Below are 72,089 nucleotides of genomic sequence, written 5' to 3'. Positions count from 1 at the left end.
CTCTCCCATTGTTTCCATTCTCTCTCTTAGGTGTCTCTCTCTCCCTCTGTCTCCCTTATTTTCCCTCTCTCCCTCCCCCATCCTCTATCTTCCCTCTCCCTCTCTCCCTCCCATTATTTCCCTCTCTACCCTTATCTCCCTCTATCTCCCTCTCTCTCCCTCTACGGGGTCTCTCTCCCCCCCTCTCTCTTAGGTGTCTCTCTTTCCTATTCTCTTCATTTTTCCCTCTTTCTCTCCCCCATCCTCTATCTTCCCTCTCCCTCTCTCCTTCCCATTATTTCTCTCCACCTCTCTCAAGTGTCTCTCTCTCACATTCTTTTCCTCTCTCCCTCTCTCCCTTTCTCTTTCTATCTCAAGTCTCTCTCTCTTTCCCTCTAACACTCTTTCTTTATCTCTCAAGTATCTCTCCCTCTCACCCTCTCTTTCCCTCTCTCCCTCCATCCTCTCTCTCTTCTCTCTCCCTCTCTCCCTCCCATTCCTAACCTAAGAGAGAGAGATAGAGACTAAGTGAGAGGGAGGAAGGGATGTAAAATGAGTATGAGACTAGAGAAAGAGCCCAGGTGACAAAGAGGGTTGAGAGAGAGAGAGTGAGGTTTATGGAAGAGAGGGGTTGAGAGAGAGTTGAAGTGAGAGAGATGGAGAAGGGAGGGGTTGAGGGAAGGAGATGGGGAGAGAGAGATCTCAAGTGAGAGTGAGGGAGGGAGGAAGGCAGGGCTATCTACTTTTGTCTTTGTCGCTTCATCCCTCCTTGCTTCCCTATCTATTTTTCTTTATCTCACACTCTTAAAAATCCCTCTCCTTCTCTCTACCTACCACTGTTTTCATCCCATAGTACTTTTTACTCCCCTAACTCTCTACATCCTTCCCTTCATACTCTCTCTCCCTCTCTCTATATATCACCTCCACTTCTATCTATCTAACCTATCTATATCTCTCTCTCCTTCTCTTTGTACCTCTCTCTATCTATGTAGGTATTTAGATAAATATTTTAAGGGGGGAGTGCAAAAAGGTAGGTAGATTATGTAGATAATAAGAGCTTAGTGATTACTGAAATTTGATTATGTTTGAGAAATTATAATATCTAAATCTTGGGGAGAGAGGAGAGAGTGAGATAGAGAGAGGTGAAGAGAGGATGAGAGAGATAGGAAAATATATAGGTCTAGAGCTGATGGGAGACAAATAGTGTGAGATAAAGAGATAGAAAGTGAATGATGATACAAGCCTACTGATTATTGAAATTTCACTAAGTCTAAAAAATTATAGAATCTCCTAAAATCTAGAATCTACATCATGACTCCTAGAGATGTGAAACCACTCTCAAACATCCTGACAATATATACATAAAATATAACTTAAAGTATAAGTGACATTTCTCTTTGTATTTTATAATCAAATGTATTTTATGTATATATCACACTGAAAAACCAAATGGAATGATAAATGAATTGCATACAAGTCCATATTACCAATTCAACTATACCAATTTGAACCCCGCACACGATTTGTCTTCTTAAAATCCCATACACGGTTTGTCTTCTTAAAACCCCATAGGCATTTTTGTTTATTTAAACCCCGCACGCGAGCTTCATAGTCAAAATACCCCATACATAGTTTTGTTTATTAAAACCCCATACACGCTTCATATTCAAAATACCTCGTATGCGCTTTAGTTTATTTAGGCTTGCGAATAGGCTTGTATGAAAAAGCTATGGGTTGGAAGTTTGATTTCCCTCCATTTCCCTCCTTTTGATGTGTTTTGTTTTATCAACTTAGTTTCTTGAGTTTGTCCTCATTAGGTTTACATTTCAAACTCTGGGAATTTATGAAATTACCACCATATTTTCACCCATCTTCTGAGCTTTCTAACCATATATTTAAAAAAAAAAATTGAACAACAATAACATATTATTGTTGAATTTCTTTTACTAGTGTCTCCATAGTTCTCAGAGACATATGTGTACCATTTTTTTAATAACTTTTCATCTACTAATCCAAATTTTAAAAACTTTATATATTATTGTAGAGAATTTTATTCTTTACAATTTTTTTTTAAAATTGTAGTTTTGATTGTTTTGGTGCAAGTTATGCTTCCTGCACAAATAGGTACCTAATTTTTAGGATGTGCTCAATTCAAAAAATCATTAAAAAAATACTCAACTACAACAACAAAAAAAATACACAACTTTTAGTGCTCACTCTTAACTATCTTTCTACCAAAGGATTTGTCAAAATACTAAATTTAACTATGACTTTTTTGATGTGCACATCAGACACTATGTTATGTTTGCCTAGAAAAAGCCAGGGTCTATTTTTCATGCCTGGAGGATTTTACCCCTTTAATCTTATCCAATTTTGAAAAAAATTAGAAGTTTGGAAACTAGATTCAGATTACTATAATCTTGTTCTTTGAGTATCTTCAAATCTTGAGTGGATGACTCTCAACTTTCTCCTCCAAGTTCAGGTTTACCCGATTTCTGGAAAAAAGTGTCCACTTATACCCCCCTTTTTGCATACCATCTTGGTGCACTTACCCATCTTCCAAACATAATTTTTGAGAGGACAAACACAATTTATACATTGTCAAAGTAATTTCATATGTATGTTGCCTTCACTTAATCAAAACTCTTTTATTCATTGCCTTGCCAAGAAAGAATCACCTTTGAGTTTGTGTCTATCCTTCAAGGTTACTTGCAAGTTTACTTCTTTTAGTGTCTTCTTGTAGTTTATATGTGCAATGTTTTACAACTTTAGGTCTCACTCGAAGTGTGATAAGGGCTTGACACCTTTGTCAGGAGATACTTTAGGTGTAATATGAATACAACTTATGAATGGATTTGATTACTGTGTCGACTTGAATTTCATCATCCAGATGCTACTTGTAACAAGTTAGTTTCACAATATACAAAGGAAATGCTACAGGAAATCCAAACTCAACCAATGAAACTACATGAAATACATATAAAAGAAAAATACTATTATTACCTTCATGATTTATGTCTCATTGTGTCCTAACTCCACTGTTCCTGGTTGCAGATGGTGTGCTCTCAGACAATGCACTGATAGATTCCAAGATGGCATATGAAGAATGGACTGATAATTGATAGTTCACAAATACTATGATATGCAATACTACATGATTATGCTAAATGATAATTTCTATTTTCTTCAAGATTAAAACTCATGGATGCATAAGTTTTACAAATGATTTTCTTGAAAATGCACTTGAAGTCTAACTCTCTCTCAACTGAAGCTCTTGATTCTATAGACCTTGAGAGGATGAGATGATGTGGCTTAGATCAATGGTCATGATTAGATCTGCAGATTTGGATGGCTGTGAGCAAGGGTGAAGGTTGAGAGAAAGGGAGAAGGAGAAGACAATTGTCACTCATCTCACCTTGACTGGGTTGCTAACTGAAGGAATCTAGGGATGGTTGGAGAAGATTTAGGCATCAGAGGACAAGTGGACTCAAGTCCTTCCTAAGATGTAGGGGGTGTTGGAGAGAATATAGAAGATGGTTATGAAATATGTGTACGTACACAATATTCATTGAATTTGGTGGTTGGAGATAAATGATGAATTAATATTTAAGAAATATTAATTTCCTTAGCCACATGATGGATGAGTTGGCAAAGGGAAGATGAAGTGGAGATGGAAGGTGAGTTGGATAAGAAAGATTAAATAATTTAAGAAATTATTTAATATTTGAGACTATAGGATAGGAGAATAACTATTAAATATTAGATATTTAATTAACTTGGTTAAAAGGATAATTAAATATTAGATATTAAATAATTTAGAGGAATAGAATAGATGAATTAATTAATAAATTATTTTAATTAAATTAATTAATAGAAAGACACTAAAATGAATTAAATAAATTAATCTTTTCAAATTAACTATTTAATAGAAGAATAACTATTAAATAAATATATAATATTTATTTAATCAGTCATAGCCAATTTTATGTGTATACAATTACGATTTATAGATGTAGGTAAAAATTAGTTATCAGTCATAGCTAATTCTGTGTGAGAATTAACTTGATATCTAATGACACAAGATTCAAGTTAATTCAAACAAGAATTGCTTATAGGAAGAATAAACCAAATAAAATACTTAAGGAGGTAAGAATAAAATTTTAAAAATTAATACGTATGATGGTCATAGATCTACTAGAATTGAGAATGTGGCCCATGTTGCCAAAGAAATATAAAATAAAGGGAAACAAACTAGATTTTCTTCCCCTGCAGTGTACCCTACTTATTTTGATAATGAGGTAGTTGAAGTTAGTGAGGATAATCTGGAGGACGAGGACACCGAAGATGAAGATGAAGATTATGTGGAAGAGGAAGAAAATAAAATGATGAAAAATAAATTGAAGAGGAAGAGAAAGAAGATGAAAGAAAAAAATAAGAGCATGAGAATAGAGAGAAGGATGATAATCAAGACATCAAAGTTATCATTTGGATGGCGAGAACAATAATATTGGAACTTGAGAGAATAGGGCTAATCTCTCTAAAGAATCAAGCTTTTTAGCTTTAGAACCATGTCACTAAGCTTGAGGAGAGATTGGAGTAGATTAATTGGAAAATTAAAAAAAAACTTGAATAGGGTGTAAATGCTATCATTAATATGACTAATGGTATTATGAACAAATTCATTATGGGGTTTGTTCCAAGAAGGTCTATGATTAGTAAATAGATCAAGGAATAGGGCAGGGAGGCTAAAGATGAAAAGGAAGAGTAAAGAGAAGACAATACAAGGACAAAGAGAGGCTTGCAAGAGGGATGCTTGGATTCCCTTACTACCAATTAGAACCTCATAAGATGATTTACTCATTGGTTTTGTTGTTCATTTTTTTCTCTATTCTATTTTTTTATGCTACTAATGTTTTTGGCCTACTACTAGTTGCTTGTTAAAATATATTCTCCTATTTTTTAGTTTGTTAGTTTAGTTTGTTTAGTATTTGTTCTACATCTAGACTAGTTGTGAGGCCTTTTTGGCTCATTCTATTTATGTTTCTTTTCTTGATGAGCTATAATTTGGGATCAGGTCCTTCCCTACTTAAGCGATAAAAAAATGGTGTCAAAATATCAAAACTTTCCTTTTTAATTTGCTTCGGTAATATACCAATGTAAGAATTAGAAGTTGTGATAGTTAATAAAAATAAAGTCGATTCCTCTTATGCCACACAAATCTCAAAACATGCCTTTGATAGTTTTGATAGTCATTGTACATGCATGCAACACGAGACTATTATCAAAACAAAGAGACAATGCCCAAACAAGAGTGATAATTGAGATGGTTCCTTCACCCTAGAACTTTTATTTCAATAAATATGATTTCAGAAGAACACAAGAGTAGTGGCTCACAAAGGTTTATAATCTTCTACAACACTTTGTCTCTCTACATGCAAAATTAATGCACCTTGACTAAAAATAAATTTTCAGTGATACTAGATTGAGACTTGATGGCATGTGGGAACCAAGAATAATTGTTGAAATATTAATTATATAGCACAAATTAATTGTTGAAGGATAAACTAGATTAACTAATTACCTGGATAGAATGTACAAATGTATAGTAGAGTGCACTGCCACCAAGAATAGAAATTATTTCCTAGAATCATAGCAAGAGATCATATGCATGATTGTACACCGAAAAAATCATTATCCTAGCAAGATATCTACAATGAGAAAACCTATCTATAGGAATATTCTAGATAGAATATTCTACATTAGCACCAATTTCCTTTGTTACAATGCTAGCATATCTCTATAAAAACTTTATGGACTCTACAAATTTGGTGGGGTTAAAACACTCTTAAAGTGAAGAATTATTTCAAGTGCCAAAGTTTCTAGTGTGTTAATGTTGGGCCTACAAAAATAAAATATAACATTAATGTAAGTGTGGATGTTTTCCTATCCCATTATGAGTGCTAACAAACATGATTCAATGGATTGAATAATGCCAATGGATGCCATTGTTAGGATTCTCACAGATACTGAGAGGGGGAGTGAATCAGTATCTAACTGGTTAATAGATTTTCTTAACTTAAAACATGTAGAGCATATTAATACTGTGTACTGGTAAGTAGAAAGTAATGCAATAAACAGAGATAAAAACAACCACATGAAAAACACACCATAACACAAGGATTTAACGAGGAAACCTGGTGTGGGAAAAACCTTGGTGGGATTTGTGACCCACAATATTCACTTACTGGCCAATAAGAGAATATTACTGCTACAAGAGGGGCCTGCACATGCAGGAAGGCCAACTGCCTAGAGCTCACTGCTCAAATACAAAATAGGAAGTCTCACTAACTTACAAAATGGATTGTATAAATCCAGTGTCTTGTACTGCTTCTAAATAGCATCTATAATGCTAGATCCAGTACCGGTTTCTGCTCTGCTTCTTACATAAACCCTTAACCTATAATTCGCATAATAGGCCTGCCTTATTTCACCTAATGACATTTCTCTTCCTTACTTAAAAATGTTATACAATGATCTCTCTTATATAAGAGTCATTTTACAACTTGCCAAGTTGGCTTACAATGATTTTACAAATAATAAACAAAATATATTACAACAAAAATCATGTCGGCCTCTGTGTCGGTATGCTACCTTTCACTGCCGGTGCCGGTGACCTGTGTGCCGGTGTAGAGTCTGATCTTGCTAGTGCCAGTGGAATGCCTTGCTGGTGTCATAGGATTGTAAGGTTTCCATCAATGACAAAACCTTCAATCACCTACAATGTCTCATTGGAGTGTGCATATGCCAATAATCTCCCCCTTTGGCATTGATGGCAACACTCATGAGAAAATTCCAAAACTTGTAATCCAAAAATGTGTACCAAAAAATATTACCAAAAATATGTGAGCTCCCCCTAAGCAAATAAGTCTTTTGCTGATTATTTTCTCATACTACTACTCCCCCTTTGGCATCAATGACAAAGGTTGTCAAGGTGTCAATAGAGTTGTAGTTTTTTGTCTCAACCTTGTAGTTGGGTGGTTACAATTTGAAAGAGATCTGCCAAAACCAAATTTATGCTTTCCATAAACTTCTTATTGTCTTTTATTGCTGCCTCTGTTCTTTGAACTGTACCGGTGAGTTGCTGCATATGCTCTACCGGTGTTTTCTGTCCTTGTACTAATGCCTCAGATATTTCCTTTCTCAAGGATGCTAGATAGTCCAGTCTTGGACTTAGTCTTAGTCTCAGATTTTTAGCCTTGTTTATTATCCTCTCCTTTTCTCTCTCTAGCTTCAGTAGTTTTACCTCAAAACTAGTTACCTTTTGCTCAAAAACTGATAATGTATCAGGTGAATTAACAAAATTGTCAGTAAGTTTATTAATTTCTTCTTGTATCTTGCTCATTTTCTTGTCTATTTCCACTGTCAAAATTTTTGTCTTGCAAGTATCTTTGTACAAATTTGTAAATTCCTTCAATATGTTACATAGTTCCGGTAGAAGTGTGTCAAACTCCCTAGTACACTTCTTTATCTGATCCTAAAAAAAATTCTATTTTTTCAATTTCCAACTTGTCTTTGAATGCCTGTTCCTTTATTTGTTCAATTGTCACTGTGTTGTCAGTAATATACTTCAACAAAGTGTCAAGTTGACTCAAAGAATCCTTATTATCTATGTTGCATTTTGGAGCTATCATCCTCAAAATTGGGATTGTGTCATCTATAGCTTTATAAGCTTGTGAACTACAATCAGTTATTTTCTTCAAAGAATCTAAAAGAACTTCAGTTACATTGGTTGATTTGTAGCCTACTGAGGAGGAACCAACATTCTGAATTCCGCCTGTGGAGGAAGTAACCATGCTTGTAGTGACCTCTAGTAGGTCAGTCTGTGTTTCCATTTCCTTAAGCAAGGTTTTTGTATTTCTCCTGTTGCTGGTGGCACTGTTTCCACATGAACCTGTTCCTATTCCGGAGCCTGTTGCTATGCTTGTTTCTCTGTCTGTGTCTCTATCTATTTCCTTGTGCTATCATCTCCTGGTTTACCTTTAGTGTTAATAGTGTTGTCAGCTGCTGGTGGCTCACTAGCCATGTCAGTTTTACCAGTTGTGTCCTTGTTTATCGCAATGTTGACCTTTTGAGTATCAACATCCACTGTGTATAGTACCTCAAGATTAGGATTAGTATCCTCTTGTGATACATCCATACTTTCATCTTTCGGTTGGTCTTCTATTGTTGTTACCGGTGGAGTAATCAGAGGCGGTGGGGATAAGTTATCTTTTATTTTGATACTAGGAGGTCCACCAACCTTTCCTTTACCTTTATCTTTGTCCTTCTGATAGACTTTGATAGGCTTGGGGTTCTTGTATTCTTCCTACTTTTCCTTCTCCACAAGGAATATATCCCATCCATTTTCTGTTTCTTCTGTTACATCTTTTACTCTTCCTGCCATTAGTGCAATATGTTGGTGTGCAGTAGAGAATACTGACCGATTGGCCTTTGCAATCAGATCATCTATTTCTTTTGGAGAATTGACTGGGTAGACAACAAGTAATATTTCAATTTTGATCTTCTTGTCAAGTTCTACAACAGATTGTCTTCTTGCTTCTAGTCTTTTGAATAATTCATTGGTAGTTCATCTACAACTTCCATCAAAAACTTCTTATAGATATCCAGGTATAAAATAACACTGTTTTCAACTTGCTCTTTCTCATCTGCTGATAGTGTATCATATAATTTTTCTATGTTCTTGAGTTTTCCTTCTTATGTGATTTCATCCATCAGTTTGTCAATCAGAGCAATGTTTTGTTTAGTCCTTTTCTTCTTAGGTGTTAGCTTTTTCTTTGGGGTTGTATTCTTTACCAGAGACCTCACTGCCTGTTGTTTTTGTCTAGTTATTCTAGGCAAGGGTGTGGATACCAGTGAAGGTTGTCTTTTCCTTACAACTCTTTTAAATTCAGCTGGCTTGTCACTCTCTGAAGAAGTTGCTACCGGTGATAGGTGAGTTTTTGGTTGTTGTGCCTATAACTCATCTTCAGTGATACTAGTTTATTTCAGTACATCTTCTTTTATAGCCTTAGCCTGCCTTGAACCTCTTCTCACAGTTGCTTCTACTTTATTTACTCTCTTCTTAGATTGAATTTGGCTTTCAATGGTCTCAGCACTACCAAATACTTCTTCCTTAGGTTCATTTGGTGCTTCCAGAAGAGCTTTTGCATATGTTTCAATGATGTGGTCATCAGTCTCATAACCCATCTTAGTAACCCAAATTGTTCTTAGGATAATTGCTTCCATCCAGATGTCATCGTTTTTAATTACAAAACATATATCATCCTTATATTTGTTAACAATTTCCTGTGATAGTTTGACTCTTTTGTTCATTCTGGCCTTTAGTGCTTGAAAATACTCATTGATATTCTTTTCCTTGTTTTCACCCATGTTGTTGAATAAGTTTGACAATTATTTTCCTATCGGTATGTCAAATCCAAGGTTCTTGTTACCTATATCGGGCACCTGTTTGGTTATATGTAGCATTAAGCATACAAGTAAATTACCAAATCTAAAAGTTCCTTTCTTAACCTTCTTGATCTTCCCTAAATTGTCAATCAATTCATCCTTTAGCCATTCACATACATCAATTTTCACATTTTCTTTTACCATATCATGTGCACTTTTTATGCATAAACTTGAAACCAAGTTAAGTTTGTTTGCATGTGTTGCTTTGTATCCTAAAACCATGCTAACAAATCTAACATTTATATCGATCACATAATTAACCCTTAGAGACCTTCTGTCAGATGTTGCACCAGTTAAGTTTATTACTAGGTCATTTGAGACCTTCTTTGGTTTGTCTGGTCTGCTACCGGTGGAGGGTAACCCTATTTCAGCTTTCACTGCTTCCTTGGTAATTTTATGGATTGAATCTAACCAAAAGAATGCACTATGTACTCTACTCAATACTATCCTAATAACTTCCTTGGGGAAATCTGGAATGCTGAGAATTTCTGTGAATCCTAGGGTTTCAATAATTTGGTGTTCAGGTTTTACTCTACCAGAATCATCACAGATAACAGATTTGTACATGTCCTTGATTTCTTCATCTCCCAATTCTTCTATATGGCAATGGATATAGATTCTAGGGTCTTTTGCATAAACAACTCATATGGGAATTTGGGAAAAAGCACCTACATTGTCATCCTTTTTAGCTATCTCAGGAACTAGCTAAAATACAGCCTAGGGTGTTTGATTGCCTCAACTACATTAGGGTTTGCTATGAATTATGGTGCAGAGGAGGATGCCATGATTATAAATACCTTTTTCTGCCTTAGGAAGGATTGATTGTTGAAGTGCTTTGCCTCTTTTCTCAAAATGCTTAGCTCTGGAGATTTTGCGCTCTTCGAATGTTTGAATGCTCGGTGAAGTGAAATGGAGCCAAAAACATTAATTTATAATGTCAATTTTGCCAACTACCACATTTAATGCTTGCCGATTAAGTAGCCACTTAGCATATTTGTCGGTATAGAAGTGAATTCAACTTCTTACCATCAATTGAGGGAATAATAGCATATGTCTCATTGATTGCCAAACCCTCAAGAAACTTTCTTCAATTTGATGAAGAGAATCTTGTCGGTGGAGTGCTACTCTGTTCTGTCGGTGGAGTGTTGCTTGGTTCTACCGATGGAGTAATATTCCTATCCACATTCAGTTCTGATTTCTCGATCCATTGTTTTGAAAATTCTTTCTTAGCTTCTTCAACCTTTTCTTTTCCTTTCAAACTAGGACCTTTGTTGTCAGTCGATGATCCTTTACTTCTACAAAATTTAGCAATATGCCCAATTTTGTTACATGCATAGAAAGTCACATTATTCTTCTGAATAGCTTTCCCATAACCTATGTCAGTTTGTGTTCTGCATTGATTAGATAAGTGTTCAAATCTTCCACAAACATACCATTTTACATTCATTCTACAATTCTCGGAGTTATGACCAACTTTGTTGCATTTTGAACATTGACCGGTGGGGGTGTTGATATTCTGATAATTTCTAGATCTACATTGATTTTCTCTATGACCATACTTGTTACAGTTAAAGCATTTTCCATTAAATTTATAAGCAATAGGTTGTCTTACCAGTTTTCTATGATCCTGTGTGTTTGTAGTACCAGAGCTTTCACCAACTTCAAAGCCAATTCCAGAAGTGTCACCTTTAGGTTTTTGATTATTCAGTAAGTTACCAAGTTCCTCTGAGCTTTTCTTGAATTTATCTTTATGTTGATTTACAGTATCTAGTTCTCTTTCTAAGACTTCTTTCTGCCTCATCAGTTCATTGGAGTCATTCTGAGTGTGCATCAGATCTGTCTTCAATAAATCATTTTCAGAACTGAGTCTTGTGTTTTCATTTGTAGCACCACTTAGTCTTCTAGTCAAATCTTCTTCATTCTTCTTTCTATCTTCAATTTCTTTACAAAATCTCATAGTCATATCCTACATCTCATTCTTTGTTGTCATGTTCTCTTGTTTCAGCTTGTTTATCATATCATTAAGAGTTTCTTTTTCATCATTCTCATTTTGCATCTTTTCACAGAGTTCTCTTCTCTTGTTTCTTGAAATAGTAAGATTTTCTTGAAGTGCTTGAATAATATCTTGAGCAGCCTTTAGATCATCTTCAAGTTTGATATTTTTTAATTTTTCTGCATCATAGTCTAAGAGAGCTCATTCAAGTTGCTTCATCAAATTTTCCATCTCTATCGGTGTTAAGATCTTCCTCAAGTTGTTAGGCTTATGAAAATAGAGGACCAAGCTCTGATACCAATTGCTAGGATTCCCACAGATACTGAGAGGGGGGGGGGGTGAATCAGTATCTAACCGGTTAATAGATTTTCTTAGCTTAAAACATGTAGAGCATATTAATACTGTGTACCGGTAAGTAGAAAGTAATGCAGTAAACAGAGATAAAAACAGCCACATGAAAAATACACCATAACACAAGGATTTAACGAGGAAACCCGGTGTGGGAAAAACCTCGGTGAGATTTGTGACCCACAATATTCACTTACTAGCCAATAAGAGAATATTACTGCTACAAGAGGGGCTTGCACATGCAGGAAGGCCAACTGCCTAGAGCTCACTGCTCAAATACAAAATAGGAAGTCTCACTGACTTACAAAATGGATTGTATAAATCCAGTGTCTTGTACTGCTTCTAAATAGCATCTATAATGTCAGATCCAGTACCGGTTTCTGCTTTGCTTCTTACATAAACCCTTAACCTATAATTCACATAATAGGGTTTGCCTTATTTCGCCTAATTACATTTCTCTTCCTTACTTACAAATGTTCTACAATGATCTCTCTTATATAAGAGTCATTTTACAACTTGCCAAGTCGACTTACAATGATTTTACAAATAATAAACAAAATATATTACAACAAAAATCTTGTCGGCCTCTGTGCCGGTATGCTACCTTTCATTGTCGGTGTCGGTGATCTGTGTGTCGGTGTAGAGTCTAATCTTGCTAGTGCCGGTGGATTGCCTTGCCGGTGTCATAGGATTGTAAGGTTGCCATCAATGACAAAACCTTCAATCACCTACAATGTCTCATTGGAGTGTGCATATGCCAACAATCATCCTATGAAACTTTGAGTCGACAACTAGGAGACCCAGTAGTAATCAATAATGCATTATCCATTACTTCCTCAAAAACCAATCTATTTTTTTTTCCAAATTTAACACTTACCCAATGGTTTTCCAGACTTCCTTTTGCAGATTACATAAATTTTGGAAATAAACATTGATGATATGTTAGCATTTTCTATATGGAAAACCACCTCTTCAATGAAATCCTACCAAGCACCTCTTGAATGGTTTCAAGAATGTGATCAACTTAATAAAAGAAAACCATTCTCATTTTGACATGTTTAATCTCTCCAAAAACAACCATTTATTATAAATCCCCTTCAAATAAAATATATAATTTTAGGCAACTTCCTTACCTTACTCTATAAAATACAATAATTCAATTGATAATAACATTTACAATATAATCAAAATAATTAGTTATACTATAAATAATGACACTCATGGCTAATACTAATGAAAATCTTCTCTCCGTTATATTATAATTAGAGACAAAATAAAATTATAATCATTCTCAAAAGTCAACTGCTTACCAATGTGTACACATTTTTTCATGTAAAAATCACACTGACATACAACTTATAACATCTCGAGAACTACAAATATAAACTTCTTTAAATTTTTTATTTTTTAAATGTGCATAAAATTTCTTGAAATTACCACATAATGAGTTACATGTGAAAGGCGTATGAAAAGGTTTTTAATAAACTTTGCTAATATCCTATGGCTAACTCTCTCAACAACTTTGACTCAATCCATAATCTTTAAAATACTCAATCATACCACTCATTTGCATAGCTTAAACTTGTCTTCTATACAAACTCACTAAATTTGCTTACTTCCTGTAGACACCTAAAATTGTCCTGTCTAATTAAATAAATATTTTTATTTATTTAATTATTTATCCTAATTCTTTTATTAATTAAATAAATATTTATTTATTTAATTAATTCATTTAGCCTTTTCTAGCCCTCTTTCCTTATTTAAATAAATAGTTTTATTTATTTAAATTGTCCTTTTCCTAAATTAAATAAATACTTTCATTTATTTAATTGATTCCACTTCTTCTATTAATTAAATAAATATTTATTTAATTAATTCATTCATTAGCCTTCTCTACCCATGGCACATGTCATTCATCTCTTAATTCCTACACTACCTACCCTCTCATTATTTTCTTATTTCCTCTATCTACCCTTTAATCCTAACCGACCATCTATCTTTTACACCTCTTAATCTTATCCTTCCATTTCCTAAAGTGTCTTCTATATAAGGAGATGCTTCTTTCATTATCAAATCTCCTAAGCATTAAAAACATTCTACACATTCGAACTTTCATATGCAATCAAGCCCTTTTTGTGATCAAGCTATCAACCATATTTCCGTTCTTTGTTGAGCTCTTGTGCACACATAAAATCTGAGAGCAACTATATCAAGCAAGGTCAATGAAGATAGGAAGAATGAAGATTAAAACCCTAGTGGACATGTGATGGTATAATCTTTTTGATTTTCTTGATTTGCATTGTCTTAGGTAATCTTCATATGTTATGGTGGATCTTTGTTGTTGTTAGGCTAGGGTTTTGTGGTTGAATTCATTAGGACTGGATATTACTGGTCCATTATGGAAAAAGATTCATATCAGTTTGTCAAGAAATGTAAGCAATGTCAAATTCATGGAGACCTTATTCATGCGCCAACACAAGAACTTCAACTGATTGCAACTCCTTGGCCCTTTTGTCAGTGGGGACTCGATCTCATAGGCAAGATTCACCCTCCTTCCAATGACCACAAATTCATTATCACTGCCACATAATATTTTACAAAATGATTGAAGACGTTCCTCTTACCCAAGTCACTGGAAAACAAATTGCTACATTTATTCTTAACTATATCATTTGTCGTTATGGTATTCCTCTTTCCATCATCAGAGATAATGGACGTCTCTTCAAGAACTAGGATGTTCGTGACCTTTGTGATCATTTCCATATTAACCATTGCTTCTTCACTCCATACTACCCCAAAGGTGATGGTCAAGCTGAGTCAACTAGTAAAACCATTCTCAAAATCCTTAAAAAGATAGTCGATGACGCTGGCTGAAATTGGCAAATCCAACTTAATCTTGCACTTTGGGCTTATCACCCTAGTGTTCACACACCTACAGGAGCCACACCTTATTCACTTGTCTATGGCATTGAAGCTATCTTTCCTATTGAGGTCTAATTACCATCTTTGCAAGTCTTTATGCACAACATTATTAGTGACGAAGACTATAGGGTCTCTCAGTTACAAGAACTAGAACTATTGGATGAACAAAGACAAACTGCTTTTAATCACCTCAAGGCTTATCAACAAAGAATGATTCATAGCTACAATTATAAGGTTAAGCCTGGTACATTTGAGGTAGGTGACTTATATCTCAAGGAGAATCCAAGAAATCAACAAGATCGAGAGAAGAAGGGAAAATTCGAACCAAATTGGCTTGGTCCCTATGTCATCACCGCAGTCTATGGATCAGATGTATATCAGCTTTCAATCCCAGATGGAGAACCTTTGGAGGATCCTATCAACAACATGCACCTTCCTAGGTTTTACACATAGCTCTTCGGAATATCCTAATTCAAAAATACAAAAAAAAAAAGAGAAATAAATTCGTCCAATGGTGAAAACCACTTTAGTGGCACCCTGGGCAAGCACCATGGTGAAAACTAGGTTACTAGAACCATGTGTAGAGACATTTACCCTCCCTCCTTCAGGATTCAATCTCATCCTTTCACTTTGCACACACTCACAACCTATCTATCCATAATAAACTTATCCATTTCCATCATGGCTTGTTATTGATCTACCTAAGATTGGTTAGCCATTTATAATAAACCTCCCTTTTCACCCCTTTCCATCCATAATAAATCAGCTCCTATCTGTGGCTAAGGAAAATCCTACGTCTAGTGATGGGTGTGGAACTACGAGCATCACACTTTCTGAGTACAATTTCTTCCAGTTTTCTTCAGTCTATCCGCACACAATCCACAATAAAGCAACACTTGCATCATGGATCCGCAATAAAGTTCTTCCTTCTCCGTGCAACAAAGTATCAATTTGCTAGATTCAGTCAGTTTTAGATGAGATGTATACAACAACAATGGGCTTCAATAAATCAACTCTTTCAACAGACTCAGACAACATTATGGTTCAATTCTATCTATCCTTTTGTGAATGAAAATATTGTGACCACAACCAAATAGACTTATACAAGTGAAAAGAGACACTAAAACTTGAGGACTACAATGGATGTTGGTGTTGAGTCTTGGTTTTATTTTGATTTTATATTTTTGGTAACATGTCTTTTAGCTTTTCTGGGATATCTCTTACTAGAGATTCTGTCTCTAGGATGTCTTTGACTAGAAAGGCGAGGATGGGACATGTTCACCTATTGTTTTATTGTCCGTGGATTGAGTCTTAGTAATGCTATGACTTATCCAAGGATATGAGGATGTTGTGAGTCTAGTATGAACTGGGTCACTCCTTGTTTGCCACTGTCTGATCTCCATGCAAATGGGTACAATGAATTTTTGGGTCAAACCTATACTTGGATTGTCATAACCTATTTGCCATAATAAAGCTCAATGATGATAAAGCAAAAGAAGCTCTTTCACTTCTATATCTTCTATCTTTAATCCATGTTTCTTGATTGACCTCCATCGTCCTTCATGAGTCCGTGTAGCCTACTATCACATGACTAAGTATGATGACACACCAAAAATATTTGCATTTCATGTAGTCTTCACCTGCATTGCCACATATTAGCATTTCATATACACATATAGATATCACAATTGCATCACATCTTGCTGACACCACATGTTAGCACATTTCACATTCTCATCATATTCATCTACATTTCATACATTCACATTTGCATCATGCATAACATATTAAAAACATAAAAGAGCAAAAACATATTGCATATCATCAGGTACATATTTGTATCCATATCATAAGCATCCATACATCATAGAATCATAAATTGCATTAGCACATAGAAACATGCATCGTAGAAGCAACATCACATATAGTTGCCGCAAGGATGAATCATCTCATATATATATATATATATATATATATATATATATATATATATATATATATCAAAATCATAAGTGTCATGATACAATGATGTCAAAATATATATGGCTACAAAATCACCCAAAGGTGTCTACATCATCATATAAACATGGTACAAAAACTGATACATAGGGAGCCCTCTAAGGCTATGATGAATTCCCTCCCTCAAAGCCAGCCAACCTCGATGGAGTCTAAGTCCTAGAAGTCCCCACACCAGAATCATATCTCATGCCCCCTCTATCATGTGATGGTGGAAAACCCATGACCCCACCACTAGATGCCTGTCTCTTGTCTCTCCCTCCAGTGGTTGTCGTAGTCCGAAATGGTCTCTGAAAGCTCCCATCCTGCTGATTAGGTAGAAGAAATCCATAGTAAAGGTCTCTCCAGTAGGCTATCTAATCCCCTTCTTATAAAACATAGGCATATCCATCCCTAGTGTCCTCTATTGCCCATCTCCCTGCCCTCAGTTCCTCCTCAGCCTTCGTGTAGCGTTGAATAGCCTGATCCCTCTCTCACTCAGTGTCTCTCAGTTGTCTCCTAAGCCTAGCCCCATCCCTCTCTAGATCTTGAATCTCATCTACCTATCCCTAGTAGATATCTCTCAAGGATGCTACCTCATCCTCATCCTCACCTTATCCATGCTCCTATCCCTGTGGCTGCTCCCATTCCTGCTCCTATCCCTGTACCTGTCTAGGAAACTGTGCTACTGGCACCCATAAAGGAAGTCCACCTCTACCCCTAACTACATAAGCCTATCTCTCCTCTCCTCCATCTCTCCCCTGAGCTACCCTCCTCTCTGCTACTGCACCTCACCTTCTTCATCTACCTCTACCTCCACCATCCCCACTATCATCTCCACCATCCCCACCACCACCCTCTATCAACTCTCCTGGATATGTCAACCATGGAAATCGATGATCTTACCAATATACATTGTACTCAACATCCATCCCTGCATCCTCCACATTTGCCCAAATATCCCAAGGCATGGGAACCATCTCCTGCATGTGTGCCAATGCCTGATCATAGGACAATACCGAACCTAAATGAGCCCGATCTCTCACTATCCATGCATACATCCATGAACCCCATGGCATCCATTGTATCCTACCAAACTACCTATATACTCTGTCAATCAACTATCGCTCAATAACATATGGTGTCTTCCCGATCAAATACCTACTCCTGAACATGTATGGTAGCTCGAATGTGTCATCCTCCCACTCCTCGCAATCTCGGTAAGGCCTACATACCACACTATCTACCTCATCAATCACTCGATGCCAATACTCTAGCCTCCCAATCCATGTCTGGGAAGTAATCATATCATAGAAATGCACATAATTGTGCCCATGTCCCCTACCTCTAAAGTCTATCAGTCGTATAACCGGAAGATGCTCATATTCCCATTCTTGCAATAATGTCACTCCACACCCCAATCTTGTTGATCCATGATACAAAAATTGATGCAACTCATAATACAAGTGTGCCAACAAACATGGTCTCATGCAAACCTGGTGTGCTCAGTCACCAATGTCTCCCAGAGTCCCCACCCCCATCCCACAATGAACCCTCGTGTCACCTTGTTTGGATAGAGGAACCCACTGATCACTGCTGCCAACACTACCAATAGAGCCAACCCTGTAGCTGTCATGGTGTGCCAAGCCACATGTCATGCCCTCATCTCCAGTCATGGATCTTGGAACACTTGTCTCAGTGCATCCCTATCTCCCTGTCGATTGTAAGGAACCAACTCCCCATCGATCAGTATCCGCAATATCCTCTACACATCCTCTAAGATGACTGCCATCTCACCCATCGACAAATGAAAAGTGCATGTCTCTGAGTTCCATGTTTCAACTAATGCAGTCAGCAACCCCATGTTCGCCCAAAACTCAGGCATATACATAATGTATCGTAATCCCATGGCCTCTCTTGCTGCTCTATCCTCCAATGTCAGCTTTGGTCGTAATCCCTGAGTTGAAGGTAATCTCTCCCATGACTCTAGCATAGGTAGGTCCTCTTGTAGCCAAGAAAATCAATCGTGGCAATCCTAGTAGTACTCACTGTTCATCACAAAGTGTTGCTCTTTTATCTTAGTGCTTATATCTATCATATGCCACTCTATCCTAGTAGTACTCCCTGTTCATCACAAAGTGCTTCTTTTATCTTATCTTTTAGGGCACCTACTTGAGTGCATCCTCTTGAGTAGCTTATCCAATTGAAAACGTGTTCTATCACAAAATTATCAATTTTAGCCTAATCCAATTGGCAGTGTATGTTCTATCACATAATTGTCAATTTTTATGGTAGTCCTTGTTCATCACGAAGTTCCTCTCTCTATCCTATCGTAGGGCCTCTACTTGAGTGTATCCTCTTGAGTAGTTTCCCGATTGGCAACATATGTTCTATCATAGAATTGTCAATCCTAGCCCTATCTACTATCCTAGTCTTCTCTAGAGGACCTATTTGAGTGTATCCTCTCAGCAACTTATCCAATTGACAATGTATGTTTATCACTGAATTGTCGATTCGACCTTGAAGATATAAATGCGTATTCATGACACAAACATGCTTACATAATTTATAGATGTTTCTACATTTCATAGACGTGCCTGAAACACACAGACGTGCCTCTATCGTTCATAGATGTCCCTGCCCTGCACAAATGTTTCTGCATTTCATAGACATGTTTGCATTTGACATAAACACTTTTTGAACCATAGACGCATTTACACTCGACACGGATGCGCCTAACCTACCCGGACATGCCTGGCACCAATGCAGACATGCCTTCATGTATTTTGACTTGCTTGACACATTTCTTAGACATACGTAATGTGCATTTATTACCCTACCTAACATGCATTTATGACAACAATTAATGCAATAAAGTACAAGGAGGTTTTGTTGTACTTACTGGCTCTCCTACATCTGCTAGCCTCTGATATTGACAAATGCGATCAAATCTATACACCAATACCATTGTTGTCGATAGCTCTCTTCTCTCTTTGCACTTTGATCGCTTAGGTGTGTGGATGACAATGAGGATGTTTCCCCTCATAGTCTATCTTATAGACTACCCTAGCCCTAGTCTACTGAGTCGGTCTTCTTTACCCCGTGACTATGTCACTCTATCCTATCTTATCTGTCCTATCTAGCCTTTCTTTCTTATCGAGAGATTGTCTGCAATATTTTCAAGCACATTTATCCAATCTCTTGAGGGGGCATATCATTCCCATCTTGGGGCAACTTTGTATCAGTTCATCTTATTTTCTTTGAAACAACGCAACAACCTGCATTGTCTCAAAGAGGGGCAAAATGTAGACACCTAAAATTTTCCTGTCTAATTAAATAAATATTTTTATTTATTATTTATTTAATTATTTTTTCATAATTCTTCTATTAGTTAAATAAATCTTTATTTATTTAATTAATTCATTTAGCCTTTTCTAGTCCTCCTTCCTCATTTAAATAAATAATTTTATTTATTTAAGTTGTCCTTTTCCTAAATTAAATAAATACTTTCATTGATTTAATTGATCACACTTCTTTTATTAATTAAATAAATCTTAATTTATTTAATTAATTCATTAGCCTTTTCCACCCATGACACGTGTCATTCATCTCTTAATTCCTACACTACCTACCCTCTCATTATTTACTTATTTCCTCTACCTACCCTTTAATCCTAGTCGACCATCTATCTTTTACACCTCTTCATCTTATCCCTCCATTTCCTAAAGTGTCTTCTATATAAGAAGATGCTTCTTTCGTTATCCAATCTACTAAGCATTAAAAACATTCTATGCATTCGAACTTTCATATGCAATCAAACCCTTTTTGCGATCAAGCTATAAACCACATTTTCGTTCTTTGTTGAGCTCTTGTGCACACTAAAATAAGAGAGCAACTATATCAAACAAGATCAATGGAGATAGGAAGAATGGAGATTCAAACCCTAGTGGACATGTGATGGTATAATCTTTTTGATTTTGTTGAGTTGCATTGTCTTAGCTAATCTTCATATGCTATGTTTGATCTTTGTTGCTGTTAGGCTAGGGTTTTGTCGTTGAATTCATTTAGTCTTTCAATATTATTGTTGAATCCATTATCCACTTTTCACCATACACACTTCTTTTCACCATCAACCTCATCTTATTCATCTTAGGGTAAAATCTCAAATCTCTATGACAATTTTATAAAGGAAGTGGCCAACATAACTAAAACTGTTCGGTTTCGATATTATAATTATGACATTTCTAATTTGAATTTTAAAATGATGTAACTGATGAAATGTAGAAATATTCATGAATTTTAAGCCTTTTATTTTTTTTAAATATTTAAAAAAAACTGATAATTTTTTTTTATATATTTAAACACATATTTTTTTATTAATGAATAAGGCTAAAAATTAGGGGGTTTAGTCCGTGTTAAACAAAAAATGAAAACAAGCTTATTTTTTTATGATTTTGATTTTCCAAATAGATGACATACATATGCAATGCAGAAAAAACAAAAAAAAAACAAAAAAAAATAAAATTTGGATGTATATTTTCCTTGTAATAACATTTTAAAGTCCAACATAGTTGAATTTGATGGTTTTCATTCGACGTCACTTTTTTTCTATTAAGTATGTCATTATCAAAAAAACAAATTATACCCCTTTGAAGAAGATTCTGTCCTCTAGTGAAAAATATATTTTGTCAAATATTTTAATATGATTTATTTTTTATTTTTTAAATTTCAAATCAGCCTTTTCTCAAATTTAAAAACCTCCATGTAATATTAAAAAAATAAATAATATTAAAATTAATCAAAGAATTAAAAAAATTATATTTCTAGATTCTTGACTTTAAGTTTTACAAAAAAATGTATTTTTAGATTTTTGAAAAGAAATATTTTGACTACAAAATAATACAACAAAAGTGAAAAGTTTCAGAATTCACTGAAAAATGATGACGTGGTTGCCACTTAGGATGCCACATAAGCATGTTCAGCTAGAGCAATTTCGGCTGAAATGGTTTGGGCCGAACCCCTTTTGACCGAAGTAACTTTGGCTGGACATCTTTCAGCCGGAAAGTGAGAAACCTATGGTAGTTTCTCGAATGATGCTCCTATAAGATTATTTTTTGGTTATTTTTTTGTTTTATTTTGAAAATAAGTTTGGAAGTAAATTGAATGTAAATTTGAAGGCAAGAAGGAATATTTTTTATGGAACCTATCATTTGCTTATGCTAACATTTATTAATTTAGATAATATCTTATTATTATTATTATATCTAAATGTACTAGTGACCTATTATTTAAAACATATTGATACAACCATATTTTTTAATATAATGTCAAAAATTAAGAAATTCATATATTCAAGATTGAACATTATTTATTATAACAACATTATAGAAATAGGTTCTATAATAAACTCTAGATACCTATCATGTTGCTAATAGTGCAAATCGTTAAGTAGGTAAGTAAAGATAGCCTAAGTTTTTTAATACTAAAACCATAAATAAGGATGTTAAGTTATTATAAGGTTTAGACTATTATAATATATGTTTTATAGGTAATTGTATGTCTTTACTATCCTCTAGATTATGACATTTATTTTTCTAACAACCTTACTTTTATTATCTTGTTAGAGTATGGATCCTTGGCTATTGAGAGGAATGATTGGTTCTTTATTTATGGTAAATTTGCAATATGAATGGGAGTTTATTTATCTTTAATAATCAATGAAACTATCTATAGCTTCAATTAATAATGTATTAAGTAAAAGAATGAGTCAATTTAATGTTACATTTAATTATAGATTTTTTTTTGAAAAATTACTTTTATTCATGTTAACTATATAACTTAGGTGTTAGTTTTGGCTACATATAAGCTTCCATTTTGGAGACCTATTTTATTTTATGCCCTTAATTAGGAGTGTGTTTGCATTAGATTAGACAACATTTTAATTTGTGCGTTAAAAAGAACCTTTGTTTGAAGTGTTTGGTAATCTTATAACACACTTTGTGTTGTAGAACCCTAAAGTGTTGTGAAAGTATCATCTCCCCTCACTTTCTCAAATTTTGGGTGTAAGATAAATCAGTAAAAAAAAAATTGTAGAGAAGTAATCACTATTTAGGGGACGATATCATAATAGGTTTTCCTTTGGGATGATATATAAAAAGAATTCTAGCTAAAACCTAGATCTTAACGTGTCTTTCTTAGGCTAGAGGTGTCAACATCAGCCAATGTCTAGTGAATTGTGCCTAACACTTGTTGTGTGGTTGAATAGAGACTTAAGTGTCTCAAACTAGAATCATGTAAGGTGAGTCCCCTTAATAGTGACTTGAAACTTTATTTAGTGGCCCACCCTATTGATTGATTTGTTGACATCATTCACAGTGCAAGGGCATAGCTGGTTTTGCCCCCAAGATACTTGCCATACAACTCCCTTGAGATGAGACAAAAATCCTCGGCTTAGCATAAGCTACGTGTAGCTTTTTGAGGAGAGGGTGATTGGGTCATCCTTCCAATCTTGGAGGCCCCTACCCATCCTCTCATGTGAAGAAAAGAGTGTATACACCCATTTAGGTGTCCCTACTTTTGTGTCAAAGGAAATTTCAAGCTATTGGTTGTTATTGTTGCCATTAGAACTTGACTTTAGGATAATAATTTACTTGTTATAAGTAACATAAACATGCATATTTTTTAATGTTTTGATTTACATGGCTCACTAAGGCCAAAAAATTATACTTTATTGTGTTGTCACCTATGAACATGTATTTGATTATAAATGAGTACTCCAAGACATTCTTGAGAAACACAAATTATATGCTAAGTCATCCAATTGTGTATTTGGAGTTAAAGAGGTAAGTACCTCTAGGTCATAAATTGTCATCTAAAGAGTTCAGGGTGGACCCTAAGATTAGGGCCATTATAGAGTGGAAAATTATTAAGACCTTGAAAAACCTATGAATTTTATTAGGGCTTACAAGTTATTATTGCCAATTTATAATAAATATGGTAGCATTACATCACCTCTCATAAATTTGTTGAATAATGATTCTTTCTATTGGAATGCAACAACTACGAGGATATTTGAGCAACTTAAGGAAGACACGTGTGCACAACTCTATTCCTAGCTACCTCATTTTTCTCTAAATATTCATTATGGAATAAAATGTCCGAGGACATGGCATAAGATTAGAAATTATGCAAGAAGGAACACCCATAGTCTCAAATATTTCCTGGAACAAAGCTTGTCATTTGCATAACAACAAAAAAGGTCATAATAATGTTTGGATGTGACAAGTTGAGGTCATATATAAAAAATACAAAGATAATGTTGTGATCAAAGCTCTATTAAGAAGTAGTGAAACCATAAAAACATTGTTGTACACCATTTCCACATTAAAAACAATTTGAGTGAAAGAGGCAACATGAGATTGAGGAAAAGACATAGATACCGAAACTCTTAGATATATTGTACAACTTTTAATGGCTCGATTTGTTGAAGGGTTTTCACTAAGAAAGATAAACATTTTGATAGGTCTAGGTTTTGAGTCAATGTGGATAGTAAGGATGGCACAATAATGATGCCTATTAGTGTTTCAATAGTACCATCTTCTTGAGGAAAATGCAACCTACATTGGGCTGAAAAATGGCAATTCATGGAGGATTTAAGAAGGTGTGGTTGGAAAGAGATTTGTTAAATATAATTAATTTCTTGAACAAAAAATCTACTCCTAGCTGGATGATTAACCATTTAATACATGGGTGCTTTGAAATGATGATCAAATTTGAGGATATTAAAATATCACATGTTTTGAGGGAGGGTAATAGGCCAACTGACCATGTGGCTAATCTAAGTGTGGTTAGAGATGATGAAAAGTGGTGGCAAGAAGGGGATTCCTTTCCATTTCAGTTATGTGAGTTGGCAAGGAAGGACGACGAAAATATTTTATCATTTGAACATTAATGATGATAGATCACATGTGTAGGGCTTTTCATTGAAAAGAGAGAAAGCGAGTTTCCAGATTGTTTCTATGGCTCTGTTTGTGTTGCGTCGGCCTGAAGTCTAGTTTTGGTGTCGTCCAAAAAATTCATAGAAGCAGTATCATAATGGACAGAGATAAAACAGAATGGAGTTGTCCTTGTGTGAGCTTTGGGAGAAGTCTGAGGAGTTCTGGAGGGAAATTGTGGATGGACGAATGGAGCCCTTTGTTCAAAAACTTCATGGATATAATCATCATCTCACTGACTTATTTGTGAGTAATTGGGATAATGGGGTGTTGTGTGTGTATAGGGCAGAGTTCAGAATCGATGAATATTTCATTGTCGAGATTTTGAGGCATAGTATGGAGGGTAGAAAAAATTTTAGGGAAAGGAAGAACTTGGAAGAAGCCCTCTCTATTGTCTACGATAAACATAGCGAAAGAAATAGGGTTAAGAAGAACCCGGATGGCGACTACAACCAACTGGAACTTTAGATTCTCTATGCGAGCATGGAAGAATTCATTATGAGGTACATTACCCGCGATGGTCACTTTGCTATCATTCTATGTTACCATTTCACAATTTTGAACCATTTTAGACATGACAAAAGAATTTTCATTTTGTTTTACTTGTTATCTTCTTTGGAGTTATCTATTAGTAAGCATGCTAAGAATGAGGATAACACAATTCTTCATGACAATTTAATCCTTGTAATCATGGAGTATGCAAAGGCCCATGAGGTCAAACCCTCCTCTGCTTTGAAAAACTCTAAGTCTTTAGCCAGCCAGGAGGTGCATGATGTATTGGATACTGAGTTTGATGATGCAGAGGGCTGGAAGGTGATAGATTGGAATGATTTCTAGGTGTCAGACAACTCTAATTATAAACCCTTAGAGGATGAGGGATCTCTGAAAAAGACCACTCTTGGTACTAGCAGTAGCAGAAAAAGCCCTCCTAGGTGGGTTGCTAAAAAGAAAAACCCTGTTTTGTAGACCCACATTTTGGGCTTGAAAATCATAAAAAACAGAAGACTGAAAATAAGGTGGTGAATCTTGATAAGGAGGATAACAAAATAAAACTTGACATCCCCCTCAATGTGGTCCCCAACAAGACCAACGATGATGAAAAGGATGTTGATATGCTCCTGGGGAATTCGTTGATGTATTAGGAAAAAAATTTCGATGGTTTTTTGGGGAAATCAATATTCTGAAATAGGGGATTAAAGATTTCATTGCTACTTTCACTTTGATTTCTGCTCCAGATAAGACAGATGAACTCCTAAAGATATCCCAACAAATTGTGAAAGATATCAAGATCATGAAGACTAAACATGAAGCAAAAATTGATAGGCTGGACAAAGAGATACAAAAACTGAGGAGTAAACTAAAGGGTTTGGTGAGGTTTAGCAAGGAATCCATGCACAACAATGTTGAGGGTCTTGAGAGAGTCAATGAAGAAATTGCCTTGCAGAAGGAGCAGATGACCAGAGCAGAGACTTCTCCAGATATCAACTTGACTAAGATGAACTAGGAGGTGCAGGCATCGACGAGACCGTGCACCCTATGACTAGGAGCAAACACCAAGTTACATGTAGTTCGAGGTTTATTATGGATCAATAATAAAGTGATCCAGAAAAATGTTGAGCTTATGAAAGTTCTATCTTATCCTTTTTTGTTGTTGTGCCCTGTTTAGGTCTATTTTTTGTGGTTTTCTATCCTAGGGTGAATCCCCTGTTTCTATAGTTGGTTTTCGGCTAGTTAGACTCTACTTTCTATTTTTAATTTTGTGTTGGATTTGGGTTTTGGTTCCTTGTAAAACCCATTTATCTAAATAAAAAGCAATGCACAAGGATCACATTATTTGACTCTTAATTTATAGATGAGTGTTTCAGTAATACAATGCTCTATATTGATAGTGTCTTGATTCTAAAGAGGATCATAATATTTTAGTCATGAGATAAAGGTAGCATTCCATCATTTCTATTCTTTGATGTCATCAAAATCATGAGGTATTTGATTGTAACCATCCCAATGGGATACTTAAGTAATCTAGTAGAATATATTCTTGCAAATAAATACAAGGGAATATGATAACTGTGTTATTTATAATAGTTTAGCCTATTGTTTCATAGATATCACAAGATACATCTCACAACTCACATCAAATGTGAAATGGAGATAAATGTCACTTGTTTTAACAAATTAAACTATCTCCAAATAACCATCATTGATGCTAAAATTTGTGCTTGCACACTTATAGAACGTTAGGCATATTTGATCTCTACAAGATAGTAAAGAGCACTATCAAATCTCAACATGATATAACATAGATCAAATAATATGAATTTAAAATAAAATGTTAACAATTTTCCTAAGATCACATGATCTAGGAAAACAAGTACAAAAATTGTTACTTATTGAAGACATAAAACTAAACTGGATAATCAAACTAAAATTACATATGCTTGAATTATAGTTAAAATAGTGATTTGAAAACACTAAATTAGTCCAACATATAGAAATACACAGATGAATCCAAGCATATAACATCAACCCATACACATTTTATAATGCATAGTTAGACATGTATTCTAATGTGAAACCTTATAGATAATGTAGTCACATAAATCTGTCCACTTAATTAAATGAATACTTAGTATTTATTTGATTATTTAACCATCAATTAATAATTAATTAAATTAATATTTAATTAATTCATCTTAACCCTCTTCCCCTATTAATTAAATAAATTATTCAATTTATTTGATTTAATTCACTTAACCAAATTCAGACCATTAATTAAATAAATAAATCATATTTATTTAATTAAATATTCTCTCACATTTAAATAAATTAATATTTATTTAAATCCCCCAAAATCCCACCTCTCACATTTAAATAAATTAATAATTTATTTAAATCACCTTTATCCTCCACCCACTTGTATTTTCCTACAAAAGCAAGTTGCACAACTATTTTAAATACATTATTTATTTAAAATCCTATTTATCCTCACCCACTTGAAACCTTTAATGGTTTCCCTTAAAGTATTCAAACTTGATGGCTTTAAAGTCTTCAAACTTGATGGCTTCCTTCTATAGTCTTCTTAAGACTTTAATGGTTTTCCTTAAAGTCTTCAAGCCTTTAATGGTTTCCCTCAAAGTCTTCAAGCATTTTAATGCTTTATCTTCATTTTTCTCATTTAAATAAATTAATATTTATTTGAATATTTATCCAAATGCAAATTACACCATTTAATTGAAATAAATGATTTTATTTTAATTGAAAATACCAAAATTTCTCCCACTTGCATTTTCCTACAAAATCCACTTGCATGCCTAAACCCCTTCTAGAATTTTCTAATCACTTCTAAATAACTTAACCCCTTCTCTAAACTTTGTCACATTCCTAAGCAAAAGGGAAGTCACTTCTCAAACCCTCAAAGTCTTTGATAACCATTAAAGGCTTTCAACCTTCAACCACTAAATGGCTCAAAGTCTTTGATAACCATTGAAGGCTTTCAACCTTCAACCACTTAATCCCCAAAGTCTCCAATAACCATTAATGGTTACCTCAAACCCTCCCACATGGTTAAAACATTTGTTTTGACTCAACCTCTACCCAACCCAAAGGTCTCATCAGGCCATTAATGCTTTGACCATGATTATCTCTTAAACATTTGCACAAAGGTTTATCCTTAGATTAACTCTTAATCCAGTGGGTAATCTTAATTTGGACTTGACCCTTAGCCTCTAGATAACCATGAGGTCTTCTCAGGCCTTTGATGCCTCCAACCTCTTCTCTCAACCCAATCCTATGTTGACACTTGTCACCATTTTATTGGTGCCAATTGTGCACATGGATCCCCAACTTTCAAACTTGGCCCTTGATTAAACCATTCAATCTTAACCCTTCATTTCCCCATTTCTTCTATAAATGGAACCCTTCTCCTCAAGCAAATGAAAGCATTTTAGAGTATTGTTGTTATACTGGCATTAGCATAGAGCTTTTTCATAGCATCACTATCTACTCTTGCATAGTATTTCCTTATCATATTCAACCATCTTGAATCTCCATATGGCATCCATGGCTAGTGCTAAAAGCTGAGAGCTACACTCATTTGGGACTTGGAGAGGAGAGGAACAAGGGAGGAGCAACTATGAGCATCTTGATTAGCTATTTTATCCTATGTTTATATGCTTTCTATTTCATGCTTAATATCTCTCTTGATATGCCTGTTTAGGATAATCTTTTGTTGCTAACACTAACGTTTGTTTCTTGTGCTCTTGTGTGTGTTGCCATCAAACAAATTTTCTAATCCTTTTTGCAGAGCATCAGATAACATAGAATAATGATAATCAAAAAAATTGTATATACTAATAAAGACATCGAGTCACAACAAAAGTAACCTAGACATGCAAAGCTATAACAAGGTTCAAGTGTGTCACCTAAATTTGCATGGAAATGAAATATTTTATGGTATAAGGACATACTATATCTAATTCAACTCTTAGCTATATCTATTTAAGAATAAAACTCTTAAATTTTAGGTTTTGACAAAACTACATGCTTCTCCAATTGGTGGGCACCCCAAAATATTGAAAACTAATCATGGTATCAAGCAATATTGATTTAGAGAGGAGATAAAAGGGTATGCTAAAATATCTATAGTTAATTGCATGGTATGTCAACAACATAAAAGGAATACAATTAATGTAGTTGTTTCAAGGTTTAAGTTTTATTGGTGATTTTTGGTTTGTTCTTTCTTTTGTCTATTCTACTATGTAAAGGGTTAGAACCCTATTTTTTTATAGCTTATTAATTTAGAATGCTATAATATTTTTCTTTCAATTAAATTTCATAAAACATATATATCAATTTTTAAACAACAACAACAAAACAAAGAAAAGAAAAAAGAGGCAAAATAAAAACCTAGAATTTTTGACGAGAGACTAGTAGGCCCACTTATTGTTTCGGTTGAATCTTTACCCTAATGGCTTTGACTAAATCCATTAAGCAACAATTGCTAAATGGCACTGACTTCAATTTTCTCAAATTATACACAAACAATTTTGGTCAAAACATTATCGGCCAAAAAGGTTTTGGTTGAAAATAGACTGTCACTTTGGCGCCACTCTTATAGGGCATGGTTTTGACCAAAACACTTAAGGCGGAAACATTTTCAGCCAAAATCTTTTCAACTAAAATTATCTACTTGACCTAAAATGTGACACAAGTTTGTGCTTTTACACCTCAATCTTTTATTCTTCTCTCTAAACAACTTCTTGGGTATGTGCACCAAGTTGTGGTACCAAAAGGGAGTCTTAAGATGCCACTTTTTTCTGAAATCAACAAAGTTTGAACTTCAATGACAAATTGAAGATAGTTAGACTCCAAATTTGAAGATGCAGCAAGAACAAGAGTCAGAGTGCTTCGAGTCTACTTTCTAAACTACTAATTTTTTTTTAAAATGGTGGAGATTAAGGGCTTCAAAAAGGGGGGCCACAAAAAGTGGTCATGTTTTTATGCAAAAAACATAACATAGCGTCTGTTGTGGCCCCCCTAAAATGTTAACTTTTTTTTTGAATTTTTGAAATTGCTTCTGTGAGAAATTAGCTAACACCTTGTAGTTTATGCCAGATTTTTCAGCTAATTTTTGAATGAGTATATGATTTTTTACTAATTTTTGAAGTGGACACATCTTGAAAAATAGAAATTTGAGCATGCTCCCCCCTAAAATCATTGATAACTAATAAACAATGAAAACTTCTTTTTTTTAAATTGTGTAGAATGGAGTCTAGTTTCTAAAAATGTAAGTTTCTTCAAAATCTAATGAATGTGTCAAAAACTATACCCAAAATAGTGCATGTTGGTTTTTGACCAAAAATGAACACACTAACAAAAGAAATTATAGATGAAAGCCTTAACGAAATCAAAACGTGAAAAGAATTACATGCTTGGATAGCTAAGAGAGAGATCGAGGTCTCTATGGTATTTTTTTTAGTTTTATTGAAACACGTGCAAACCTGATGGAGAGCACGGCCAAAAATATGTGAAATTTTCTAATCCTCTATTAAAAACACATCTCAGGCCTGAAATGGTCATCCAACCCTTTGGGTTGGATGCCCAAGTACAATCCAACCCAAAGGGTTGGTAGTTCCCAATGCAGACCATTTGGCGAGCGCCAAATGTCTTGCATTGTCCAATTTGAAGGTTTTGTGATGCAAATATATACATGAAATATAATATTTAAGTATAAGTCACTTTAAGTTATATTTCATGTATATATTGGTAGGATGTTTGAGAGTGGTTTCAACTCTATAGGAGTTATAATGTAGATTCTTGTTTTTAGAGGATCATATTGACTTTCATACTTAGTCAAATTTCAATAATCAACATTCTCCTATTAACACTCTTTAGATCCGTATCTCACTATCTTTATCTTCCCTAAACTCTACACCTATCTCTCTCCCTCTCATGTCTCTCTCACTTCTTTCTTCCCTCTCTAGGTATATCCTACCCTCTCTACCTCTCATCCCTTCCTTGTACCCTAATTTATATCCTTGACTCCCTTCCTCTCTCTTCTCTCTCACTCTCTTATTATTTCTCTCCCCTCCCACTTGTTTCTCTTGTTCACTACTAATCCCTTCTATCCTCTCTCTTCCATATCTAGGGCTCTCCTTCCCTCCCTATTCACCTCACTACCTCTCCCTCCCTATATTATTACCACCTCTCTCTCCCCCTCTAGGTTTCTCACTTATCTAATTGTCCACCCTCTAGTTATCTCCCACCCTCTCCACCTTTCTCCCCCTTTCCCTTGCCCCTATCTATTTATGAACACTCTCCCTCTCTTCTCTCTTTATACAAACCTAGATCCATATCCTCATTCTCTAGGTATCTTGCTCCCTCCATTTTTACCTCTCCATCCATCCCCTCTTACTCATCTCTTTTTTCTTCTATCTCTTCTCTTCTCTCTCCCTTCCCTCTCTAGATCTCTCCCTTCCTTTCTTCCCCTCTCCATTTATATATCCTTCCCCCACTCTCTCATTATCTCTCTATCTCTCTTATTCTCTCTCTTCATTGTCTAGTTCATTAACTCCCCAACCCACCCTCTCTCCCCTCTCTAGGTTTCTCCCTCCCTTCCTCTCCACCTATCTACCTTTGCATATAGGTCTCGTTACCCACCTCTCTTTATCCCCCTCTATCTATCTCACTCCTCTCTTGAAATCTAGGTCTCTTGCCTATCTATATGTCCCCTCTATAGTTCTCTCTCTCCCTCTTTATCTCTCTTTCCCTCCTCCTTAACATACGACCCACAACAACACCAAGTGGTGTCCTAAGGGGTTATAAGACACCATATGATCCCTAACAACAGCTAAGGAGTCATATGGTGACCTAAGGGCACACCATATGATACCTTAGGACACAATACAACCCATAGCGACACCATATGATGTCCTCAGGGGTCATATGGTGTCCTAAATGGTCATAGGACACCATATGACCCCTTAGGATACAATATGACCCCTAATGACACCTAAGGGTTCATATGTTGTCCTAAGGGGTCATATGACACCATATGACCCCTTAGGACATAATATGACCCTTAACGACATCTAAGGGGTCATATGGTGTCCTAAGGGGTCATAGGACACCATATGACCTCTTAGGACACCATACAACCCATAACGATACCATATGGTGTCCTAAGGTGTCATAGGACAACACATGACCCCTTAGGACACCATATGACCCATAACAACACCATATGGTGTCCTAAGGGGTCACAGGACACCAGATGATCCCTGCGGACACCATATGACCCATATTGACACTATATGGTGTGCTAAGGGGTCATATGGTGTACTAAGGGGTCATAGGACACCATGTGACCCTTTAGAACACAATATGACCCCTAACAACACCTAAGGGATCATATGGTGTCCTAAGGGGTCATAGGACACCATATGACCCCTTAGGACACAATATGAACCCTAACAACATGTAAGGGGTTATATGGTGTCCTAAGGAGTCATAGAACACTATATGACCCCTTAGGACACCATATAACCCAGAACGACACTATATGGTATCTTAAGGGATCACATGGTGCCCTAAGGGATCATAGGACACCATATGACTCCTTAGGACACCATACAACCCATAACGACACCATATGGTGTCTTAAGGGGTCATAGGATACCATATGACCAATTATTACATGATATGATCCCTAATGACACCTAAGGGGTCATATGGTGTCCTATGGGGTCATAGGGCACCATATGACCCCTTAGGACACAATACGATGCATAAAAATAACATATTGTGTCCTAAGGGGTCATATGGTGTCCTAAGGGGTCATAGGATACAATATGACTCCTTAGGACACAATATGACCCCTAACAACCCCTTAGGGGGTTATATGACACCATATGACCCCTTATCACACTATACGACCTATAATGACACCATATAGTGTCCTAAGGGGTCATATAGTGTCCTAATGGGTCATATAACACCATATGACCCCTTAGCACACCATAAGACCCATAATGACACCATATGGTGTCCTAAGGGGTAATAGGACACCATATGACCCTTTAGGACACCATACGACCCATAACAACACCATATGAGGGAGGACACCATATGACCCTTTAGGACATCATATGACCCATAACGACACCATATTGTATCCTAAGGGGTCATATGGTGCCCTAAGGGGTCATCGGACACCATATGACCCCTTAGGACACCATACGACTCATAACGGAACCATATTGTATCCTAAGGGGTCATATGGTGTCCTAAAGGGTCATAGAACACAATATGGCCTCTAATGACCCCTTAGGGGGTCATAGGACACCATATGACCCCTTAAAACACTATATAGCCCATAACAACACAATATGGTGTCCTAAGCGATCATACAACACCATATGACCCCTTAGCACACCATACAACCCATAAAGGACACCATATGGTATCCTTCATCTGACACCATATGACTCCTTAGGAAACCATATGACCCATAAAGACACCATATGGTGTCCTTTGGGATCATATGGTGTCCTAAGGGGTCATAGGACACCCTATGACCCCTTAGGACACAATATGATCCCTAACAATACCTAAGGGGTCATATGGTGTCCAAGGGGTTCATGGTGACCTTGAGAATTGAGAGAGACAATAAGAGAGTAAGGAATATATATGAGAGAGTCATATGGTGTTTTATGACCCCTTAGAACACCATATGACCCCTAACTACACCATATGGTGTCCAAAGGGGTCATATGGTTTCCTAAGGGGTCATATGATGTCCTAAGGGGTCATATGGTGTTCTATGACCCTTTAGGACACCACATGACCCCACATGACACCATATGACCCCTACACCATATGGTGTCCTAAGGGGTCATATGGTGTCATTAAAGGTTATATGGTGTCCCATGGGGTCATATGGTGTTCTATAACCCCTTAGGGCACCATATGACCCCTAACAACAGCAAATGGGGGCTTAAGGAGTCAAATGGTGTCCTATAGGGTCATATGGTGTTCTATGACCCCTTAAGACACCATATGACCCTTAACATCATCATATGGTGTCCTAAGGGATCATAGGACACCATATGACCCCTAACATCATCATATGGTGTCGTTAGGGGCATATGGTGTCCTAAGGGGTCATATGGTATTCTATGACCCATTAAGACACCATATGACCCCTAACAACACCATATGGTGTCGTTAAGGTTCATAAGGTGTCCTAAGGGATCATAAGGTGTCCTAAGGGGTTATATAATGTTTTGTGACCCCTTAAGACACTATCTGACCCCTTAGGACACCATATGACCTCTGAGAACACTATATGGTGTCCTAAGGGGTCATATGGTGTTGTTAGGGGTCATATGGTGTCCTAAGGGGTCATATGGTTTTCTATGACCCCTTAGGACACCATATGACCCCTAACAACACCATATAGTGTCTTAAGGGGTCATTTGACATCATTAGGGGTCATATAGTGTCCTAGGGAGTCATATGGTGTTCTATGACCCCTTAGGACACCATAGGACCCCTTAGGACACCATATGGTGTCGTGAGGGGTCATATGGTGTCGTATGGGCTCATATGGTGTCCTGAGGGCTCATATGGCATTCCAAGGGGTCATAGAACACCATATGACCCCTTAGGACACCATATGTTGTCATTAGGGGTCATATGGTCTCCCAAGGGGTCATCGAACACCATATGACCTCTTAGGACACTATATGGTGGCGTTAGGAATTATATGGTGTATGGGGTCATATGGTGTCCTAAGGGGTCATAGAATACCATTTGACCCCTTCTGACACCATATGACCCCTTAGGAAATCATATGACCCCTTAGGAAATCATATGACCCCTTAGGACACCATATGGTGATGTTAGGGGTTATATGGTGTCCTAAGGGGTCATAGAATACCATATGACCCCTTAGGACACCATATGACATATCCTAAGGGTTCATATGGTGTCTCAAGGGATCATAGAATGCCATATGACCCCTAAGGACACAATATGACCCCTTAGGACACCATATGGTGTTTTTAGGGGTCATATGGTGTCCTAAGGGGTCATAGAACATCATATGACCCCTTAGGACATAATATGACCCCTAATGACACCATATGACTCCTAACGACACCATATACCCCTCAAGACACCATATGGTGGTCTTAGGGGTCATATGGTGTCCTGAGGGGTCATAGAACACCATATAATCCTTTATGACACCATATGACCCTTAGGACACCATATGACCCCTAACGACACCATATAGTGTCATATGGTGTCCTAAGGGGTCATATGGCATCTTAATGGGTCATAGAATACCATATGACCACTTAGGACACCATATGACCCCTAACGACACCATATGACCCCTAACGACACAATATGGTGTCTTAAGAGGTCATATTTTGTCCTGAGGGGTCATATGGTGTTCTGTGACCCCCTAGGACACCATATGACCCCTTTTAACATCCTAGTACATGACATGACCACTTGTGACACCATATGACCCCTCAAAGCAACCATATGGTGTCGTTAGGGGTTATATGGTGTCCTAAGGGGTCATATGGTGTGGTTAGGGATCATATGGTGTCTTAAGGGGTCATATGGTATTCTATGACCCATTTGGGCACCATATGACCCCTTAGGACATCATATGACCCCTAACAACACCATGTGACCCCTTAGGCACCATATGACCCCTAATGACATGTCATATGATGTCCATAGGGGTCATACAACACCAAATGACCCCTTAGGACACCATATGGTGTCGTTAGGGCTCATATGGTGTTCTAAGAGATCATATGGTATCCTAAGGGGTCATAGAACACCATATGACCCCTTAGGACACCATATGACTTGTAACGACACCATATGTTGTCCTAAGAGGTCATATGGTTTCCTAAGATAGATAGTAATGGTTTCCTAAAGGGTTATATGGCCCACCATGCTCTTGCACATACCCAGATGGGTTATATAGAGATATAAGATACCTAGAGGGGGAGAGAGGCGTGAGAGACCTAGATAGGGTGAGAGAGAGAGAGAGGGTTGAGATAGATGGAGGGGGGTAGAGAGAGGCTGGTAATGAGATATGGATGGAGATGTAGAGAGGTGGAGAGGGAATGAGGGAGAAACCTAGAGAGGGTTAGAGAGGGTGCGATGGAAAGTTGATGATGTAGACGATAAAGAGAGAATAAGAATTAGTAGGGAAGGGAGAGAGAGATGGGATAAGGAGGGAGAGGGAGATAGAGAGGGAGAGGAGAAGAAAATAATAGAGGTGCCTATAAATGGGAGGGAGGGATAAGAGGAGAGATGAAATAATAAAGAGAGAGAAGAGTATGAGGGGATTGAGGGAGAGGTAGACATGGAGGGACTACAAGACCTAGGGAAGGAGATGATGCAGAGGTGGGGGGAAAGCGAGAACTGGATGAGAGAGTTCAAAAATAAATAGGGGTAAATGGGGAGGGAGATATAGGGGAAGAGAGAGGGAGAGAACTATATTGGGAAAGAGAGATGAGAGACCTAGATGACAAGAGAGAGGAATGAGATAGATAGAGGTGGGGAGAGAGAGGTGAGTAATGAGACATGATGCAGAGGTAGATAGGTGGAGAAGAAGGAAGTGGTAAACCTAGAGAGGTGAGAGAGAGTTGATGACCTAGAATGTAGAGAGAGAGAATAAAAGAGGAAGAGAGAATTAAAAAGTGGGGGGGTGAGATATATATGGGGGTATGTATGGATGGGGAGGTAGAGAGGGAGAGGGGAAGAAATGAAGGGAGAGACCTAGAGAAGGGAGGGAGGGAGAATAGAAGAGATAGAAGAACAAAGAGAGGAGTAAGAGGGGATGGATGAAGAGGTAGACATGGAGAGAGTGAGATACCTATGGAAAGAGGAGATAAAGAGGTTAGGGGAGGAAGAGAAAAGGAGGGAGTTCATAAACGGATAGGGTTAAGGAGGAGGGAGAGAGAGGTAGAGAGGGACATAGAGAACTATAGAGGGGGCATATAGATAGGTGAGAGACCTAGATGGCCAGAGAGGAGTGAGATAGATAGAGGGGGATAAAGAGATGTGGGTAACACAACCTATATGCAGAGGTAGATAGGTGGAGAGGAAGGGAGGGAGAAACATATAGAGGGGAGATAGGGTGGGATTGAGAGGTATTGACCTAGACAATGAAGATAGAGAATAAGAGAGGAAGAGAGAAGACGAGAGAGTGGGAGAGGGAGATAGAGAGGGAGAGAGGAAGAAAGGAAGGTAGAGACCTAGAGAGGGGAGGGAGGGAGAATAGAAGAGATAGAAGAACAAAGAGATGAGTAAGAGGAGATGGATAGAGAGGTAGACATGGAGGGACTGTGAGACCTAGAGAATGAGGAGATAGAAACATTTGGAGAGATAGAGATAAGAGAGGGAGAGAGTTCATAAATAGATAGAGGTAAGGAGAAGAGGGAGAAAGGTGGAGAGGGGGGAAGAGAACTAGAGGGTGGACAATTAGATAAGTGAGAAACCTAGAGGGGGAGAGAAAGGTGGGTAATAATATAGGGAGGGAGAGACAGTGAGGTGAATAGTGAGGGAGGGACAACCCTAGATATGGGGAGAGAGAGGATAAAAGGGATAGGTAGTGACCAAGAGAAAGGAGTGGGAGGGGAGAAAAACAATAAGGGAGTGAGAGAGAAGAGAGAGGGAGAGAGTCAAGGATAAAGAAGCGAGAGAGACAAGAGAGGGAGAGAGATAGGTCTAGAGTTTGGGGAAGATAAAGAGAGTGAGATATATAGCTAAAGAATGCTAATGGGATCATGTTGATTACTGAAATTTGACATGTCGATTATTGAAACTTGACTAAGTCTGAAATTTTAAATGATCCTCTAAAAACTAGAATCTACATTATAAGTCCTATAGAGCTATACTTAAATTTTATATTTCATGTATATATTCTCCTTCGGGGGTGGATTTAACATGTGTCAAGATTGAAAAATCCAAACACTCACAAAACCTTCACGTTGGATAATGCAGAACATTTGGCGCATGCTAAATTTGGCGCTCGCCAAATGCAAAAAGTTGACTTTTCACATTTGGCGAGCGCCAAATATGAAAATTCAAAGTTTTCCATTTGGCGAGCGCCATATTTGGCACTCGCAAAATGGTTTGCTTGGGAGAATACCAACCCTTTGGGTCGGATTTTCCTTGGGCATCCAACCCGTAGGTTTGGACGACCTTTTCATGCCAATGACGCATTTTTATGAAAAAGTAAGAAGTGACACCTTTTTGGTACTGCAACTTGGTGCACTTACCCTCTTGTGATCAATAATATCCTCAAAGTTGATGGATATAGCCCTTTATATCACCATCAATATTGATAGCTAGCCTCCATGAATTCATTTCAACCACCAACCATAAATAATATTGAACATGAAAAATATAATTATATGAACAAGAACATAACGTACGATACTTTTTTATCAAGTTTGAATTAGTAGTCATGTGATATCTTTGTTTTTCTTGTATTAATTTATTAAATTCTTTGAAAGAATGAATGAAATATTTTAATGTTGTTGACTAGACCAAATAGTCTTAAGAACCAAGAACGACATCCCTAATTAATGTTCATTTTTTTTTGAAATAGAGTCTCCTACTATAGATCTTGACCAAAAAAGAGCATCTTATTGATCTTTGCATCCTTATGTCTGAAGGTGCACAATCTATGATAAAATATCATTCCAAATCTATCTTCTAATATCATTGTTGGCATTATTGGCACTATTGGCATTATGTTGTCATTGACATCAACTGATATGGAATGGTCACTGGTGAGTAGGTAGCGGTGACTGGTATGGGTGAAATAAGTTATGATGTCAACCGATATGAAGGATGAAGTGTGCAAGTAGATAGTAAAGGTATGTTATTGGTACACATGAAATGCATAATCTACCGGTAAAGTGGGATCACCGGTAAGGCAAAGCAAGCAAAAGAAGAGCTAAAGGATGTGAACCGACACACACAGAGAAGTATAATGCTGTCGGTAAATGGACTGAGATATTGGACCAGCATGTTTGATGGAAGGTCAAGTTGATCTACCAATAGAGAAGAGGTCTGCAAGTATGAAGGCCCATTGGTGAAGTTAGGTTATATTGGTAAGGTGAATTGAACCGGTAGTTAATCTTGGTTAGTAAATGATGTGAAATGGACATAGCAAACCAAGCATAAATGGATGTCAACAAGGATGACAGGTGGAATCTAGGTGGTGATCATGCAGAGGTTGGTGAAGTGTTCATCGACGTAACAGTCAACAAATAGGTTAGCTTTTATGAAGAACCCGCAAATCATGGAAGGATGGCAAAAGGTTGTGGCTCGAGGAAGACAAGGTGGCAAGTGATTGAACTGATCCTGCAAGAAGATCTAATCTTTGTACCCATTTGTTGAAGGAAAAAACCAAGCCATTAATGGTGTTTGATAGAGAAACGCAAAAAAGTATGGTGCAGACAACCAAATATAAAAAATGCACATTGGAATGTGAGGGGTTGGCGGTGCTGATCGATGACATGCAAATCATCACTCTAGAAAAGCAGATCGGATCAAATCTAATATGGATCAAGTTGGTGAAGGTAAAACCTAACATGACAACGTTTGAATATTATTTTGGCAGGAACCCTAAGGGATAAATATATGAGATCGAGACTGGAATGAGTTGATGCTTGATGCGAGTTGTGAGTAAGAAGAGAGTCTGAGCAAGGAGAAAGATTATCTGCCTTAGAGTTTATTCTGAGAAAGTTGCAGTGTGGGTTAGCAGGGTGAACCAGTGAGAGGGTCTAATTGGTAAAGATAGAGTAACTGATGAATTGTTGCAATTCTAATAGTCAAGCTAACCAGTGAAGTGTGATTGGTCAAGAAAGCATCCAAGAGTGACACAATGTGGTGTGAGGTTGAGGGAGAAAGAAGAGAGGCTAGGAGTAACCGATGAGTGATCGGAGAGAGTAATCTGATAACAGGGAGTGTGAGAACCAGTGAAGAAGAGGAGGTTGTTAACCGACGGAAATCCATTGATCAAGTGTTGCATAACTCATTTGTAACCGGGTGCTATAACTGTATCAAAATTGTATTTCATTATACAATACCGAGTTGGAGCTTGGTGTAGGGGTTGGTACTCCTTTAGCTGGTGTCCTAAATTATTGTAATCTGATTGTTTCATTGTGAGGCTGGATTGGAGTAGTAGACTCCAACAATATTTCTCACCAAAGTTTTTCCCATATTGGGTTTTCCTCGTACATCTGATATTGTGGGTTATGCATTTGTGTGTTTGCCCTTTTTGATATCCACTCTTATCTTACTAGTTTGTTGGTTTGGTATTTAGGTTGATAACCGATATTCCAAACTTGATTTAAAAAAATAAGTTTTTAGAAACCACTGATTCACTTCTCTCAATGATACATTATGTTCAACAATCATCATTAGATCTAGAAAGCAGTACCACTATGTCAGGTCCCACCATTGAAGCCCTGCAAGATGTAGAGACGTTTGTGACGTGGGAGAAACGTCTACCTTTTCTGCATATTCTGTCGTGGGACTCTTCAATTATGACCGACATCCTTAGGTTGCACATGGAATTACAATTCTGGGGCTCCTGCCCGGAAATTTAGGAGCCTGTGAATACGGAAATTCCGTTGAATAGTCCAGAGTGGTCCAGGCTGGAAGGAGACAACATTGTTTAGAATCCGGGTAATCTATGGTGTCACAACCACGCCTTGGAGCTTACCAGAGTTAATGTCATGCGGGGACTTCCTTGGCGTTTATCATGTTTCCAAAGCAAAATTGTAAAAGCAGCTCAACAGACATACTTGTCATCGATAGGACTGTCATGTTATCGTCTTTGAATGGTGGTTCGCCAAAGATGGGACTTTCTTTAGATGAACAAAAGCGGCAACAAGATGGGGATGCATTTAAAGCGAAATGGAACGGGTTCAGATTTCAATCTCTTTTCTAAATCTACAATACGATTTAAGATTAAAAAAAATGGGAACCTCTCGTCGTCAATCATAATCAATTTTGAAAGCGGTTGTGTAAAAATTTACGTGGACCCTGTGTTTCTTTGGTCAGAGTACCTATCCATTTGTCCTCCTATAAATTCATTTCTACTTCTTTTGTCAATGCACATAACTTTTTTTTTCAAAACTATTTTGATATTGAAGATTATCTTGAAAGAGAAGTCACAAGTTTCACAGTTAGGTTCTTCCAACAAAGATAACATGAAGTTCCATATTGTTATAAGCCAATCTGTAGACCAATATGCAGACCGCCCGACATTATTGACTATTAAAGAATCTTTTTTTCTTTATTCTATTTGAACAAAATAGGGTTTCATTGGAGGAGTGAGAGTAAGTATACGCGAGCAAGAAATTGATAAGGACACCATGATCTCATAATTGTGCAAATGGAGTTGCAAGCTAAGTATGCTTGAGTTGGAGTAGTACTAGGATGGGTGACCTCCCAAGCAGGGCCAATGCTTCACCTCTGTGAGCATCACCTAGATGCAATGAGTGCAAAGTGGATCATTCATTCTCATGACAGATGAGTTCTTATGAACCAATATTCATGAAACATGGGTCAATGAATTTGACTCCAAAACTACATAGTTGAATCCTAATACCAATATCTAATATAAGAGATTCTAAAGTATAAATAAATAAAAATTTGGTTGAATAGCCTGAGTAGCAATATGATAGCTATGAAAATAAAACATGTCTATCTTATTTGTAAAATATTTATTCTACTAGACAAGATTACTTAGATTATATTACTTTTATTTTAACAAATTCTAAGTATTGTAAGCACTAAGAAAACTACATAGAGATACAATAAAGAAGCACCTTCTCTTTAAAAGAACAAGTTGGATATACTTTATGGTGATTATTGTAAGTTGCAAATTTTGCACATTATGCATTTTGTAAATAGATAACACTTCTTTAAATACATATGTATTAATACGCTAAAGAAATAATTTTAAAAAAATCAAGTATCCCTTTTATTTAGCAATATTCTTTAAAATGTGACAATATTGTTATCATTCATACTAAATTTAGTTCATTGGGATCAAAATATAAATCCTTTTCCTACTCATTAGATGTATTTTATCATCCATTAACATTGTAATGCTCAAAATTCATCCCAATGGTTGAAGTTAACCTAAAAAAGATGTGGCTTCATGTATTATAATGATTGCAGTATGCGAATAAAATGGAGGTTTAATATTGTTGACCAAGTTAACTATTGTATTGTCAATTTTTCATTTGTATTTATTTTCATTAAATATTATTTGTGAAATGTCAATAGCCTTAAATATATGACTCAATGACCAAACTCAAAGGTTTATAACATATTAAATTGATAGTTGTAGATAGAGGTCTACTTTGTGTTCATTGATTGATCATTCCTAAGTCAATCCATTCCATAATATTGGAATATTTAGGCTCTCAAATTCACACTAAAAGGTAATGCCCACACAAAAACTCGTTTCCTACTTCAATCCAATGGTAAAATAAATGAAGAGTTTCCAAGTTAATGGATAATTTCAACTTCTTATGTTGCAAACCAATTTATTTAAGTTCTTCTATAATTTTCTAGTGAAAAGTCAAGAATACAAAAAAATGTAATGGTTAGTAGTGGATGCAGTACTACGACTAAGGTCAAATTTAACTTGATATATCTACATATCTTCCTCAAAATTAGCTACTATTTACTTGGTTCTATGTAACATGATATTTGTAAATGATGAACATAACCATATAATCTTTAGCAAGAAAATTTCAAAGACAAATGATCCATGAGCTTTATAATTTAAATTGTTCCTCTCACATATAATACAGAATAAATAAATAATCATTTGATACAATTTATTTATTCATATAATTGTTAATTTATTTTCCAAATAACTCAAAATAAATCATATCACAATGAACATTAGAAATAAAGAACATTGATGGAAAACAAATATTTTAGACTTCAATAAAAGTCCGAAAACGATAAACATATAAATAAAATGTTATATCTCAAGCATGTGAACTCATCGAATCCATTTTGTGCATACCCTATAATCATGATATTCCATATGATCACATTTCTTTAAGACATTTTATCAAACAGGCTATGTAACAAGTAACAACACTACAAACTTAATTAGAGTAATGACACAAAAAAAAATGTATTTAACAAATGGCACGTAGTATTATACGTGACTTTCTACTAGATAAGTACGAGACTCTCCAATGCGAATTAATCCGACTGCCAATCTCTCACTAAAAGACAATAATACAACCGCAGCAAGAAGCAAACCTAACTAGTGTCCATATACTTTATAGCTCAACAACTCAACTTCAAATCGTCTTCGCCACACCCATAACCGCCATTTCACACTTACTGCAATTGCTACTTAAAATAATATTTATGCGATAGACACGATAAGGCAGGGAGACTTGTTGATGTTCCTCGCACAACGACCTACTAGTCTTCTTTTATCAATGACCCATGAATTTCATTGCAATTTGTAATCAGTGGTCCATGTGAGCTGCTAGATTATTTGTAATTTACCAATCAGATTTTATTAGCTAGGAAAATCTTAGGGTTCATTATAAAGATAACTAGCGTACTCCTTAAAATGCAATTCTTGTTGTAGATGCTGTGAAGTAAGACAATGGAAGGAGAAGGAAAGAAGCAGATTCATGTGCTTATGTTTCCCTGGCTCGCACAAGGCCACATCGTGCCTTTCATCGAGCTTTCCAAAAGGCTTGCTAATCATGGTCTGAAAGTAACCTTTCTCTCCACCCCACGTAATATTGCAAAAATTCGGCCATTGTTGTCGGACAAGATTGGGAAGATCGATTTAGTGGAGCTGCCATTGCCGGCGGTGGAGGGGCTGCCAGCAGGCGCAGAGAGCACCGCCGACATCCCCAACGAAATGGAAGGCATCTTGAAGACGGCGCTCGATGCCCTGGAGCAGCCATTTGAGGAGCTCTTACACCGGCTCTTACCTGATTACGTTGTCTACGACTTTTCACAGTACTGGGCTGCAACTGTTGCTGCCAGGTTTGGTATTCCCGCAATTTTCTTCATCATTTTTACCGCTGCGATGTGCAGTTACTCGCTGCATCCATGCAGAGACAAGGAATACGAAATCACTGTTGAGGACTTGATCGTGCCGCCTCCAGATTTCCCATCTACTCATGTTGTTTGGCGGCCCTTCGAAGCCCGGTATATTGTCCCTGCTTACAACGACAGTAACGGAAAGATCTCAGCCATGCGGCGCGGCTTTAAATCAATCCCTGGATGCTCCTTTACTATCATCAGATCGTGCTTAGAAATGGAAGAAAAGTTTCTACTATATCTCGAGAGAGCCATCGGAAAGGCCGTGGTTCCTGTGGGTCCTCTGCCGCCTGATCTTCTTCAAAACAACCTTTCAGAAAAGGAATCGTTCTGTCTGAGATGGTTGGACAAGCAGCCGGCTTCTTCTGTAGTGCATGTATCGTTTGGGAGTGAATGTTTTCTGTCGAAAGAGCAGATCGGTGCTCTGGCCCGTGGTTTGGAGGCCACGGGCCTGCCGTTTCTTTGGGTGCTGCGCTTTCCTCGTTTTACCAAGGAGGAATGCAGCGTGTCGGGCTTACTACCCGAGGGTTTTGAGTCTCGAACGCAAGACAGAGGGCTTGTTTACAGCGAGTGGGCCCCGCAGCTGCAGATTCTTGCGCACCCATCGGTGGGTGTGTTCCTGAGCCACTCGGGGTGGAGCTCAGTGGTGGAGGCAGTGAAGTTGGGAGTGAAACTTGTACTTCTGCCCATGAATGCGGACCAGGGCCTTAACGCCAGGCTCGTGGGGGGCGAACTGAAGCTGGGATTGGAAGTGGAAAGAGAAGAGGATGGAAGTTTCACGGACGATCATATTAGAACGGCTGTGCTTAAGGTCGCGAAGGAAGATTGCGAGGAGGGTAAAACTGTGAAATCGAGAATCGCTGAAATGAGAGAGATCATACTTGGTGATAATGGATGGGAAGAAAAATACATTAACCAGTTGATCGAACGTCTGGAGGTCCACGCCCGAACAAATCAGTCCGTCTAAAGAAAGTCCCATCTTTGTTCTTATCGCTTCCATTTTAATAATAAAGATTACAATATCTAGAAATGTTGTGGCATTAAATGTGTCTTCAAAAATCCAGATCAGTGTCATTAATATCCATCTTTTTGTTGTACTATATGTTTCATGAAAATGGTTTATCAATTAAATGACGTTCTTACTTGGGTGTGTTCAAACTCGAACAACATCATTGCATTAGACTTCGAGGCTTAACATAAAGTAGGAATTTTTAAGATGGTATTGGAAAATGGGTCAAAATTAAGTACTATTAATGTGGTGGTTTAAGTACATGACATTTTAAATCACAAATGATGTCTAACTTATTCATTTGTTAGTCCCTGCCTTTATACAGGTATCAATTAATGTTTTCTATTTTTACAATTAATCCATTTCGTATATCAGATCAACCCAAATAAAATATCTTTTCTATAGTTTTCACTGCTGTGAATTTTTATATTTAATTTTTAATTCATTTGTAATTTTTTATCATTGGTTGGTTCTAATTATACCGAGGTTTTATTGTTTTTTCAATCTGAAAAAATTTCTATCCAATGAGCAACAAGCAAGAAAAAAAATTAAAACGAAGACTAATGGCTTAGTGTGGGCCCCTCAAATTGTTAATAACTTTGTTTTGTTTCGGATAAATTTCTACCTAAATCTAGATTAAGTATAAATAATTTATCGTCGTATAATTTCTACCTAAATCTAGATTAAGTATAAATAATTTATCGTCGTATAATTTCTACCTAAATCTAGATTAAGTATAAATAATTTATCGTCGTATCATTTCTACCTAAATCTAGAATAAGTATAAATAATTTATCGTCGTATAATTTCTACCTAAATCTACATTGAGTATAAATAATTTATTGAATTTACTAAAATAAAATATTTTTGAAGTCTTTTATGTTTACATTGCCTAAGTATAATTTTGTATTATATTATTTTTAAAAGATTTTTACTAATTTTATTTCTAGATAATCTTAGATTTAGGAAATAATAGTGAAACAAAATTAATTTAGATAGTATATATTTAAATTTATAAATATTAATAAATTAATAAATTAATTTATTTAATTTTATATGTAATCTAATTTAAATAATCCATATTTAATTTTTTAAATAGATTGTATGTAAATTTTTTATAATTATTAATATTAATATTAAAAATTAATAAATTCGTATATATAATTTTAGATGTAATATATTTCAATAAAATCATGATCAAAATACTTATAATAACATATAATACATTGAATTATTTAAAAGTTGTATTTTTATGTTTTCAATTGCAGTCACTATACTTTCCTAGATCATTAATTTTGAACTTAATATCTTGTTCATCTATACCTTCCTAGACCATTCGTTTTGAACTATATATCTTGTCTATAGTGATCCTGTATTTTTGAGTTTTCAATTTCGGTCACTATATTTCCTAGATCATTCATTTTAAACTTGATATCTTATTTGCAGATACCATACTAAGACCTAAAAATGCTTTAAACATAGAACACATTTTCTTCCCATTTTTAGCAAAAGGGAGGGACTCCAACTGCACACAGCTCTTGTTTATAATTTAAATACTTGAAGAGTTGTATGAATGTTGAATTTGCATGTATTAGAATGCTATTAAAATGACTCTTAAATTATATGCTGGGAAAATTGTTGTAAAGGTTTGTTTTGTAAGTGCATTGAAGTTTTAGAGCATGAAGTTTTTCTCCCAAAAGGGCTTTCCCCACATGAAACAATGTAATGTGTTCTATTGTCTACGTTGTTGATTAGAAATTTCTCTATTTTTTGTAATTGTTTTAGATCATATTTAAAATCTTTTCGTACATTTCTCTCAAGATTAGCATATGAAGTTGGTTTTACTACCATTTCTCTTTTATATATCCTTTTCTATATCAATTCTTAATATAGTAATCTTCTACAGGATGTTCATTGACAATTCTCTTTTGTAAATTTGGGTAGAAATATTAAGAGAAACAAGATTTAAATTTTAGATAATATTTAATTCAAATTTATAAATAGATTTAAATTTACAAGGAAAAAAGTCAATTTTGTAGATGAAAAATTAACATAATATAATAAATATTTACTTATTCAAAACTGTTTATCTTGATATTTCAAAAAAATTGACAGATTAATCAAATGTTTTCATCATATTTCTAATGAAATGTTATTATTTTGTTTAATTCTAAAACATATATTAATCATAAATCATAAATAATCTGAAACATTTAGTAGATTATTATTTTAATAATATAATCAAGAAATTAACAAATGCCTTTATCAACTTTTTAATTAAACATTATTTTTTTATTTCATTTTAAAACATATTCTATTCCTCACTCTTGTAAATAATCTAAGTTATTTGTGATATTTATTTTTAAAAAACCCATTAGAAAGAGTAAATGTTACTTTATTTTATTTTTTAGATTGATAATATTTTCCAATTAAATCAAACTTCCCATTTTCCATGGGAATTAGTAAAGAGAGAGGAACGTGTGTTGGAGCTTCTTCTCATGTAAAAGAAGAATTCAAATTTCTGACCTAGATAAAACATAGAAAAGAAAAAATTTGGACTCTATTTCATAGAGCTCAATGTGCATGTACATAATCTCATACAACATTTTTTACATGAAATAAATATTTTAGTTTACACCAGAAGGGAACCCCTTTAAATTGACAACAACTATGGAGACATCAAAATACACCATGCTCTATACTATACTATACTATACTATACTATACTATACTATAATATACTACATTATACTATACTATATTATACTATACTATACTATACTATACTATACTATACTATACTATACTATACTATAGTATGCTATATTATACTATACTATACTATACTATACTATACTATACTACATTATACTATACTATATTATACTATAACCTATTAGTACAATGCAAATTGTCACAAGAGTGTTAGACACACTTTTGCAAGAAATTAGAATTGTATGAAACACTACCAAATGACATAAACAATGTTTTTAATACATGGCCAAAAATGTATAAAGAGGACATCAACACAAATTATATGGCAATTATGAAAGGAGGGGAATGAGAGAATTTTCAACAAAAAGGGGTCATCAACAACAACACTAATAAGAAAAATCAAAGTTGGTATATTAAAAAATTTGAAGAAAAAGGTTAGTCAAAGACACTCCAAATATTTCTCCTCATGGGACAATAAGATGATAAAAAACTGGCCCCACTTTACACTAGTACATTTGGGTCAAAATTTTGACGACAAATCGTCGTAATTCCGACACAATTTCGTCGAACTACCGACAAAAAAAGCCGTCGAAAACTTTGTGTCGGAAGTTCTGACTATCCTTGTGGTCGTCGCAATTGCGACATCACCTCCAACCTTTCTGACGACTGCCATGGATGCTCATACCCCGAAAGAATACCGTCGCGATCTCGGCCTATCATCGGCATTCCGACTCCAAAGGATAAAATTCTGATAGAGAAGTGTCGTTGAATGCACAACATCCTCGTCGGAACTCTCATGGAGGCCGTCGTCATTACGACGGCCTCCACAAGAGTTCCGACGAGGATGCTGTGCATCCGACGACACTTCTCTATTGGAATTTTATCCTTTGGAGTCAGAATTCCAACGATAGGCAAATTTTTCAGAAATTTTTTTTTATAGAAAAAGATTGACATTGGTATCTCTCTTCTATCTCTCTTCTCTATCCCTCTCTACTATCTCTCTTCTCTTTCCCCTCTCTAGGTCTCTTTCTCCATCCCTCTCTACTTGTCTTTCTCTACCCTCTCCAAGTCATTATCTCTTCCTCCCACCCTCTCTCTCTCTCTCACCTCTATAGGTCTCACCTTCCATTCCTCCATCATTACCCATGTTGTCAAGTTGCAAGATATTTCCCAAAGTACCCGGTTGCTAGGGTTGATTTGCTTAAGTGTTAGAGTCGGAGTTAGATGAGACCTGCATGATTAAGCTGTATTAAGTGATCAAGTCACCAAGATCTCAATTGTAAACATGACTAGGTTCTAGGGTTTTAGGGTATAGCATAGGTCAAGATTGAGGTATGGTGGTCAAGAATTACCTTCCAATGACAAAAGACATCCAAATGATGAAGAATGAAGGCGATGAACTCATAGAAGTTTGGAGGAGATAATTTGACTAAGTTAAAATTTTGTTTAAGTCATGGTCATGATACTAGCTTGCTCATCAAGAGAAATTTGTGTGAATGAACCCTAGAAATGTGCCCATGCTAAAGAAGCAAGAATTCCAATAAAACCTAAGGCAATGCTAGTAAGGGGTCAAAATTAAAGAATTAGGGTACAAAAAATAAAATTTGGCTAAGTCGAGATGTTGCTCAAGGATGACCTAAATCATGGAGTGTAAATCAATCATGAAACATGAGAATGGATAGGTCTTGACCCAAGCAATGTAAGTCCCCCTTGTGATTCTAGCAGATATCACATCACAATCATTGAGTCTATCTGCAATATAAGTCAAGACCTGACTATTGGAATCTTGGAGTCATCCCATTTGATCACGCAGTTTAGCACTTGGGAGGATTTTGTTCAAGAGAGGATAGAATACTTATTATTATTTTTTTTGTTGCATAGTGTATAAAAAACACATTAGCAGAAACCATTGAAAGGTTTGGTTAAAGCCTTTGAATCACAATCTCTACGAGAAGCTATCAAGAGTGCCCAGAATTTGGAAACTTTAGTATCCAAGAACATAATTCATAAGGCACCACTTTTAGAGCAACCAAAGAAGCCTATCAATGTAATATTTTATTTATCTTGGATATGTTTTATCCTAAGTGTGATATTCCACTATTAAAAAGCTTAATTAGGTAATATTTTTACTTAGGTAGAATAAGATAATGAGTTGCACATTCTCCTTCTTTGATTGAGATTCTACTTTTTCCTTGTCACAAATTTGGAAACTTGGATAAGCAATTTCTTTTTTTGGTTTTCTACCTCTTCATGATCCTCATGGATTTGGAATCTTGGAAGCTATATATTGTAGGTTTTTCCTTGATTAACATATCAAATGAAACTATTGTGAGCTTTCATATCTTAACATACCAATGGCTTAAGTTTGGGGATGACAGGGGGATGACAAAGGGGGCAGGGTGGGATGCAAATATATATACAACTTAAAAAATTAATTATAAAAGGATGTGTATAGAATAAGTATAACAACTGTAAATAAAACTTTGCCACACTATGTAAATTTTACAATAAACATTAAAAATATGTCAATGATTGCAGAAAGAAGGTTTTGTAGAAAAGTGGCTAATAATTAAAGCCTGATGAAAGCATAAATCCATTATTGTACATTATGAAATGTCATCATGCAAACAAACTGTTATTTGATCTGAGACAATGAGTTAATTTTGCATATAGTGTATATGATAGAAAGAAAGCTAATACAAGTGCAATGCTTATGCTATACAAAAACCAGTTGAAGAAATTTGATATCATCTTTCTCTCTTTTCCATCATTCTCATTGAATTGTTCTACCCTATGAATAGGCAAAGAGCCCTTAATGCCTCCAACACCAAGAGCCATGACATACAGACCAGTGTAGAGTATTATAGTTTGTCCACCTTCCACCTGCTTGCAAATCCTAGCTTTGTATGCACTTCCCATGTCACATGCCTGAGGCTTTAGTGAAAGAAAATGTGCTTGTACTGTTAATAACACCCAACCCTGCATATTTCATGAACATCAGAATCTAAACAAGTCAAGAAGAATTTTTGTAAACTCTGGAAATAACGGTATTGCAAGTTGAATTCCACTATCATTTCTGAGCATAAAACAATAGGTTCTATGTTATCACATTCTTTTATTTGTTCAGGGCTGATTAATTACAACAAAAACATAGGTTCTATATGATCCTAGTTTTCTATTGTACATAACAGATTGCTTATAGTTGTTTATTTTCCTGGTCCTGAGAGCTTAGTTTACATATTTGCATGCTAGCGGGAAAGGTTTAAACATGGGATGTCAGACGGCTATTCGCTCAAATTATTGAAATTATTCGTCTTATAAGTGAAATCTAGTGTTTGCTTTTGGATAGTTCTGTAATGACATTAGTAAATTATTTTATTTCTTTGAAGGGTACCTCTGGAGACGAGGAGTTCTGCTGGTTTGTTTGCCAACTTTGCCTATTCATAACAATGTGCAAAAGTTATGTCTGTGCTTAGCACTGATACTGTTCTAATATTATATAACCTCTTGCTGGTCGCTCCCTTCTTTTGCATTCCTTTGATCACAAGGAGTGAGCGTTCTTCTATCTCTAGTCCCCTAATGCCAAAGTGGAGGGCTAAAGCTTAATAATGTGAAGGGCTTTACATTCACTATCCATAATGAGTCCTCCACTTCTTGCAATACCTGGGTTGTCCTTTGGAGCAATGTCAAAATTGAATTTGAATCTGCCTTTCTGGTTGTGGAACACATTTTCTATAGGCTTCTACCATGAATCCATTTATTAGGGGAATTAATGATATTAGGATTTGAATGTCTATCCTATGATTTGGACAGGATTTAAGACTTTTAACTATCGAATGCTTGGCTAGAGGTCAAGGCATTTTAGTTACAGTGTTTCTCAAGCTTCTCTGGAGAGAGTTTTACCTTACATGTTTGTGTGCTTTTGTTAAGATATCAATGGTAGTAAGTAGTGTAGTATAAGAATTTGTAGGTCAATGAGGTTTCTTGAGATAAGAAAGAATTGACCTCGTAAGAACACACTAACATAGAAGGACAAGCAAATGTCTACATCTAATCTTTGTTATTAAAAAGGCATAATAGAAACTATCATTAAACTTGACTAAAAGATTGAATCAAACTAAAATGAATTAAAATAGAAAAGGTGGGGTAAGATAATAATCTGAAGAGAACAGTATGCATAGTTAAGGCTTTGGCCATGTCAATGTTAAAAAAAAAATTCATAAAATTTATAATAATGGTTTCAACTAAAAAAACAACCACGAACCATAATCGTCTTCAATATGTCTCTGTATTTTATTGACAATCAGACATAACAGACAAAGTCACAAAAGCAAAACTAAGCTTCTTCTATTTGCAAGGAACTTTGCTGTCTGCAACCATTCTTTATTTAAAGAACATTAAAAGGTAAGTATAATAACACACAATACTAAAAATAAGTTTTTGAGTCTATTTTGAAGATGTCAACCAAATTGAGAAACACGTAAATTATAGATCACAAATTCAACATTTTTCTGAATTCTTACAGAGAACAAAAGCCGCAGCAAGGATTCCACCATGTTTGGATTTATCCATAGGTTTGTTTCTTCAGTCCACATATTCCTCTAGCTGGTGTGCTTCACCTCGTTCAGATTTTTATCAATAAAACATTTTCATCAAGATAAAACCTGCAATCATGTTAGACAAGTATTGAAAGTATAATTCATAGAGCAACCATTTCAACTAGGTTTAGATAGCATATATTCATAACTATTTCAATTTTATGTGAACTACACAATATCTATAATGCATAATTGGAGTTAAACCATAATAGGGCTTGGATGAGAAACATGATAGGGCACCCGAAGCTGTCCACATGCTAAGCCCAAGAGCGGATATACCATCCATCTTGGCCCCATGTGGTAGTCCGCCATCCATATGAGGTGGTGTGCTTAGTGGGTAAACTTGTACCTGCCCTCCCTATCCATGCTACCTTATCCACCCTTCTATGATTGAGACCCCTTTAATCACAATGGTAGAGGTTGATGGGGAAACCACAATAGGGTGTCCTGAGCATCCCTCCCTTCTAAGCCCAAGGGCAGGATACACCTTTGCCCCCCTTGGCCCACATGTGGCAAACACATCAGTCATCCACCATGGGGTAGCGTACTTAGAAGAGGACCTCGTCACAGTTTCCCCTCCTTGTATTCCCCTATTAACCCCCTCATGATTGATTGCAGCAATTTAAGAATCAGATATTCAATATTATTTCTCATATCCAATGTAGGGGAGGTTATGTATCAAGTATAATATTGCATTGCATATTATTATCTATGTCTATATGAGAATAATTAATCATAAGAGTACTATTATGCTGCATACCACAAATGGAGTAAGATTACTATTGCCTGCAGTAAACAATAATTTCATATCTGATCTGTTTGCCTGATTGCTGATATATATATTAGGAGTTGATCTGCTCTTATGAGTGCTGATGCTGATTGAACTACTTTCCTTGATGCAGATGTAACTATCCTTGATGTCCTGTCTGTTAATGCATGATAGCTTTAAAACTTATTATAAGAAAGAATAGATAATCAACTTATTGATAAGAAAGAATAAGTGAGTCAACCTCAGCACTATGAAGTTTATTTCCATGACATGTTATGAATATATAAACATTTCCAGTACCTTGCCTGAAGTCTGTACAATGTAAAATTTTATGAGCATCAATCTTCTGTAATCATGTTGCATAGTAGTGCTTTAAATACATAATTTAATCTTAGAAATTAAGAAACAAAACATCAAAGTTTAAAAAAGTGCAGCGATTGTGTTACCTCAAATGTTGATAAAATCCTGGAGTTTGAGGGAATTCTTAACTTAATAGTAAAGATAACCTGTGAACATTGAAACCATAATATTTATTAGTTACAAATTCAATTTTCTATCTTAAAACAAAATAAAATACCAAGAGATTTTCCAGCTGGAACAGAGTTTTCAAGCTCGAGTTGGAAGATTCGCAAAGATAATAATGTTGTGAAATTTTCAAACCTGCATAGAAATCAATTTTACAAAGCACTCACAAAAAAATAAAAAAACCGAGCAACATAGACGAAAAGATCAAAGCTGAAAGCTGGAACATGGGGACATAGTATCTTTAAGAACACCATTAAAGTAGATGAGTACGGTGCTTAACATGGGCAATCCTCCCACATGAATAGTCAGAATGTGCAGATGATTTAACTTTTAACTTTTCCACAGAAAGATACATTGTTTTGTTTATATAACAGTAACCTAGATTTAACCCAAATCATGGATTTATATTTTCCTCCATCTAACCTATTCTTTTTCTTTTTTTTCTCTAAATTGAAGAAAGCTAAGAAAAACTGAATGTCAAAGACATAATAGTTGCCCAGGAAGACATAAATAAAATTGTAGAACCAGTGGCTTTATGTAATAGATGAAAACACAAGAAAAGATGTGGATCCCAGTGATCTCAGCTATATTCCCTTATGCTTAAATGAATGTCCATTCCCTGTTCCAAAGGTTCCCATTTTGGCATAGGTGGGGAGGATGCTAGCAAAGGTTGTAAAAATTTTCAACTAGTCCAAATTTTGCATATCCAACGACCATCGCAGTCCATGAGACACATTTCTTGGAGGAATTTTGTCAAACAGTTCACGTACCCTGTCTCTACTTCCACATGTTGCATACATGTCTGCCCATTGAAATTTGAACATTAACAATGGTGCTAGAGTTTTGGAACTTTGGGAACAAACTAAGAATAAGTATAAGAATTGCAGATGAAACTTTGGCATACTAAGTGTTTAAACTAGTCAACATAAAAAAAATGGAAATGATTGCATTAACAATAAGAATGGTGGGTAGAGGTTTGGGGTCAATGGGTAGTGCCCCCTGTGGGGGGTTTGGGGCAAAGCCCCCATCAAGGTTAGGGGGCATTGCCAAACCTTTAATACGGATGACATTTTCACAATAATTTCACCATTTTTGTTTAGAATTGGAGTTTCTAATTGGGGGCCATGGGAGACTCATAGGCATCCTCAAGATGGTCAAGAGACTCCTTGGAGTCCCTAGGATGTCCCTAAGTGGTGCGGCAAGGGGATGTTTCCCCTAAGTATTGCATCCTGAAAAAATAGGGATTTTGGAGGGGGGGAAGGTGTCCCCATGTTTCAATGGTTTCAAAAGATTCTAAGTTTTTCTTTTATCTTTTCATAACAAAATATACTCCTCTTGCATCCTTGGATGATTTGAAAATTGAAAACAATTTGACAAGAAAAAACTAACTTCTAAAGTTTAGACTTAGTTTTCCCTTTTTTATCCAAGTCACTACAACATTTCAATGATCAAAGTAGCTTTTTTTTGGTGGTTTCAAAGCATCCAAAAGGCTTGAGAAATTCAATATTATCTTTCATTCCACCAAAATTGGAGATCAAGAAGCATGCTCACAAACAAGGATTTGTTTGTAACTTAAGGCAATCGACTACTTGTTGGGGCATTTTCAGGTCTAAAGAACCTACCATTGTGTCAAAAAGGCCCATAAGACCCCATTTTCATCTAAAACTTGTCTCTTTTGGTCGTAGAAGAATTTAAGGGAAAAAAAAATCACACAACCAATGATATGCCTATACCATACATATTTGAGTTAAAATAAAAATAAAAAATTCACAAGGTTTGGAGACCATTGAACAATTTGGGAGATTGCTAATACATACACTCAATTTATAAAGTCTCAATTTGATGTACTTAATCTTCGAGAGGCCTATACAAAAGCATTTTGTAATTGCGAACTAAGATAAATTTCCATTTTTGGCAATTTTCATCATGGATTATGGTATTAAATTCTGACATTCTATTATCAAGATAAATTCATAGAACCATTTGAACTCAAAACAAGGTATAGTGAAAAATTACATTATGTAGGATCTCCTACCCTATCTCATTGAATTCATTCCAACACCAAGTGACTATGAACAAAAGTATAGGTATTTAACAATGACATGGTCCATGGACTAGTGATCCTCCTCTTGATACTCCATCTACAAATGAGAACATCTCTTATACACATTGCTACTTCAGAATTAAAAGTTGCTTCTTCTATAACTTTCCATGATTCTTTGCAATAGGATTATATGTCTTCTAGATTCACCCCACCAGGACACATTCATATCAAGCATCTTTACTTTTTTGAAAAGTAGACCACATTTCAGATCTAGATGACACCATAATGACTTTGATTTCCTCTTCCAAGATATTCGTCCATCATTTATTGCTTCATTGAAGTTCAAATTTTCTTCTTCAAGGGCTCTCAATGATTCTCTATATAGGATTCTTCGTGTCTATGAGATCCACTTCATTGGGAGGCCTACTTAACTGTGCAACATAATGAAATATTGAAAAGTGTGTTATCTTATTGAGCTTCACTTTGTTTCGAGAATAGTTTAATATTCTCTAATTAACAGGGCCAACCACGTGAAGGTGGAAGCTCATTTGGCCCCTCCCCCCCCCCCCCTAACATCACTCTAAATTCCCCGTTAACATCTAACATTCATTCATTCTTTCATTCATTCTTTCATCCATTATTAAAATATAACATTCATTCATTATCACATAACATTCATTAACACATAAAATTCATTAACTTTCATTAAAACGCAACATTCATCAATAATCATCAACACATACCATTCATGAACATTCATTAGCACATAATTACATTCATTAACACATAAAAATCAGTCATTATCAAATAAGGTAGATTACAATCATTTTTTTCTTTGTTTTTTCTTTGAAGCTATGAAAAGACTAAGTGGAACATCGATTTCTTCATCATTTCCCCCATCTTGGGATGTTCTGCCCTCTTCTCGTGCTCTTGATGTATGCCTAGTCCTATACAAAGGACGAGGATGTTGAACCAAAGGGGGGTCCTTTGTAATAACAAAGAATTGGGTTAAATTCAAAACATTTTTTATTATTGTTACAAGTATTTCAATAATTTAAAGAACACAACCATTACACTCTTTACCTGATGGGGCCACATCATCTTCCACATCATTTTGTCTGGCCTCAACCTCGACATGCTGAACACCCTCTAGATCCTCTGGAGTTGAAATACGAAACATTACATTAATCAATACACCAATTGCAATTAAATTTGTTTAAAGAAATAATAGTGGTCCTCTTTACCTGATTGGGGAACATCACGTTCCTGATGTTGTCTACCCGGATCATGCTCCACTTGGTCACCACCGACTACATGCTCTAAAATATTAACAATAAAGGTTACATTAATTACTACACTAATTTTCAATTTAAGATGTTTAATTGTATTAATAATTACATAAAAAATTTTGAATAGAAAATGAATCCCTCCACTACTAGGATGCACATCCGGACCTTCATGTACAGGTTCTATTCCACAATTATCATGCTGCATTCCAATGTCACGCGCAGTGTTATCATTGCTTGCTTATTTAAAAAAAATATAGTCACTTTATGTTGAAACTTAACATCAAATAGATTCTTGGTTAAGTATTCAATTTGAAATAATTTTCATTTAGCTTAATTACCGTTGTGACAGATGCATCAGAATCTCGTGTTTACCCACTCAATTCTCGTAGCCATTTAGCCACGACTATATAGCCTTGCTGGTAGCCAATTCTCTTGTCATCTTCTGTGGGCGCTCTATTGAATTTAGAGCCCTGCATTTTTGCTTAGTATTGTGAATTTTGCTTGTATTGTTTGATCAAAAAAAATTGTTTATAATTTATAAATATTTTGATGTGATACTTAATTTACTGATTCTTACAATTCGTGCGGCAAGTTTCATATAACCACCAGAGCCAAGTTTGTGTTGCCCATGCTTTTCTTGTCTTGTCTTGGTTGCCTTTGACGTGTCACTCAATCTATGAAAAGTTTGAAATATGTTAGATTATATAAATATAATGAATAATTAGTACATATTCACATTCTTAATAGTATCACATACCTTCTTCTGGCATCTGGTGGTGTATTTCCTTTTTTCCTTTCAATTCTCTCCTTTGCATCCAAAATCAGGTCCTTCCACTCCCTCTCTAGAATCATGGGGGGACGCTCATACTTTACATTCTTCTCTAAATGTGTCCTATATTGGTCCCTCACATACTTTAGATATGTGCCATCTTTTTCCAAGAGCTTAGTCTTGTCAAATGTGTCATTTCCAAACAACCCTACCATACGGTTTGTGAGTTCATCTTTTAACTTTTTTTCTTGGTCATTCCACCTTTAAAGCAAAAACAAACCTGTTAGATTTAGAAAGAAACTAAAGCTACCTTTGATATAGTTCAAGAAATGGATAAAAGGAAAACTATTCTAGCAATGATATGAAATCAAAATAGTGGATAAGGGTTAGTTCACGTATGATGTTCCACCTTTTACGTATGGTGGGCCCAAATATCTGCAATGTAATGTCATTAAGATTTTTATAAAAAATATCATTTCTTGCAAAAAAACATGGGATCATTAGTCCAAAATGAGTGATCAGTAAGTAAATTACAATTAGACTATATATAATAATAATTTTAAAGTACCTGGAACCTTCTGTATCTTCAAGGGAAGCAATTCTTCGTCGCTCACCACCAATGTGGCCTACAACATTCCCGTACTAGCAATACGAGAAGATCCAGGAAATGATGGTATGTTATCACCAGTAGTCACCTCTGGCACATCCTCATGTGCATCTCCTGCCACAGTAAATGAATCCACTATGAAATGCCTCCAAGAAAGAACACTTCAAGGGTAATAAACACATAACGAAAGAGAGAGAGAGAAAGAGGGATCTACCACTAGTGGGTGCGTCAACACGAGCCGGTGCAACAGATGATGTTTGCATGCTATGTGTTGCCGACATTGCAGTCGACAATACAGTTGAGGTCGACCTCAGACCCATGTCAGCACCTGAAGAGTAATACATTAAATATGTAAAACATTAAAAAAACAAGTTCACAAGTCCAAAGGAGTGGTTTTAATATATAGAAAATGGTCATCACCTGAACTACCCACAATACCCTGATCATCGCCACCAGGATAATGAGGCCTTATAAATTTCTGTAAAAACAACACATACATATTTTAGTTAATGACATAAAAAAGAAAAAAATATAAACCATTATTGAACTTTTGTTATGATTAAAGCTTTCATTACTGCTTACTTGCAAGTTTTCTACTGTCCGCAACAATAGTTGCACCCTCTCTGTTATCTCATCAGTTTGAGGGCTTATGGTTGCCAAATCAACAATCTCTTGGCCAATTTTTCTAATATTCTTTTGTACCAATTGTATAGGGTTTGAGCTAAGTGCAATGTCATCGGCGCAAAACACTGTCGAGTGCCCCACATCCCTATGGAGGTGCTAAGGTGCTACAGGTTCCTTTCCCTTATCCCAAACATCCGTCTGTGACAAGAATATAATTAACACTATCAAAATTACTTCAAAACACTCAAGAAAAGATCATAATGTAACAGTTTGCTTCTATCTAATTTGTACAATTACAATGAGGTTTACCTGCTTCGTAGAAGTGTCGGGACTTACACCCCTATTTGTGCTATGTGGTGGATCCATGTGGCCCTGTGACAAAGAAAAAATATAAAAATGTTAGCGAAATGAAACCAATAGACTTAGCAAAAAAACTTAATAATACAATGGTTTATTGGACTCATTAATTGGAAGTTGGCTTAAATGGTATATATATAGTACGTACCACCCCCATGATAGTAACTTTGTTTGTATCTATACGATTTAAATTGTAATCGATTAGCAGCTCTTCCCCTACACTTATTGATTTTATCGCACATACAAACACACAATTTCCCTCACGTGCCTCAAATATGCAATTGGGTTGCTTATTAGTTGACCCAGGTCATGTACTATTTATAAAACCTACAATATTCCCTGTTGCTTTTGGCCTTCCATCAATGTATATAGCCACTCGTTTACTTTGATCATTATCTTTTAGTTGTATATAATTGGCTGACAGTGCATACCTATGCATACTTTTTTATATCGAACAATCTGCATCCAATCATTATAATTGTAACAAGGTCCAACAAACTCCATCAATTCAGCAACTTTGTTGTAAGAGACATTTATGCTGACCATGGAAAATAGGCCCAAACCATGTAACGAGGAAGGTGCTATGTGATATATCGATCATTAACACAAAAATCAGTGTTTATTGGAGGAAGTTCCTTGGGTACACATTGTTTCAGTAGATGTTTGTACCTCAAGGGCACCTCAATGTCACCTTTGGTCTCATCATCATAAGAACATGACCCCCCTTGAGCAAGAAAAAATTCCATGCGTTTATTGAATTTTCTTCTAATCTTTTGACCTCTAGTTGATCTCCCTATTTGAGATCTACTACATGTCTCACTTTCCTCTTCTATTACTGCATTCCCTCACTCGAGGAAGACACATCTGACAAATACCTATTTGGTGATACCTGTGCACCATCAAATGAGAGAGTTAGTTGGTAATGAGAGAGATATTTTGCAAATGAGGGTAATATTGATGAAGAAGTCAGCCATAAAGTTGATGTTGAGATTAAAATTTGAGTAAGTCCAACTGGGGCCTCAAGTGTTGATAACTGTATTAGATTTGCTGCTAATGTTGAGGTTTGAAAAACTGAGGAAGTTTGTTTTTCTTGTAATTTTTTAAAAATATATTATTTCTATAAGGTGTATTGACTTATACCTGTCGATCCATGAGACTGTGTAGGATCCTTGTCAAAGGGGTTCAGGTTCCTGCACCAACAATTGAGCATCATAAGCATTACATTTGTAATTTGATAAACAATAAATACTGCAGTATCATATGCATCATAAGCATCACATATGTATCATCATATATGTAATTGAGCATCATAAGAATCACATATGTATCATCATAAACATGTAATGCATCACATACGTATCATAAATCACCATCCATCACATAGCTAATAAGTAGTCCACATTCCATAAATAAACACAAAGTTCAAAAAATGTCATATGTATCATCATAAGCATGTAATCCATCACATATGTATTTTAAATCACCATCTATCACATAGCTAGAGGTGCATCATGAATTAATTAAGTAATGGCATTAGAATTCAAAACATATAAATTATTTATCTAACCATATAAGTCAAATCAATTTCTATCAAGATATCAATATTAAATAGATAATATAATAATCGCATCTCATACATTTCATTCATGTCATTGATCTTCTTCTTCATCCAACTCATCATCATGACCATCATGATCATCATGATCATCATCATCATCATCATCATTGTCGTCGTCGTCATCGTCGTCGTCGCCATTGTGTTCGTCATCATCATCGTCATCACCATCACTGTCACCATCACCATCACCATCACCATCACCATCACCATCACCATCAACAACAGTAGCATCATCATCATCAACTTCTTCTTCGTGTACATTTCCATCAAGAACATCATCAACTAACTGTCGATCGTGATCATCATCTATATCATCTTCTACTTCTTCGGTATCTTCTTCTTCCATCACATTATACATTATCGGCCTTCCTCTTGGATCATGTCTAACAACAAATGACCAACCTGGTTTATGTGGAACCTCCGAGTAAAATAGCTGCTCACATTGACTTGGAAGAACATAGGGCTCATCCCCAACTCATTCAAACGACCTTGTATTAACCATTGTAAATCCATTATCATGTTCAATAATAGTTCTATCAGGATCATTTTTATTCAGTCGTAGCCTATACCATTTGATGACGAACAGAACTAATTTAAAGGAATTAAAGTCACACTCAAGTATATCATCCAAAATGCCATAGTATCAATTTTGAGACTCTTGAGGATGTATGTCGTTTCTAGATGAAATATTGGTCACCTCAAAGATTGCAGTTATCCCAGAATCACAAGTTTTCTTCGTGTCATCCAACTGTTTGATGCGAAATTTATGACCATTGCAGCACATAGCCTTGTGGTGTTTGACCTGCAATATGTCTAACATATTAAAATTATTGCATCATGAGTTGATAAACATATGGGTGATTAATAGAATTATACATACCCGTTGATCTCTTAAACCATATGCTAAATCAATTTCCCTTTGTGTAACATTGGAATCTCCATTACGATGAGCTTCTTTAACCAATGAAGCGACACCATCCCATGTTAATGTGCGACTAGAATGTTGACATCATTCAATCCACACCGTCATCCAATCAAGATTGTTTGCAATATACAAATGTAGCGCATCCCACTCCTGACCAACTGTACAAATAATTAACAAACCACTTACAACTGATTTATTTAGAAGATGATGAATTAATTTACTGCAATAACATCTTATAATTACCTCTCACTTTCTTCAATCTACCTTTCCCCATCAAGTGCTCCCCTTTGAGTTTATTAATGGGGTGGGGATCCCAAATGTGATCTACATGGATTTTTGCTGCAAACTTAGGAAGATATTCAGTAATGTACACCATAGTTTGGTATACCATATATCCCTCCACCATAGAACCCTCAGGATGTGCTCTTTGTCGAACCAAAGCCTTCAAAAATTTCAAGTGCCTCTCAGCCATCCACATTGACCTAGTGTGTACAGGTCCACACAATTCAATCTCCTCAACTTGGTGTATGAGGTAGTGTTCTTGTGCATTGAAAAAAGTTGAAGGTAGACACTTTTGCATTTCACACATTAGATGAGGGATTTTTCTCTTCCAATATTTTATATCTTCCTTGTGGATCTCTTTAGATGACAACCACCTAAGAGAGATTGAAGATGCAAAAATATATAAATGAGACTTTACAAAATAATATACAATATATTGCATAACAAGTAAAACAAATGGCAAATATAATATCTATACAACAGATTGAACAAACATCACTACTTACCTCATGTATCTTCCAAGATCATATATGACTTGCTTGATATTATTGTCGAAGTGGTTTGGGAGAGATAGAGGTAGAACGTACTGCAACAATTATAAAATGATCTTTTCATTGTTTTCTAACATAATACAATGAAAAGTACATGCGCAGTATACAAATATATAGTAAATACACAAGAACGCAAATTACCTTAATGAAGGTATGCCAATCATGCGTTTTCATCCCTGGCCCAAATTCACTCTTCTTTGATATGAGATTGTTTATGTTCACAGCAAATCCTATGGGAAATCGAATTTTTCGTATGACTTCTTTTATAGAATTGCTTTGTTGCTCCATTAATAACCAAGGAAGGGCACTTATATTAATCTAATCTCCATTGCTATTTGATTGAATGACATTTTTCATTGCATGATTGGATTCCACAATGTCACTACAAATTTTGACAATTTTTTCTTTATCACGCCTTCCATCCAATATTTTCCATAATGTCTCTATTATATTCTTTCCAATATGCATTGTATCAAACAAATGCATAATTTGTAGCTGCTCGTAGTAAGGCAACCTACTGAATTGTCTGGGATAACTTTTTAGTCCCTTTGGAAGGTGGCCATCCATGCCTTGACGACCTTCAGTATCATCAATTACATCATCAATAAACAAAACACGATAGAAAAATTCAAATTCCAAACATAAACCATTAGATGGAATGACATTACCTTGACAATTAATTCTATTATATTCCAACTTCCATAAGTGAGGAGTCATTCTTCGTGGCTTTGATGTAGTCTCTTCTTTCCCATTGAAAAGATGTTTTTCAGTATTCCGGTACTTATGATTTTTGTGAAGGAAGTGCCTATACTCATCAAACACCTGCTTTCCTAAACTTTTTGAATGATGGGATTTCATCTTTGGACCACAAACTGGACATGCAAATTTTCACTTTGTTTGAAGACCTACAAGATAATGTATAATTCTATTAAATCTATTAATTTTTATAGTTATAATTATCATGCGCAACTTGAACACTATAACGTACCACAAAAATGTGTTAGCCCTGGGGCATCATGTATTGTCCATACAAGCATTGCATGGAATTGAAATTGTCTTTGTCCTATTGGTCTAGAGATGTCATACATGGTCACACCATTCCATAACTCCAGCAACTCATCGATAAGAGGCTCAATATATACATTCATATCTTTAACTTGGTACTTGCCTAGTGGAATGAACAAAAACATTACATAATTATTATGACCATTTTACTGCAATATTTATAATTAAATGTAGATGACTATTGAATGATAAAATACTTGGAACAATCATTGCCAACATTATGTGCTCCCTCTTTATTGACATCGATGGAGGAATATTATTGTTGATAACAAAAATAGGCCACACCATGTAAACAGATCTCAACTCTCCAAATGGATTGACACCATTCGTTGCCAATGAAAGCCTGAGATTACGAGGTTCTTCTTTAAAGTGTGGCCACTTTTCCTCTATGTCCATAAATGTTGAACCATCCACAGGCATTCGAATAGACTTCTATTGTGTGCATGGTAATCCATAAATTATGCCAAGCTAGTGCACCTGAATAATCATTGCATACGTGGAATAATGGGAATATAACGAAGAACCTTGCGAGACACCTTTTTTGTTATTTGATCTATTCGATATCTACTGATATGACATTCAGGGCATTCTGTTCCAAATTCATGTTGTTTATCATATATAATATGATCATTGGGACAAGCATCTATTGTTTGATACTCCATTCCAATATCTTTCATAATGGCAGATAATTCTCGGTATGAGCGAGGTAGAATATTTGATGGTGGTAAGAAAAAATCACCTATCAATCTACAGCAAAAAAAATTTTTGAGGTGTGAATATAAAGAATATTAATGGTACATGATTCACCATTTATTAATTGTAATGACATGTATGACACACCTTAACATACATGAGATTGTTATGTTGGATAAACCATTCATAACCTTCAAGTTCACCAACAATAATATAGCAGAGAGAAGAGTTGTTTGGGAGCCTTTGTAAAGGGGCTCATATGCCTTCTCAAGAAGAGGTAAATCATGAACATCAAGGTCATCCTGATCATCATGATCAGCTATGCTAGTACTAAATGTGTCATGGATCAATGTATTTGTACCATCATCTTCAATTGTGTTTTCTGGTGCATGATCGTCATCTTCCATGGGATCATTATCTTCAGCTTTGATATTCACACCTCCATGTTCCTCCACTTCGAAAACCATATTCTCGGGGTTTTGTTGATCCGTACCATGTGCTCCGGGGTGCTCCACCTATATAAAATTGATATACATAAATAAACCATGATCATGATCTCATTATCAAGTGATTTCTTATGTATATAAATTGTTAAAATGATATAATGAACAACTTACCAGTGGATGATAATCATGTCCCCCTTCAATGTGACCATGCTGCCTACAATGTTTCTTAGTTGTTTTGATTAGAAGTCTTCTAGTCTTTAAGCCCTTAACAAATTTTGCAGGGACAATAACATTTCCCAACACCTTTTCTTTTCAAGTTAGACCATAATCTAGCAGTTGTCTCCTTATTTTGTTCTTCGCTGATATTATCTGACATGGTCTTTCTTCACAGGCAAAAAAATCAGGCTATGGAAACTTCAGTGCAAAAGCTTCACAAAAATTGCAAATTGAACCAAAACCATTTAACTCTTCTTTTTCATCTTAAAACATTGAACTTAATAGAGAACATATTTAATGTAGCTGATTGTGTGAATTTATGAGCATTGTGTCTGCAAATTCTTACTAAAAGTTTGCCTGTTGCAGACTTTCTGAGAGACATTTTTGAGTATTCTAAGCAAAGCATTTATTTTAACATACACTTATTCATCCACATTGCAGGGATAACAATACAAGGCTCACATATTGGTCTAAGAGGATGCCATGGTCTCACAAAGTAACCAAGAACCATATGAAATGATGGTCTTGAATCCACACACAACTAGGGAGGATCCATATGATTATGTATGACTTCCCCCTTGTTTGTTTAATGGGATTAGCCTCCAAGACATAGCCATCAATAATCACTAAGAATGTACAAGTGTATCGTAGCTACCCATACAACAAACACTTACCCCTATCCTCAAATTTTCCCAATGTTTGATTCCTTATATACACTCATCCAAGGTTATCTACATCGATCTTGGTGAGGAATCACATCACAACAAAGAAGGCAACATTTAAAAATAGCAAGAGTTTCACTAAACTACCAAAGATCATAAATATTGAAAGAAAAAAAAAATAGTACCAATAATAAGTCAAATAAATGTGTTCAATTCCAATAGCAAATCAAACATAGCCACAATAACTACACAATACAGAAAAATCACAATAGTGATTAAACTAGTTCAAACAAGATAAAATAAAATTGTTGGCCCATGCAACAAAGATGAGAGATCATCAATAATTGAAGGAAACTTCACAATCCTTAAAAGTGCACATTACATAACTATACGACTAGAAATTGTGGCTAAATAGAGTTAAGATTCATCATGACTCCAATAATAGTCCCTCATGTGTGCATTTGTGGCATGAACACAAAAACTCCCACATGGCATGGCCATGTACCTAATGGAGAAGACATGCCTAGGCTACATGCCCAAAAAACATGACTATAATAATAGCCCCTCATGCATGCATTTGTGGCCTGCACACTACAAATCCTAACATATCATGGCAATACACCTCATAGAGAAGACACGCCTAGGGCCACATTGCACATAGCAATGTGCCTCACAAAGAAGACATGCATAGGGCACATGCCACATAGCAATGTGTCTTATGGAAAAATGTGCATGCATGTCACACACCAAAGCTATATGTATACATCATGAGGCACATTCATATGTTATCAAACACAACCTATTGTATCTAACATGAGTTCCTCTCTACATGTGTACAAATCTTCCAACACTAATCGCCACTAAGAAGGAATAATATAAAAGGCATCTTCAAATATTTGTGTGTGTGTGTGGAATTGTGTCTTTGAACCCAAATCGCTACCATCAACAACATGTAACCATCACCTACACTATATCAAAACATAAGTCTGGTGTGACATCATATCTATTTGCATAATGTCAAAACACATGCAAACATGAAAATCATCATAGCATGACAAAAATCAATCTCCACATGTTGGAACAAAGATATAAATAAGATAATAGGGTAAGAGGAAACCCGTACCAAGAACCACATACCAACTATTGGCAATGCCATCAAGATAAATGTAGGATAGGATACCACTATGAGCCATCCAATGGTCCATTCTATGAGGAGAACTAGGGGATACTATCTTTGAAAGGTGTGGTCAATAGAGATAATCCCTACTAATGCCACAATATGTCACCATAGCTTCTTGAGTTTTCCATTCTTCTACTTAACACCACATTTATTGAGTTCCTCAACAACGAGGTTGGTTCTCAATAGGATGCACAAACATGTAAACACACAAGCATGGTTTCATCATACTTGTATTGTATCATACTTGTACAACAATACAAATTCATTTTTCTAGTTAATTACTTAGTGTAAAAATAACTCCATTACATAACATAGGGTAATAATCACCATAAGTTTTCAAATAAACTGCCCAAACATCAATTGGAGTTACCCTTTCTAAGGTACAAACATAATTTATTTATAACTTCAAAATTAAAATAATCACAATACATCCAATTAAGTTCAATAGTGCATGGAAATAGACAACATGATCCATAATTAAACCCATAAATTACCCTAATGGATATGCTAATAAAATGGTGTCTCAAATAATAGAGATTATGTTGGACCCATAATAGAGATCTGGACTTTGTTTCATCATACACAAGCATGGTTTCATCATACTTGTATCCAAATACACCATCCATAGATAGGTACTCAGTACCACAATCTCATGGGTACCCTTTTAGCTGAATTTACCCTATATTTAGGTGAATCTACCCTTGTATCATTCCTTGATCTAGTATGTCATTCCACCAATCAATATTTTTTCCATATTCTTGGGAGAATACACTATCCCTTAGGTGAATATGCCATATCCTTAAATGAATCCTCCTTGTCATCATCCTAAGTCCTCTTTTTGTTAAGTCGTATCCCTTCATCTTTAGGAAAATCCACCTATCCTTATGTGAATCTACTTTCTCTAAGTCCTCTTTTTGTTCAAGAAGACACACTCAAGCCTTCATCACTTTCCATAAAAAGAAAATCATTATTCTATATAATTGGAAGGAAATGATATATTGCAAAGATTACTATGAAGGTCTAAAATAGTAAAAGAGATGAGACTAATCTTTTATTTCTACTTACAACAGTGAATTGGTTGAGATATACTCATAGACAAAGTGAATGACATGTATGAGAACAACCTCAATAAAGGTAAAAAGGACAATAAATAGTAGTGATAGATGATAATGCATTGAATGTGCCAAGAAAAAGACAGTGGAAGCCATGGAGAAATCACTATCAAAACAAAGCCATTAAATAAAACTATGTTGGTGCAGCTTGAGAAGCACAGTAGAACAATGAAAAAAGAACACTACAAGATTCACATTACAGTGACATCAGTGAACAATCATCTCTTAGCATTTATCTTCATTGACTTTGGTTGCTATAGAAAAATATAGTGATCATATACAAATACAATTACATGGTTTGAAAAAGGATACATTACCATATGATATAGGCTGACAAAGATAAAATTTAATATGTACTTGGAAAAGGGTCTTATTAGTAAGACTCATCATTCATATGTTTACTCTAGTCTATGTTTATATTGCATAGAATATCAAATTTGGTGATACTATTTGAATATGTGAGCATATGTTATATGGTTTTGATCATTGGCTAAGAGAATTTTTGCCTAGTAGTTTTCTAACGACATTGAATATAGTGTCTAAAAGACTTTGGGCTTGAAACACTTTCTAAAGGCATTAAAAGAATGGGTCACTTTATGTCACTAGAAAATGGGAATATATTATACTTAACTTTTATTTATCGTATCTCGAGCTCTGGCTATGACACATGATAGTTAGGGTTCTTGCTTCTTGGATGAGGAAGAAATTTGGACATTCCATGATAGTTTGGTAAGGAAGTCGATGACGCATTGAATAGTGAATGAAAGGCATTGGTTTCAGTTACAATGGATATTTATGTGTATCTTTTCATTATTCTCATTTTGTTTCAAGTTTTGAAAAGTAAAAGTTTGTTACCCTGTTTCCCATTGATTGTTATATTTTCAACTACGTAACTGGTAGCCCGTGTCTGATAAATATACAAACTGGTATGTATATTTATTGTATGATTAAGGGTTGTTTTTGTAAAAATCCTCATTACTGTTGTGTCTAAATATTGTTAAGCATTTGGTTCAAAAACATTTTATTAACTCATTTCGAGCTTTGCATGTGTAGTGTCTATTGGGTCAAGGGTTTCATGATCCATAACTATTGTATTTTGTTAAAAAAGTTTCTCTGCAACATTTGCCAACATCCTCCCTACATGTGCCAAAATAGGAGCTTTGGAACAAGGTATGGACATCCATCAAAGCATAATCGAAGGGGGTTTTTTGTCAGAAATTAGTAGCAAATGCTCCAATAACAAAAATCGCAAAATGGGGTAGCATACACATGGCATGTGATTAATTCACAAAAAAAAACTAGTCTCAATATGATTGCGGAAAAAAATTAGTTGCCCTTACCTTGCTTGTGCAGAGATCGCTCCGGCGGGGGGGGGGGGGGGGGGGGGGCGTGGGGTGGGGGTAGGGAGGCAAGATGGTTGCTGCTTGCTTCGAATTGGTTCGATCAAAATGAAAATGCATTGTGTTTTTTTTTTTTATAAAATGCCCGATGTCATTGAAATTCCGATGAACACGGGCATATTTTTTAAAAAAAATCAAATTTTCACACAATGCTCCTTGTTCATCGGAATTTGACCCCAAATGTATTAGTGTAATTATGCCAAAAGGTGAAATAATCAAATCAATCTTTAAAAGGAAGGGGGTCTAATAGAGACTACCACCAATAGGAAAAATCAAACCAAATTTTGATGGGGCCTCACATGGTAATCCAAGAGAATCAAAAGCCAGCTTCCTTATTTGTGATGATAAAGTTGCAATCATGCATGATGGAACTATTAAATTACCAATCAGAACAAATAATGAGGCAATATTTCTTACCTTCCACACTAGAATCAAACTTTGCATAGAAACGAATATCAATAGAATATATGTGGAAGGGAATTCTTTAATTGTTGTGAATGCCATAGTGAATAGACACGCCCTATTTTAGAAATTATGGGCTTAAATAGATATGATTCATATGCATTTGGAAAAAATGGAAGATTAATCCATTTCACATGTCTTACATGAAGCCAATGCCATAGAAATTTTCCTCTCTAAAAATACCATACAACAAACAATATTGGAAGACAACGAGGACAATATCAAAAAATGGAAACATCTTAAAGATACTATTGAAATGAAAGCTTTAATAGAATTAATCAATACTAAAACTTAAATCAAATCAATTAAAGAATTCACTAACACCGGTATAAGTATGGAAAGAGGTAGATGAATGAAAACACAATCCTTGTGAGGAATCAAAGGTATGGATGGATGGAATCTAAAATAATGATGAAGGATAAGAGAAGAAAGATCTCACAAAACTATTGAGGGAAAATAAAACTGACAGAATTGTCAAGTATCTGAGCATATGTCTAAATGAAATCACTTCTAACTAATGAAACATCACAAACAATGCAACCTTTGGAGTTTCTATATTCACAGGTCATTACAAAAGCAGTAATATTCTAAGACCATGCACATGCGACAAATTTGAAAGAGCCCAAAGAGAAAATGAAGTATTAATTGGTGGTAGGCAATCAAATAAATCCCAATGATTTGATGTCACATATGCAAGCCTTCATACTATTTTTATGAAGGCTTTGAAGGATGTTCTTTGAATGTTGGGATTGTGCCAAGTACTTCTTTTGTATATGGATAGTAAATTGAATGTTGGGGGATGGCATCGTATGTGATGTGCGAGGAAACCAACACGTTTTGTCACTAGGAACCTTAAGCATACTGGAAGATCAAAACTTAGACATGTATTGTAGACATGGGATCAAAGATTTGATCACTGTTAGATAAAAGAATAAAGCATGATTTGTCGAGTCATGGAAAGGAGGAGAAAGAAATTCAAAGATAGAGGTGGCATTCTCCAAAAGCACAAGACAACTCAGAGACGACAGCAGGTGCAGAATTAGCAGGGATATGAGATCTTAAAAAAGATTTTATCAGGATTTCCTTGACTCGGGATTTGGTATGCTTTGATATTTTGAAGACCACATTAGTAATTTCTAGAAGTGGTGTAAATCTATATGGGGAGATCTGTTAGATATATTTTGATAATTATAGAAGAACAAGAGCAGAACTGCCAATATAGAATGGCTCCATTTGCAATAGGGATAATGTGCATGAACTGTGAAGAGACTTTGGAGAATCAGTGTATTGATATGTTTAATGCAGAGGAGGAAATTTATGAGGTGATTCTAGAAATGGTTGATATTTCCCTAAATATGGAGAGACATTGGTGTGATGGTTTCATCTACGAAGCAGTGTTAGATGTATTGGAATCAAGGGAGAGATGTGTGGATATTTTGGGGGATTTTGTGAATGAAGAATATGAGGATATGGTGGTGGACGCCCTATGTGAACTACAAAATGGTGTAAAAGACAGTATCCTGAAGGTATATTTTAATTCATCAAGCTATTATTCTTCAGATTCAGAAGAGAACTCTGATGAGGAAGAGGATCAGTCTGAGGCTGAGAACGATTCCAACATGCAAGATCTGAATGACGGTGATGAGGAAAGAGGAATGGGTGTTGCAAAGAGGGCATGCACAATTTTCAAAGACGGGGTATTGAATGGTGCTGCGAAGAGGGCATGCATAGTTTTCAGAGACAGGGTATTGAATGGTGACCTAACTGAATTTAGACAACT

General features: G+C 35.7%; 1 protein-coding gene across 1 annotated transcript; it reads left to right on the top strand.

Annotated features, from left to right (window-relative positions):
- Positions 1-43,716: 43,716 nt before the first annotated feature.
- On the top strand, positions 43,717-45,533 carry LOC131042263 (putative UDP-rhamnose:rhamnosyltransferase 1). Its single transcript, XM_057975604.2, has one exon. It carries the CDS (start codon positions 43,943-43,945, stop codon positions 45,356-45,358), a length of 1,416 nt encoding a protein of 471 aa, XP_057831587.2. The 5' UTR covers positions 43,717-43,942; the 3' UTR covers positions 45,359-45,533.
- Positions 45,534-72,089: the final 26,556 nt, after the last annotated feature.

Source organism: Cryptomeria japonica, chromosome 1 (genome assembly GCF_030272615.1).
Source record: "Cryptomeria japonica chromosome 1, Sugi_1.0, whole genome shotgun sequence".
Lineage (NCBI taxonomy): Eukaryota > Viridiplantae > Streptophyta > Pinopsida > Cupressales > Cupressaceae > Cryptomeria > Cryptomeria japonica.
The sequence above is the reverse complement of the archived record's forward strand: the minus strand, read 5'-3'. Positions and strand labels throughout refer to the sequence as shown.

Bases quoted from the DNA above. Each gene is read 5' to 3' on its own strand.
- LOC131042263 (XM_057975604.2), top strand. From the start codon at position 43,943: ATGGAAGGAGAAGGAAAGAAGCAGATTCATGTGCTTATGTTTCCCTGG.